General features: G+C 38.0%; 2 protein-coding genes across 10 annotated transcripts; one reads left to right on the top strand and one right to left on the bottom strand.

Moving 5' to 3' along the window:
- The first annotated feature begins 22,775 nt into the window (after positions 1-22,775).
- Gnpda2 (glucosamine-6-phosphate deaminase 2) lies at positions 22,776-40,110 on the top strand. 6 transcript variants are annotated; one of them, NM_001347363.1, is made up of 7 exons: positions 22,804-22,900; positions 25,285-25,447; positions 28,542-28,643; positions 29,952-30,134; positions 35,422-35,600; positions 36,956-37,130; positions 39,155-40,107. In NM_001347363.1, exons 2-7 carry the CDS (start codon positions 25,324-25,326, stop codon positions 39,214-39,216), a joined length of 825 nt encoding a protein of 274 aa, NP_001334292.1. In that variant the 5' UTR covers positions 22,804-22,900; positions 25,285-25,323; the 3' UTR covers positions 39,217-40,107. The 6 variants fall into 6 exon arrangements, 5 of the variants coding, with proteins under 5 accessions (XP_011239068.1, NP_001334292.1, NP_001033104.1 ...); NM_001038015.2 differs by having other exon boundaries at positions 35,416-35,600; NM_001359239.1 differs by lacking the exon at positions 39,155-40,107 and adding an exon at positions 37,667-38,364 and having other exon boundaries at positions 35,416-35,600.
- Positions 40,111-40,455: 345 nt separating this feature from the next.
- Guf1 (GUF1 homolog, GTPase) lies at positions 40,456-58,198 on the bottom strand. Of its 4 annotated transcripts, none has more exons than NM_172711.3 (17): positions 57,943-58,184; positions 56,812-56,923; positions 56,518-56,666; positions 56,181-56,261; positions 55,481-55,558; positions 54,593-54,676; positions 53,909-53,973; positions 53,251-53,454; positions 51,886-52,025; positions 50,461-50,584; positions 49,546-49,678; positions 48,604-48,747; positions 47,847-47,980; positions 46,611-46,712; positions 45,760-45,879; positions 44,311-44,347; positions 40,456-43,524 (listed from the first exon to the last, which is right to left on the bottom strand). In NM_172711.3, the coding sequence occupies exons 1-17, from the start codon at positions 58,051-58,053 to the stop codon at positions 43,387-43,389; spliced, it is 1,956 nt and encodes a 651-aa protein (NP_766299.1). In that variant the 5' UTR covers positions 58,054-58,184; the 3' UTR covers positions 40,456-43,386. The 4 variants fall into 4 exon arrangements, 3 of the variants coding, with proteins under 3 accessions (NP_766299.1, NP_001297560.1, XP_006504011.1); XR_001784672.2 differs by having other exon boundaries at positions 41,477-43,524; positions 47,618-47,980; positions 57,943-58,198; NM_001310631.1 differs by lacking the exons at positions 50,461-50,584; positions 51,886-52,025.
- Positions 58,199-72,089: the final 13,891 nt, after the last annotated feature.

The following is a 72,089-nucleotide window of genomic DNA, read 5'->3' as shown; positions in this document are numbered from 1 at the left end:
GATCTGCAACCCTATAGGTGGAACAACAATATGAACTATGAACTAACCAGAACCCTGGAGCTCTTGTCTCTAGCTGCATATGTATCAAAAGATGGCCTAGTCGGCCATCACTGGAAAGAGAGGCCCATTGGATTTGCAAACTTTATATGCCCCAGTACAGGGGAATGCCAGGGCCAAAAAGTGGGAGTGGGTGGGTAGGGGAGTGGTGGGGGAGGGTATGGGGGATCTTTGGAATAGCATTGGAAATATAAATGAGGAAAATACCTAATAAAAAATATTAACAAAAAGAAGAAGAAGAAGGAGAAGAAGAAGAAGAAGAGGAAGAGGAAGAGGAAGAGGAAGAGGAAGAGGAAGAGGAAGAAGAAGAAGAAGAAGAAGAAGAAGAAGAAGAAGAAGAAGAAGAAGAAGAAGAAGAAGAAGAAGAAGAAGAAGAAGAAGAAGAAATAGCCAGAGTTTGTTTGAAGTCAAGCAGAGCAATTCAGTGAGAAGCCAAGAGAAGCTAGTTTGAATCAGTCAGTTTGGGGAAGAGTTTGAGCCAGAATAGGTGAGTTGAACCAGCCAGCTAGAGTTCAGAAAGAACTAGAAGGGGGCAAGCTATTCAGCTGCAAACCTTTGGAACAACAGTTACATCTGGTGAATAAAAGTTACATTTACAGTGGGTAAACAAAATTGCTTGTTCATTGCTTGTGGAAGTATGAACTTGCAGAGACATCATCTAAATCAAAATGCTGATTCCCCAGGAAGCTGAATATTAATAAACCTACATCTCATATACTATTCTTAGGCATGTACACAAAGGATTTAGTGTTCTACTACAGAGAGAATGGTGCATCCATGTTCATTGTTGCTCTATTTATAATAGTCAGATTTGGAAACAGCCTACATGTCCACCAACTGATGAACAGATAATAAAGTTGCTAGGTAGGAATCCTTATAGATTGATCAGTGCTAAATAGTAAATGAGGGACCATTGACATAATTCACAAAGCAACTGATTTAAAAACAGGTACATTTGATCTAAAATGTTGCAAGGACTTAAAGGTATGATTCCTAACTTTGCCTGATGTCACCCAGTAAAGAATTCTTACTGGCAACAGTTAACTCTTTTCCTTCTCGTACATCTCAAGAACAATCATACAAGTATTCTTTTGTTGTGGATTTCGTGATTCAAGTCTATCTGAGAGATCAAAGGATAAAGGTGGCTACGTTCTCATCCAACAGAACTTCAGAATCTGATGGACACTCGTAGAAAGAGAATCCAAGAAGAGGCTAACAGAATCATGGAGCAGGCCATATTCATTTAACAAAGTAAAAATAATCTTGACTGTAGGGGCTGGATCTGTCCTCTAGCCAGGGAGCAACGGAAACAAAGTGCAACCCAAGTGTCCTTCCTTAGCTGAGTCCTCAGACACATTCCATCCAGCTCAATGAAGGTGGTCTCATTCCTTTTTTGCCTTGAAGGGTATCCATCCCCAAATTATTAAAACTCACTAACCCTCCACATACACAGTCACCACTTCCTTACCTTTGTAGAGTCACTTAATTTCCAAGGATGATATATCATTCTCTAGGCACCTCTTTTCTAAATTTAGAATTTTACGGGAGCAATATTTCTTTAACCCAGAAAGCATACATTACAAATTATCCAATTACATCATTTTTAAACAGCCATCGAGTTAAATATAGATCACTAGTGACCTCTAGTGGAGACACTTGTTGGAATCCCTCAAACTGCAAAGATTGAAATGGTGTCAAGACAAAGCTTTGGCTAACAGAAAAATATCACTGATACACAAACACTTTATTAATATAAAGGAAAGTAAACATAATGACCGTCTAATATTTTCTCTGATTTGTTTTTCTAAAATGGATCATTTATAAAAATAAGATGTAGAAACACCATCTCAGTTTCAATTCAATATTACTGTTTAATTTTAAGTAGTGATGTTTATCATTCCACTCTTTGTAAAATATGTCAAAGATGATATAGCTTATGAGCATAAATTGAGAATACTTAATATTCAGAATTTAATTATATTTATGTATATTTTCAGATTAACCTGTGAATTTTAAGAGAGACCAGAGCAGTGATCATTTGTTTTCTAAACAAGTGCTTCCAGGGACTGGAGAGATGGTTCAGTGGTTAAGACTGCTGACTGCTCTCCCAGAGGAATGGGGTTTAATTCCCAGCACTCACAAGGTAGCTCACAACGGCCTGTAACTCCAGGTCTAGGGGGTACAACACCCTCACACAGACATGCAGGCAGGCAAAATACTAATGCACATAAAATAAATGTTTCCACTTTAGGAGGTTATAGAGAAAGTGGGGAGAACCTATAATACTATTCAGTACACTCTAATACATAAGCAAGAAAACTTCAGGTTTTCAATTCTTATTGATTTTAGAAAATAGCTATACCTTTTGCATGTATAAACCTATAAATATTGACTCTTCCTAGAATGCCCAGTGAAATCATTTTATGATTCATATTTTTACATTTTATAAAAACATGGTAGTTTGGCTTATGGCATAAAGCCACATCATGATGTATTTAACAGCTTGGTATTAATTTCATCCAAGTTATACTTTCTAAAAGGTCATTTTGCAGTATCTCTTCATTTCTCATTACCTCCATCCACCTCAATAGGATTTCTTTTCAAGTTTATATTCAGTGAAATAAAAGCCTCTATCAAATACATAGTGAAACTAAACCTTCAAATTTATCTGTGTGTGTGTGTGTGTGCGCGCACATGCGCGCATGTGTGAGTGTCCATGCATATGCAATCATATCTTACAAAATTTAATTTTAACTATTTCTAAACCACAGTTAATTATAAGCGTGCACATTAATAAAGCATTATTCTGTTTGAAAATCCTACTTTTATGATGTCAATAGCAACATAAACTCTCACTGAAATAATATTGACATGTTTTAAAAAGGATTATTGTCAATAAAAATAAACATTTTAATAATTTCATCCACGAGTAGAATGAATTTTGATCAAATATATTTTCTTATTCCCTTTCTTCTAGTTACTCTCCCGAGCTCCACCCACTTTTCACTATGGGATCATGGCCCAAGAGGAATATAGGCCAGGGAGGCCAGGATGGAATATAGATTTTAGTAAGTAATAATTCAGGAATACTGGAGAGGAGAGTGTGCTAGCCCAGCTGTATGTAGGTTTGAGAGTGGTCTCCACAATTGAGCTGCTTAGGGAATATGAAATATAAGGCTACAGGTGTGTCTTTCATCCAAGAATCCACAACATTGTGGCAGTAGAGAGGATTAATTCACTACTGCTACAATCCCCTTTTTATTCTCCTTTTTAAAACTCAAAGTCCATTTAGTCCTGTGGTGTGCACATGGATGTGGGTTATTTAAGACGAAGAAAAGGGAAGCCACAGCACTGACAGACACTAGATATCTAAAAATGCTTCTGCTGCTGTTCTTAGGACATATCTAATTAACTGCCTTTGAGGGTCACTTGTTTACACTGCCTAGGAGTGAAGGAATTGGGGCTGGGGAGATGGTTCAGTGAGTAAGAGCACTGACTGCTCTTCTGAAGGTCCTGAGTTCAAATCCCAGCAAACACATGGTGGTTCACAACCACCCATAATAAGATCTGACACCCTCTTCTGGTGCATCTGGAGCAAGTGGGGCCTACCAGAACAAGCAGAGGTCCTAAAAATTCAATCCTCGACAACCACATGAAGGCTCACAACCATCTGTTCAGTTACAGTGTACCCATATACATAAAATAAATAACTAAATAAATCTTTTTTTAAGGGCGTGAAGGAATACTTCAGCTCTTCTTGTCATTTTTGCTGTATGGGAGAAGAAACAAATAATTTCTATGAAGATTTTGTTTGCAAAATAGATAAACAACAACAACAACAACAAAACAAATCCTAGTAAAGGCCCATAAAATCTTTTCAGTTCCTGGACTTATTTCAATCTAAATGCTTTATTTATCAAGAAAACAATCATTTATGTACTTAGTTTTCCTAAGATGTTAGCATAACAAAGGAATAGATTAAATTAACTGAATTTAAACCTAAGAATGTAGTCAGAGCAAATTACGGCAATACTGATGTTCTGAATTTCCCCACAAAGGTGTTAAATTGTCAAGTCGTAACATTACTTAACTGACAATTAGAACCAGAGTACATAAATCTGTTAGTGTTCCATTTATTGTATGATTATAACTGCTACAGAAATTAATGTACTATATTAAATAGTTATCTTGGTAACAGGATAACTTTCATTCAGTAGCATATATATGGCAGGCGGATTTCTGAGTTCGAGGCCAGCCTGGTCTACAGAGTGAGTTCCAGGACAGCCAGGGTTATAGAGAGACCCTGTCTCAAAAAAAAAAAAAAAAAAAAAAAAGTAAGGAAAATTCATGTTACTAACCTGGAGCCCCTTAAATATCTTCTATATATTAATGAAAGATTACTTACAATGGTTAAATACTTTCCTGTTACCTAGATAACAAATTCAGTAATATGTAGTGACAGAAACATCAGTAGAAGCTTAAATTTATCAAGTGCTAAGTGATACTCATTTTAATTCATTTATATTCATTGTGTTGGGTTAACCCCATGATGTGGTACACAGTTGAACGAATGAATGCTTAGTGAGGTTCTGTGGTCAAAGCCTTGCTTTTGTTAGATGATAGAGATCATAGATCACGATTCAAAGATGATAAATGGCAAATATCATGTCTCCAACATCTTATAATCATTGGACACTAGACGTCATGATTGAAAGGGAGCATGTTTGGTAACTGAGAGTAAGCGGGTATTCTTGATGACAAAGAAATAACTGTTGGCTAGGCAACTATATCAGCTATAACTTTCTGAGCATTCTGGGAAAGACAGAACTGGGCCCAACTCTCAGAGCCTTTATCCACATGCACACATACCAACCCCTCGGTTTAAAATGAGGAAATCCAGGCTGCACAGATTGTTACCACCTATATAACCTTGGATTTATAAATCCCACCACACAATAACACCTTATCCCTACATTTTTTAACTTCCTCCACTTTCTCTCTCAACCAATCACCATCTACTTACATGCAGCTTTTACGAGGATGGATGTTCAAGGTTAGCTATATGGTGAGCGGTTATACCTAGGAGAGGTATATGGTATCTCAACAATGATAAAGGATTGATTAGGTTAAGTATATACATTAGTATATGTAAACCCCCCACCTGTAGAAGGAGAAGGTGGAGAAGCTTACATTTTTAAGGCCCCAGAGTATTAAGTGCTTGCGCTTACAGAGATGGTTAGTAATAATCCACTCTAATCACCCGGCGGCTGCAGCACCTGTTCCTCAGTATCCACCCGATGCTCTGGATTCTCAAATGAAAGATGTACATGCAGCCTTCTATTTTAATATATCTTAAACAGCTCAATGGCCGGGCCACTCCCAAACTTCCACGTTGCTAACACCTCCCCTCTGATACTCCGAGACCCAGTGAGGGAGGAGGCATCTGAAGCAACTCTTACCCGGCTCTTACATGGCTGGTATTATGTCTTCTGCTGCTCTCAAACCTGCATCTTATTCCTTTCCTGGCAATGGCGATTCTCTTTCTTTGCCCAGGAACTTCTAAGTCCCGCCTCTATCTCCCTGCTCAGCCATTAGCCGCTGGCAACTTTATTTTCCAATCAAAGCCAACCGGGGGCAGAGACCCTCAGTGTCTTACATGCAGACATGTGGTTCCGCTTAATTTTGGGAGCTGAATTAACACAAGCAGCATTAGAACCAATCGACATCATGTAGCCTGAGTTTTCTCATTAGTAAACTGATTGATCTGTATACATGTAGAAGAGTATTTTGATACTTGTCCTCAGTTCCATCATTTCCAGAATGCTCAGACAGTTATAGCTGATACGATTGCCTAGCCAGTCCATGTGTTTGCCAGTACCACTGGCGAACTTGTGCCACTAATTAAGTGAGTTCTTATCACCGATGAAAGCAGCAGTGACATTACTTCCAGGCCTGGCTTCTCAACCCTTCAGAGAGCCATGGTATCCCAGGTCTCTTCACACCAACTGGAAGAAAGACATATCTGAACTTTGCTCCGCACAAGCAAATGAGGACAAATCTTTTTTTATTATTATTATTACGTATTTTCCTCAATTACATTTCCAATGCTATCCCAAAAGTCCCCCACACCCCCCCCACTCCCCTACCCACCCATTCCCAAACAAATCTTAAGGTATAACCCAGAAGCAGAGTTGGAAAGCCATGTCCTGAAGTATTGCCTGGAGCACAGCTGTCTGCCAACCCAGAAGGCTCTCCTCAAACTCCCATGTGAGGAAAACATATGCTTTCATTTTCTCAAAGCTGCTAAAACTTGCTTCTTCAGAACAGCAGTTTCCTGTAAGTGGTATGTTATATAATTCTTACCATAGAATATTTCATACTTTCTTATTGAAAGCAGTTCTGTGGAGCATCTTCCATTTCATGCAAGAAGTAGCCAAGTCTTTAGATTGTTGCATACTTTATAATGATAGAAATATAATCTTTCCTGAAATAACACTGTCCCTAGGGCCTGCAGGTGATAAGAATCAAACCAGTCAAGTGCTGTTTCACCAAGGTGTACATCCATAACCCAGTTCCATTGTAAAATGCACATGTTTGTAACTTCTGAATAACTAGTTACATTGTAACTATGGATAAGGGAACTCAGAAAAATGTGTCCCAGGTAGTTTTTATTCCCCATGTGTTTCCAGTCTAATTGAAGAGATGAACCATCATGTTTGACCTTAGATACAGATGTAAAATGCTTTCACAGGAAGAAAAATGGAATACTTACTGATATGAATTTTGAAAAAAATATTCAGAATAGGAATATTTTATTTAGATTTTGATTTGAAGTGGAAAACAAAGTCAAAGGTGAAAACAGAGATAAACTAAATACAGTTGATAAATACTGATACAGTTGAGAATGAGAGAAGTAAGAAACTGGACCTAACAGAAATAAAGCTTAAATTTGGGATGATCAATGTTGTCATAATATTCAAGACATTAAAATGTGGTCCCAAGAATTGTGGCTGTAGATGTTAATAATTAGTAACATTTCCAAAAGATTTTTCAGATTAAAAGAAATATCACTATGTCAAGTACGTGGTTTTGGTGATAAAAAGATACTAATTTTGTGGAAATATTAAATATAAAGAGATGTTGATAAAATTTAACAAGGGTTGTGCTAATTAGTTTTGATCAAATTGATTCAAGATAAAGTCTTCTGGGTTGGGGGAACCTCAAATGAGAAAATATGTCTGTCGGATTGGACTACAGACAAGCTGTGCATTAATCTCAATTAAGGATTGACGGGAGAGTGCCCAGACCACAGATGGTGGCCCTGCTGGCAGGTGGTACTGGCGGTAAAGGAAACTCGCTGAAAAGGTAATGAAGAGAGAGCAAGGCGGTAAGCAGTGTTCTTCCATGGTTCTGCTGTAGTTCCTACCTTGGCGCCCCCTCAGTGACAGATGACAGTGGACCCTTTCCTCCCTGAGTTGGTTTTGATCAGACTGCTTTATCACAGCAAAAGTTATACAAACCAGGACAGCTGATGACGATGTGGAGAGATTGAATTCACATGTGCGCACAGCTGCTGGTGGGAATGTAAAGTAGTGGGTGAAGCTAACTCTAGAGAAACAAAACTAGAGTTTCTACATGACCCAGAGTCCCACTCCTAGAGATAGAGCATAAAAGAAACGCATGCATAATGGCGTGAAAACTTGTACATGGATGCTTATGTCTGCATTCCTCACCAGAATAAAAGGGTAGAAATTATCTTAGTTTCTATCAGCTGTTAAACAGGTAAGTAAAGTGTGGCATGTCCATCCTATGGTATAATTATTCAGCAGTAAAAAAGCAATGAAGTACCTATGCATACTACATTGCCAATGAGCCTAGGAAACATTATGCTAAGAAATAGGATCAGTCACAGAAGGAAATGTCCTATTTATGTGAATTTTCCTTAATATGTATATCATTGAGGCAGAAAGTAAAAAGAAAACTTTTCTAGTGTTAGGATGGGTAGAAGGCTATTACTTAATCACCGATATGTTAAAGGTTAATTTGGAGAGTAATAACTGTTATAACTTGATTGAACTGATAACTGTATGGGTTTGTGAATATACCAGACCACAGAATTGGACACTTTAAAAGAGTAAATTCTGTGACTTGTGAACTATATCTTAGTAAGGTAATATTTAAACATTGCTTAGAATGAATACAATAAGGGAAGATGGCATCCTTGGAGTAATATATTTTCAAACATAGCTATTACACATCATGGAGCATATGTAATTCCTGTAAACTTAATGTTAAAATTTTTGGGAAAACAAATAAAATTCAAAATTATTTATTTACACTTCATTCATTTCACTTGTTTGAATGACATGTTATAGGCTCCCCCATACAAAATGGAGAAGGAAATAAAGTCATTTATACAAACTCATAAAGATGTATAAGGAAGACAAGGGAGCTTACTGTCACCATGCTATTATATCTGAGATGAAGGGAGTGTGAATCATGGTGACTTCTTGCTTGAGAATCTAGGTAGATGATATTGTCCATAGATGATGGCTCAAAGCATCAATAGCTCATCTGGTCTGATTGTTTTCCAGAACACAAGCAAGGTCGATGCACACTTCTGGTAATTTGAAAAACAAATGGGACACAGCAAAGATTACCTTTAAGAACGTCAGAACTCATTTTTATTAACTTATTAATTAAAAATGCATCTGGTGTTTGGTACACTAGCACAATCTATTAAATTTTGCAACATATATTTGCAGAATGTGTAGATATATGGCAATGACTTCCTTCCTTTGATGTTTGAGGCCACATCAATTCCATTCTCACACTGTTAAATCACCTTCTTATAAAAACTCACTATATGTGATGAAAATTGGAAGCAAGGCCTGAGGGACAATTCTCAGAAACTGATTCCTGAAGCTGATATGCCTTTTCTGTTCTTATAAAATTAATATTATATAATTACTGGGCATTAGTCCACCCTATTGGGCATATTTACTTTAGATCAACAAAGATGTATTGTCTTGTAGTGAGAGGTGCTAAACAGACAGACATATGATTTCTTAATTCCTAATGATGAGTCTATAAAATACTGAAAATTATACTAAAGAGAACCAGAGCTCTAGAGATGGTCTTCCTCAATTGTCCTTCCTGCCAGAAGAAATGATAAAGAAATATTAGGCACGAGAAATCTCATAGTAGTAGGTAAGTAGGCATATGTTACTAACACCCTAAGAATCATTTTCAAAAAGTATCTAAATGAGAGGGAAAATAAGTACTTGAAAGAATGATACCCTTGGCTTGGACCAAATAGTCATTAAATATACATGACCATAACTGCTTAAGTGACTGCATTTGTTAAGGGAGAATTGGGTGTGAGCAAGTATTAAAATATAGTACGTATTCAACTCTGTCTAGCTGATATAAACATACAGTCATAGCCATATCTCATGCTCCCTTTAGTCATTTATCCACTGTGGCAAATATTATTCCCTCCTCAAGACATCACAAATTAATCCCCATGCCCTTTAAATATGTTATATTATATGGAAAATGGAGAATTAAGATTGTAGATGGAATTAAGATTTCTAACCAACACAAGCTAAAATACAGAGTTTTGTGTTGGCTCATCCAGGTAGCTCAATGTAATCTAAAGGCCCATTAATGTGAAAGAGAGAAGAGTAAGAGTCAAACCAGAGATGCCTGTTGTGAGAAAGATTCAATGATGAATCAAGAACACTAGGAAAATTTAAGAAGATGGCAAGGACACATATGTGTTTTCTTAGAGACTCCAGGCAGGAGTGAAGCTCAGTAAACCCTTGACTGTAGCCCAATGAGATGAACTTAGACTACTTACACTCACAAATGTAAGGTAATAAATGTTTTATTTTAATCTACCAGCTTCTTGGAAATTGTGTCTTAGAGTAGCAGTAGGAAATTAATCCACACACTAAAATTAATCTAACTTTCCACAGCAGCCCAGATACTGCACCTTCTATCTATAGCAGCAAATTATTCTGTTTCAGTCATGACACCAACTCCCAAACATTATTTATTTATAAGATAAACATTGTAATTTAATATAAGGGAAGCTTTTTAATAGAATTATTTGTCAAAACAATTACTAAGACAGATATTACTAGACTTGATGAATACTTAAGTCACGATCATACAGTTTTTATAATTAATGTCAATTTATACACCAATTTAGAAGCAAAACATATTTTTAAATCCTCAAGTAGGATTTGAGATTTGGACAAGATTAATTTTTAAATGTTAAGGAGACAGACCTGTTATTTTCCATGACTGGATCTCTGCTTTAAAAACTGACTATGTCAAGAAATGAGGAAAGGTTTGACATTCCAATAACAGGAGTATTAATGATAGTGGGGGAAGTGAAGTTGTATCTCACATTTTGCAGTTTCATCAAGATACTAAAAATGCTTTGATACAAATGCCAGGCAGGCATATTGAGTTAGGAAAGTAGGGGAGTCTGAATAGTAGTGAAATCAACACCTCACTACAACTAGACAGAGGCTTAGTGCAGGGGGAAGAGGGTGAGAGGATCAGCTAAGGATGAGCTTGCAAGGCCAGCAAGAAAGGAATTCTGGAGCCTTTTGAACCCTGCTTTGAAGATTCAAATGATGATTGAAGTGATGATTCCTGGGAGAAAGTTATTAACAATGGAGACTAAAAGGAGGAGGCAGACTCAAGAAATAATTAGGAGATAATCAGCTTGCTTTAAATTTCTATGAAATCATGATAAAGGTAACTATAAACAAAAAGTAAACTGTGTTTCCTATATGAAAAGAAAAGGAGTGGAAAATTGGCATTCTTTAGAGAAAGAGTTTCTGTGATTAGTTCTATTTTTAATTATGTATGTCTATGTGTATCTATGTGTGTAGCTTTCTTCTTCCAGCCTCCAGGAAAGAGTACAGCTCAGTATGTGCACATAGGTCCCAGTGCTTTCTGGATCTGGAGGTGATACTATTAATATCATTATATTAATGATAATGATAATATTCCAGAAATATTCTCACAGCCCTACCCACAAAGAGTGATTACAACATACATTATAATCCATATCCATTTGGGCTGATGTAAAATTAGTCATCATAGCACAGTTGCTACATCCTTGTTGCCATTCCCGTGCAACTGCTGTCTTCCATTTTATATCCTTACCACTCACTGATCTTAGCACGTTATTATCTTCCAACGGCAATATCCTTAACAGGAAGGAAATGGAAAAGGCCTCTATGTAGGCCTTTTGTTGTTGAATCAAAGTTAAGAATCCCCTTAGGTCCCTGCTAATAAGGATTAAGTCCATTTCCGTATTTTAAATATAAGCAAACCTTAGAAAGAAGGCTCTCTTCAGCACTGTCTTTCAACCTTCCTAATGCTGTGACCCTTTAATACAGTTCCTCATGTTGTGGTGACCCCAGCCATAAAATTATTTCCATTGCTATTTTGTAAGTGTACATCTGCTAATGTTATGTATCATAACGTAATCATCAGATATACAGGTTATCTGAAGGGATCGTGGCCCACAGGTTGTGAGCCACTGCTCTAATGGGTTGTAGGTTTGAACAAAATCGAAGAAAGTTAGAGATGACTGCTATACTGACAAACAGTGTCTTTCGGAGCAGCCACTCAAATGTGGAACCTGAGGAAGGGAGAAAAATTAAAATCATGGCAAAAATGTCTGGGTGATATTTGATAGGAGTCATTGTCCTTTACTAAGCTAAGTAAAGAAGGAGAAATGGATTTGAGTAGGGGTAAATGAGAACTCTTTGAGCATGTTTGAATTTCTAGGTGGAAAATCAGAATATGACTTCATAAGCTTTTAGAGCTTATAATTAAGACTTAAGCACTAGTTATGTTTGGGACAAGTAAATGAAGTAACAGCATTTGTTCAGAGGAAGTCTACAAACTATACTATAAAATGATTTAAAAAAAACAGAAATAGAAACTTTTAGGAAGTTAAAGTTTTTTGAGAGACTAACATGTTAAGTCCAGGGAAGTAAGGAACAATGCTAGCAGGGGAAATATTCTTATAATTATGTTTGTGTATGATATATACCTGTGTGTGTGAATGTTCATATGTGTGTAGACAAATCCGTGTGTCTGGGGAGGGGCCTGTGAAGATATGCCCACACATGTGTAGAAGCCTGAAATTGATATTGGATGTCTTTTCAATTACTCTCCACTTTATTTATTGAGCAAAGCCTTTTCTGAACTGGGAGCTCATCAACTCCAGGAAATTGAGAGGGCAAGCTGACCTCTGAGATCTTCTGTGTCTGCGTCTTGATTGCTGGTATTACAGCTGGCCACTCCACCTGCCTGGTTTTTACAAGGGATTTCAAGATGCAAATTCTGTTTGTTGTGATTGTTTGACAAGTGCTTTATCCACTGAATAATCCTTCTTAGCCCAAGATAATATTTTTAAATGGAAGAGAGGTAAGTAGAATTAGATGCTTCATGGAGATCAAATAAGAAGCTAACAAATTCTCTAAAATTACAGCAACAAAATGTCATAGGTGACAATGGCTGATGAAAACTTCTTAGGAAAGTTGTTCTACAAATTTTTTTGTTACTTGGTTATTATACTAACCAAGCTGATCTGAGTTCTCATGGAAGGAGTTGGAAGACAGGGCAATAAGGGTAATGTAAGTGGCTACAAACTTTATCTTACAGTTGTCAAGAAACAGCTGTATGTTTTCCATGAGTCTTAAGAGCCAGACAGCCACCTGCCTAGAGTCTAGGATGGTCAGGCAAGCTCTCAGTTTCCCCAACTATAAAGATGTAGAGGATACTTCTCCACATCTATCTTTTTCTTATTTATTGTTGGTCGTTCTGTAAAGAATGCATTTTCTATATCAAAATTAACTTTTGCCATTAATTTGTTCACTATTCATCAAAATAGGAAATAGAGAATATAGGGAATGTGCTACCTAACAAGAAATAAAATTACTGTGCAGAACAATCTGAGATGGAGGCTCAGTTTACAAGGAGGAAGATGCTGTTAAAGAAACGTATCCTCCTGGCAGGAGACCGGGGTTAGATTTCCCAGCACTGCATACATCTGGCATTGGAGCTGGTGCCTGTAATCCAACATTGACAAGATTCTGCAGACACAGGAGAGTCAGAAGTTCAAGGCAATCCTTTTCTACTTAGTGAGGTCAGGCCTCGTCTGGGATACAGGAGACCTTGTAACAAAAACAAACAAAAGAAAGCAAACCCAAAACTATACACATCAGGAATGGGAAAATTTCTGAATTTTATATTTTCTCTTCATTCCCCCTAACAAATCCTTCAGATGTTAAAATGGAAATGGATGTAACATTTTCTACTGTTGCAAAATTTCATAGTTTTTGTTTACCAGTAGTACTGTTGTGTGGAGGTTCTTCCTGCATGACAAGCCGTCCATAAATATGAAGTAAAACAAGCTCTCACTTTTTTCTTTTCTAAATGCTTTTTATTTTAATTAAAACGTAATTACATCATTTCCCCCTCCCCTTTCTTCCTTTTAATCTCTCCTATACACCACCCATCCTTATTCACTCCCAAATTTTTGGCCATTTTTCTTGGTTTCTTTTACATGATAGATAGATAGATAGGTAGGTAGGTAGGTAGGTAGATACATAGATAACATATAGAGAACTAGATAGATGACAGATAGATCTATGAATAGATATGTGTATATATGTTGTGTGTCAGTACATTGTATGTAAATATTCAAAAATGTATGAATGTAACTTGCTGAGTGTGTTTCATGCTGCTATTGTACAGAGCTCCTATTTCCAAAGGAAAAAAACAGATCTGCCAGGCCAGTCCTGTGTCTGTCCCAATCCTGCCCTCTTGTGTGAAAGTGTAGCATAGCAACTCTTATTTTAAATCAAAATATTTGCAAACAGGGCTCATTTATAATGCTGGCTTTATTCTAGATGCCAAAGACATTAAAAGACCCCTTATCACCATGAAAATTACTTAAGACTGTCCTAACTTGTTCTAAAAGTTTAAATTTAATTTCAAAACACCTCTGTAGAAAAGCCAACGAGTTCATTTTAAAGTACAAGTAGTTGCATCAATGAAAAATAAATGTCATCAAAACTTTCTTTCCTGCACAATATTCAATTATTGATTCTGTTTGCCCGCCTCCGGCTTCTCTTTAGCATCTAGTGGTAAAATATTGAGGATACACTGACTTAGTTTTATGAACATTATTTACAAAGGCACATTCTTTGCTATAAAACCCTGTGATGTTTCATTCCAAAGCTCTTATTTAATCTTAGTTGTCACTGAGATACCTCAGGCTATAGTTTCACATTTTATGACCCCAGGAAAGCTCTCCTTATTAAATTACAGACAAGAGACAGTGTTTTATTCTGTTATTAAAATTGAAATTCCCCAAATCTCATTATATATTCTTGCCATCTGCATTTTTATGATTGTTGTCTAAAGACATTTCCATGAAGTCTCAGCACTGATATAAATTGCCCAAATTTTACTATCTGATTTTGTGGCTTTTCAGAACAAAAGTTCTTGTCTTAATTGAAAGGAACAGTGACTTAACCGTGATGCCCAAGGATAAATGCTTATCACATGGCTCAGTATGGGGCTTCCCATTATGAATATGGATACAATAAAATGTACGTCACAGTAGGAAGTAGAGTTTAATGAAACACTTAAATCAATAGAAACTTTTTGTGTAGCCTTTGATTACAAAACAACTGATGTTTTTCTATTGAGATTTAAATCATCATATCTCTCACGTGGGACACTGTTCCCTCATTTATAAGTCTGAAGACTAGTGTGCATGGCTCACTTTATTCAAGGATCTGTCCCTTCCAAGTCTTGGTCTGAGAAGTCTTTTTTGTACATCAGCCTTTGCAGAGAGAGATCACACTAATCTCTTTTCTATTGCTATAAAAATGACCTTATATGTCAGGTAATTTATAAAGAGTCCATTTTTGGGGGTTGAAGGTCTAAAATCAGGTGGCTCCAATTGTTCTGTACTCCCGTGGAACCTCATGACAGATGGAATCATGACAGAAGCAGGAGGCAGAAGGATCACTAGATGAAGATGAAGAAGAGGGCAGGAGCCCTTGAGTTCCCTTTTACATCAATCTTTTTATTCTCAAGGCTATAACTTATTCTGGGAGACCAACACTGTTTCCTTCTGGGGGTAGAATCTTAATGATCTCTTTCTTGACTAGACCCTGCCTTTCAAAGACTATAACTCTTAATAGAGCCAATTTTTCCAGACACAAACCCTTAAGGGACAAAGCCAAACTTCATTATAACAAGGAATATATGGTTAAGATAGTGCCATAATGGTACCTTACGGCCTCTTCCAATTTTGTTAAACTACAAATGACCCTCCAAAATCTAAAATTTAATTAAAAAAATGAACCATCCATACAAATAATAAGTAATATTAGATTGTCCAATCTCTCGTTAAAAACATCCATATATTCATGGGGGATTGGTTAAAGGTAATCTCTTATTACAAACACATCCATACAAATGATAATTCATATTAGATAGTCTAAATTAGATAGTCTAATCTGTCATTACAAACACATGACCAATGAAAAATCAACTCAATAAAAATTTTGCCAAATTGTTGATCTTTGCTATTGTTGTCATTAGTTGTTTGTTTGTTTTAAGATAGGTATTGCCTATAACCCAGGAGGGCCTGGAAGTCACAATGTATCCCAAGCAGTCCTCAATTTGTGGCAATCTGCCTTCTTCAGCCTGTCAAGTTCTGGAATGCCTGATTTGAGCTATTATGTCTGCCCTGAATATTCTTAAATAAATAAGTGATGTGAGCATATTATACTTTACTGTGAAATTGGTTTTCTCCTACCCATTTTCTGCCTGTCCATTCAAAGCTCTGGGAAATTTTATATATATATATTCATTTATATGAAAATTATCAAGCCCTTAGGAAACATATACTGGATGTCCTGCATATGAAGTCAAGTCAGGAGCCAATGATCCTGTTGTTTCATGAAGTTAAAGTGATAACCATTCCACTGGATGTAATAAACGTCTCTGAGAACTTTATCCTCGTGGTCGAATTGTTAAGAGTTTGCAAAGCCATACATGATTATATTCTTCTTCAGTGCATTACAGAAGATGTGTACTTGTCATGGAAGTGTTATAAAATCATTCACCCCAAACTCAGTTGCATTAGAAAGAGAGTGAATGTCAATTTTTAATCTGTAAACCACAAGATACCTAGTTATGATGAGTATAACTTTATTTGCAGACAACATTCCTTCTTCCATTGTCCTAATATCGGCTTCCAGGAGAAGATGTGGCCCAGATTAAATGTATGTCTTTGCACCTCAAGATCTGGATCAAAGTTTTGTTGTCTTCCCTCCTCCAGATCCTGATCACAGGATCACCCCCTTCTCTGGACTGTAGTTCATTCAGATATAGTCATTATGACAACCAAAAATTGCCATCACAAAACTCACCAAGACCTTGGAAATTTGTTTATTGTAAAACCTAAATAACATAAAGTAATACAGAGATTTAGTTAGTCATCCAAAAGTTACAAAAAAATGAGTATATTTTCCAAAGAATCAAGTACAGTCCCTTTCAAATTCTTTTTCAAAAGTAATATTGAAGAGGAGAAATTCTTAACTAACTCTATAAAACCAATACCACTAAGATGTACAGCAAGCCAAATACAGCACAATTAGAACATGTTAATAATCATAAGCATAATTATAAAATATTCTTCATAAATAATAAATTCACTTCATATTTTAAAGGCTCGTAATTGCCAAACAGGATTTACCCCAAGTATACAATTAATCTAAACTACATTTTATAGAACAGAACTAAAGATCATATAGTTGACTAAATAGACCTAGGAAATGCACCAAGTAAATGCCAGAACTCCTTCAGGAGAGGAGCATGTGAAAAACTAAGACTTGAGTGTTAGCTTCTCAAGCAGATATAGTCATGGGTAGTTCACAAATAACATCATACTAATCTGTGAAAGGCTGAGAGCTTTTTTTGTGGGGTGGGGGGTGAGACAGGGTTTCTCTGTATAGCCCTGGCTGTCCTGGAACTCAGTTTGTAGACCAGACTGGCCTCGAACTCAGAAATCTGCCTGCCTCTGCCTCCCAAGTGCTGGGATTAAAGGCATGTGCCAACACCACCCAGCTGAGAGCTTACTTTCAAGATGAGGAACCAAATAAAGTCTGTTCCTCTCATTATTCTCTAACATGATCATGAATGCCTTGAAACAATAAGTAAGGGAGGAAAAAAATAAATATTATTCAGATTGAGAAGAAAATTTACACACAGAGACATACTCTCTCTCTCTCAGAGAGAGAGAGAGAGAGAGAGAGAACAGATAGATGGTAGATAAGACAGATAGAAATTTGAAGATGTCATCCTCTACATATGAAAATTTCTAAAAGGAATCTATATCCACATATACATATACACACTCATACACAAAGCACTATTAAGCATTAGACATAACAAACTAATTTAGAAAAGTTGCAGGATACACATTCAATTATGTAAAAAATGCATTGCATTTGTATACACTAGCAAATAACAATTTGAAATATAAGATTAAAGAAACAATTCCATTATTAATAATAGCACTAAAATAGAGTTGGGAGTAAATTTGACCATGGAGGTTTAGGACTTCTGCACAGAGAACATATGAAATTTCTACAATTTTAAGAGAAGTTAAGTGGAATGTATGTCTTGTATTCATGGTTTAGGATGTGTTAGCTATTTTTTTCAATTGCCATGACCAAGATATCTGAGAGGATAAACAGAGCAACAAAAGGTTGTTTTTGGTTCATGATTGCTGATATCACGATGTCCAGGAAGGTGTGGCAAGGCTGCTCATGTCATTACAGACAAGAAGAGGGACAGAAATGAGAAAGAGACAAAAATACACCTAAGGAACTGCCCCAGTGACATACTTCACCGAGTGAAATCCAACCTCCTAAGCTTCCAGAACCTCACAAGACAGTTCCACCAGCTAGAGAGAGACTTCATATCTAAGCCATAAAGACGGGCGGGCGGCACACTGGGATGGCACTGCTTTCTATATTGATCTGCACGTTCAAAGCAATTGCTGTAAAATCCCTATGACATTTTTTTCCAGAAAAGCTCACAGCTGCTCCTGAAATACATATGGAAATACAAGTCCTCCCAAATAGTCTAGTCAAAACAATCTTCAGAAAGAACAAACATGGAAGATTCACATTTCCATATTTTAATCCTTCCTAGGAAACTATCATAAACAACATATTGTCATTCTAACATAAAGACAGACACACACAGCTCAATAAAACAGCATTGTGAGTCCCTGCATCTGTCAAAGAGATTTTTCAAGCAGCATATCAAGACCATTTAATGGAGAAAGAATTGGCTTCTCAATGTACGTGTGCAACTAAGCATATAACAACTAAGAACATAAAAGAATGAAGGGAGTTGTATCCTTGCCACATAATATATTTAGCAATTAGCTCAAAGATCTAAACATAAATAGCTCAAACTATCACCTTTAGAATGAAAGACAAATGTAAATCTCCATACACATGCATTAGTTAATTTTCTTAGGCAGCATACCAAGATCACCAGACAATGAAAAAAGAAAGATTAATTTTATTCCACCTAATTTTAACCTGCTTTCTGCTGCGTATTGCAATACCCGGAGGTGAAAAGGCATTGTAGAGTGAGAAACAATATGCACATATATTCAGTATCTGATAAGGATCTAGCAATGGTGGTGTATTTTTAAAACAAACAAACAAACAAACAAAAACAAAAACTCACTGGTGTGGTGCAGTGTGGTGGCATGAACTTGCAATCTCAGCACTTGGAAGGGAGAAGCATCTTACATCTGTGAGTTTGAAGCCAGCCTGTTCTATAAAGTGGATTCAAACCATCCAGGAATACATAGTAAGACCCTGTCTTAAAAACCAAAACTCTCTAACAATCCCCAAAATAAAGAAAATGCTGTAATTTTTAAAGTCATGTGAGATTTGAGCAGATAGTTCTTCAAAGCAGATGTAGAAAAAGCCAATGATGACAGAAAAATGATGCTCAGACCTCAAGAGTCTTTAAGAAAACTTGGATCAAAACAACCACATATCATGATCCATGGCTGAAGTTTTATTCCTATATGCTTAGAGGCAAGAATTCTCCTAGGAAGACTCAAAACAATCTATTCATGGAAGATAGAAAGCCCATGGAACTAAAGTACAAGTCCATCAAAGTACAACTTGGGGAACCAATGAGTTATATTGGTGTTAGTTACAGGAATATGGGGGAGGGGTAATTTACAGGAACAGAAATGACTCAAAGGCAACCATAGCATGGATGACAGCTCAAAACTGCTGGGAAGCTGGAGAGGTTTACACAGACTGCAGGCTGGTTCAGAAGCCTGGGGCAGAGCCTAAAGTATGTTTCAGTCAATATTCATCATGACAGAAGAAGCTGTCTCCTCAGATACCAATAGGAATACAGACTGAAGAGTGGCCTTTCCAAGTGACTCTGTTGTTCTAAATATATTCAAGGCAGCTTGACTGGTTCCTGCCTCTTTCAGGCTTCTGGTCTTTTCTCAGAGTCTATTCTGCTCTGCAACTCTGAAAGTCTTCTTTGCATTGGGTTTGTCTGAGAGAGACTCTCAGTGGCCTATGACATTTATTCTTGAGAGGGAGGGTTTTGGTGAATTTGGTCAGTTTCAGGAACTTCCTGGTGCTGTTTTAAGCTGTTAAGTTTCTTAAGGAGTTGCCTGAAGAATGTTTCAATCTTAGAACACTGCCACATAATTCTATAAAAGCATGGCACTTACATAAATTACCTTCTGATTAATTAAATTGTTTTGGTGATCTACTAGACTACACATTTCTACACTGTAAATTTTGTGAACTCTAAATACCTTCTACTAAGATCGTGTTGAATATGTCAGTGCATCTGCTCTGGGTTCATTCTCTTCCCTCTGATATCAGCTATAATGGAATAGAATCATGTTCTGTGTTATTTTCCTTGTCAGTATGTATTCCTATTGGTATCTGAGGAGACAGCTTCTTCTGTCATGATGAATATTGACTGAAACATACTTTAGGCTCCGCCCCAGGCTTCTGAACCAGATAACTTCCGGAAATCTACCATCTTCTGAGGAAGATAGTATCTGACCTCATTTTTGTTCTGCCACATCCATAGACACCTACACTAGACTATCCCTGTGCTGCTGGAATGTTGTCACTCTCTATGAAAATAACCTGTTAAAACTACTCAACCAAACTCTTATACCTAAAACTCAATCCTTAGAACACTTTTACTTCTTTGTCATGTTCTCAAGACTTTATTTGGAGGAGACACATCTTTTTTATGTAAAGTTTCTCTCCAACCACAAAGATGTGAAAAATGAAGTGACTTGACCAGGATGAGTGTCATGGTGTCCTAGTTAATGAGGTGCTGGTGGTGACTTATGTCTGTATTTCTGTAAGTCTTTGCCTTCACCGATGACAGGGCCCTCATATGCTCTACCCTTGTTGGGGCTCAATCAGTATTTACCAGCATCCAAGTGCTCTTCTGCAATATCGAATGAACAGATCATGACTCGACTTTCCATGCCCTTACCCTTGTCCAAAACTCATTTCTCTGTCTAGTATGACAATTTTTGCTTTGAACAGCAAAGATTGTGGTTGAGTTGCAAATTTGAGAAAGCAGAAGCTAGGGAATATCATTTTGCAATCAAGACAGAGACATCTGATCGATCCATCATCAGTATTTACAGCACGGATGAAACTAGCTTTATGTTAGAATGTTCAAAACACTCAGGTAAAAACAGTGAAGAAAAAGTATGGTTTTTAAAGTGTTATTCATGTACCAAGTGGCACACGACTTTAATCCCAGCACTTGGGAGGCAGAGGCGGGTGGATTTCTGAGTTCGAGGCAGACTTGGTCTACAAAGTGAGTTCCAGGACAGCCAGGGCTATGCAGAGAAACCCTGTCTCCAAAAAACCAAAAAGAAAAGAAAAAAAAAATTGCAATATTGCACAATAAAAACTCTTTTGATTGAAGCTGATAGTACTAAGAAAAGGTAACAACTGATTTTTAAAATTAGCTTAAATCGATGATCATAAGAAACATTCTTCCCTTTCAAAGTATTAGCTGTCCTATGAGACTTCATAACTAATATCAGAACCTTTTGATTTGCCTGAAGGATTTACCTAGACGGCTATTTGACCCAGTCTAGATTTACAATGAGGGTACCCCAGTTTAGAAGTCTGAGTAAATAGCACACTATATTTATCTTAATTTTGTTGTGTCTAGGGAAACAGGATTCTGAATCAGCTTCTCACTGGGTACAACAGTTTTGTTGTTGTTTTGTTTTTTATTAATTATTTTATTTATTCACATTCCAAGTGTTGACCCCATCCCAGTACCCCCTCCACAAGACCCCAGTGCTATCACTCCTCTTCTTTGCCTCTAAGAGGATAGTACCCCACCCACACACCCACTCCCACCACACCCCTCTAGCATCCCCCTTCTCTGGGGCATCAGTTCTCTATAGGACCAAGCCCATCCCCTCCCACTGAGGCCAGACAAGGCAGTCCTCTGCTACATATGTAGCTGGGGCCACAGACCAGCCCATGCATGCTCTTTGGTTGGTGGCTTAGTCTCCGGGAGCTCTGTTGTTCTTCCTATGGGGTTGCCATCCCCTTCAGCTCCTTCAGTCCTTCCCCTAACTCTTCCATAGGGGTCCCCGACTTCAGTCTAGAGGTTGGCTAAAAGTGACTGCTGCTTACTTACTTTTTTTGACCTTTACAAAAACTGAGACACACGTTCAGAGTTTATGTCGGCTTCCTCTACCCCCTTAGAATTATTCAGTACAAACTACACAATACTATAATCTATGTTCCACTTTCTGAGATCATCCTGGGTTTCGGTTTTTCCTCTCTGCAAACTTAATTTTGATAAGAGTTCTTAGGATTTCAATGAACAGTTACTGTGCTCGCAAAGTAACACTGCACCTATTTTAAACCATCAGAGGGGATTATAACATACTCTTTGTTTGAAATGCTGAGACAAATTATCTTGGGGTGTTTCAATGCTTTATATGACCACTTATTACCTACTTTGTGTGTGTAACCTAGTAGGGAAATGCTCTTGGAACAAATAGAAACTTAGATGCCAGAGACATCATCAGGCAACAACTGAGGTATATAACAGGGATTTTCCATTTTGTTGGAGCTTTCTATCTGATGCTTCAACGCCTTTGAAAAGCATATTGTTATGATTTTCCCTTTGTTCTGTTACTAAAAATGCCCCATGAAACGATTGCATCTTTGGAAGAGAGTATTTGGGCTAATTGGAATCTAGTTCTCTAACCATAGGCATCCCTGCTTGACTCCAGAATAAACTCTTCTTATTCCTTTTGAGAGCCAGTTGATGATGTTGAGAAGAGTGAATAGCAAATATCTGGGGTGAAGTGATCGAGTAGGTCATATATCGTTCATTACAATCCTACAAGGAGTCTACCACAATTCAGCTTCTGAAGGACTTAACGAAAGAGAGAGGTGACAGGTGACTGACCCAAGGACTGTAGACTGCCCAGCACATCCCTTAGGTGGAAAAGCCACAGGTGATAGTGCTCCACTCTCCCCTGCCCCACCTTTGGCAGTACGCATGCGCAGCGTCCTCCCGAGTCCCTTCCTGTGTTTGTGTTTGCATCCGGGTTCTCAGGCTTCCTCAGTCCTCACCGGCTGGAGTCGCTGGCGGGTTGCTGGGTGTGTTAGCTCCGGCTCTTCGGTCGTTGGATGAGGCTGTAGGTCCGCCGGTGAGTTTAGGGGGGACACAGCTCCGAAGCGGGGCTTGGACGCGGCTCGTTGTCGCAGATTCCCGGACCCGGAGTGAAGTCTAGCAGGGCTTGGGCGCCCCTGCCTGACGCCCCTGAGCCCGGGGTGTGCAATCGGCCTTAGCCGAGCCACGGGAGGTTTCCAGCGCCGGTCCGCCCCCTGTCCTCACTCTGCCGCGGGCTGCTTAGGGTAGAGCAGTCCTGGCCCAGCGCAGGCAGATCTGGGGAGGGGGTTGCAGAAGCTCAGCACTGCAGCTCAGCACACCCCGTGCGTGGATTGTTGGGCTGCCCAAAGCTGTGAAAGTTCCGCAGTGTAGAAGTTACCTCCCCATAGAGAGTTCAGGGACTTGGGTTCAGCCAGTTTCCCTGGGGTGCCCTGCCCAAATGAATCGGCACCTGCAGTAAGCACTTAAAGACAAATTGGCGTTTGTTTGTTTAAATGCTACCTGGCCACGATGCCGAATCAGAAAGCATCCACAGTTGAGGTTTCTGATGACTGTAAAACAAGGAAAAGGAGCGTATTCGACATCTGAATAAAAATAATTTATACTGAGTGAGGGGGGTTCACTGAGAAATTTTGGAGGTGAACTCCCTTAAGAGCACTCCCTTCAGAGTAAAAACCAAACAATTTGCCTGACCTTTGGTTGCTTCCTTGCAGTGTTTCTCATTTTAGCTCAAGTGCATGAATACACTGTGATACCTAACTGGTTCTCTGACTCCTTTTAAGATCTACTGGAGCCAAGGAGAGGGGCCCAGAGTCTTTTACAAGTTATTATTAGTGATTCCATATGGATAAAACATTTGAAATGTGTTTTAAGTCCAGTTCCCTCCAAAACGTAATAGCTTTGTAACTTCTGCAGTATTTGAGTTGCAGTTTCTACCTCGAAAGTGGGGGATAACCAGAAATTCAGAAAGTATTAAGTTAATCGAATACTCTAAAGCAACAGGGTCAACTCATTAAATGTGTGCCTGTGGAGCCTCGTTTAGTGTTTAACACGGAGTGAGCCCTGGCACGTGTGAAAAACTTAGATATACCGGAGCGCTGTGAAGTTCTTTTTCTGGTCCTTACTGTTTTTTGGTTTTTTTTTTTTTTTTTTTTTTTGTTTGTTTGTTTTTTCTTCTGGTTGTTTGTTGAATAATCATATTAGAAGTACATATCTGTGAGAGCCAGCCGTTGTTTAGGAGTTTTGGATATAACTCTGAAGTTATTTTTGATGTTAGATTATTAATAGACATAAATGAAGACAGCGTTCCTTTGTGAGGCTGAGTTTTAAAAACTCCATGACTTCTTTCCTATAAACGCTGCTCATCTCTTATTATTGTCCCAGAATTCTAGATTATAGTGATCATACTTTTTTTGTTGTTTTAGAATTCTAAGTCCTGTTCTTAAGAATATCATTTAGTTTCCATGTATTGGTTATTAGACGTTCTGTTCCTGTTGGCTTACACAGTTTGATTTAGTATTCTGTGTAAAGTGCCTTTACTGAACAGGAATGCTGAAGCCACCATGTCATTGAATGGTCAGTGTTGGTGAGTGACATATTTAAACGTGAAAATAGAAATTTAAAACTGAGACTTGTGCTTCTTGCATATAGGATATATAAGTTTCTTAGTAATATTTTTTTAAGTAAAAGAGTAAGCACTTCGGTCCTAAATTTGCATTTTTGTGAAGAATTTCTCTTCCAAGAGACCAGCACTTTCAGTCAAGTATGATCTTATAAAATCCTTTCCCTGCATTTTGTGTGTGTGTGTTTGCTTGTGCGTGCTTATGAGCATGCACATTCGATATCTCAATGGTATATAAAGAATGATGCTGAAAATTATTTCTGGTGGGATTTAAACATGTTTCACAGAACAGAAATTTGATCATTATGGTATTCTTAGCAGAAATTCTGGATTTTGGTAAGTAATTTAAAGGCACTAAAGCTTTCTAGTACTGAACTTGTAGTTAAGAAATGATAGGTTTTTGTTGTTGTTTTGGTTTTGTTCAGGGATGGCTGCTTTGATAAGAGAATATAATATACTTGTATATAGTGTAGTGTGATGGCTTCATTTGGATTTGAATTCTGTTGTGTCACTGATGTGACCACAGACAAGTCATGTGAGTCCATGTTCTCTTCACAAGATTGTTATGGATTAATATATACATCTAAATGACCTAACTCAAAATGCCAGAAGCTCAGTGCGTTTTTGACAAAAAAGAGTGCTATTCCTACTGTTCCCGGTAGTAATTGTATTGTACTGTTTCAGGTATGCATTGTATTTTATGTGTGTATGCCCTCCTTAAGTATTGCTCTTTTTTAAAATCAACATATCATATACTGTGTGTCTGAACAATGTCTAAAGTACTCTATGAATTTCCACAGGTTTCAACCTCTTGGACCGAGAGCTGTGCATCACCCATAATGAGGCTTGTAATTCTTGATAACTATGACTTGGCCAGCGAATGGGCAGCCAAGTACATCTGCAATCGTATCATAAAATTCAAACCCGGACAGGACAGGTACTTTTCCCTGGGCTTACCAACAGGTATAAACCATACTTTTTATTTTTATATACTCACATTATGTACAGTTGTGGAAGAAATAGGGTCTTTCTTCGTAAACTACTTCTAATTTCTGAACATATTAGTATATAAAGCCAGAAGTATTTGCAGTCTGCTGCACTATCTACATATGGATTCTATTTGTTAAAATTCTATTTTACCTTCTACTCCAAAAATTGCAGTCTCAAGAAGGATCCTGCTTTAAATGATGACAGTGATATTTCTGCATCCTTTTCTAGTACTCTTGAGTTTCTAGGACACCGCCTTCATCAGTCCTGATTTCTTACAGCTCGTTTATGACTAACAGGTGATGACTCAGTTTCGCATTGCTACTTTTTTGACTCCATGTTACCTTTATTATGAGCTCTTCTCTTCTTAGGCTTTTAATTTTTATCCTTCTGTGATAGAAGTATTTCAAGTGAGAATTGTAAAAGCCCTTGTTGCTTTATCACAGAAATAAACCCCCATACCAACTACATGTGTCGGCTTTACTTCTCAGCGTTGCCTTTTTAAAACGATCACTTGACCACGGGGTACTTTTATATGGATAGGTTTGGAGACACTGAGACTCAGAACTGAGTGTTAATGGCTGCAGTGTATTCATTCTACATACCTTGAGCTTTGGATTCCTTCCATGCACAGAAGATAACATAGTCATAATGATTATAGCTTAAATACTGTTTTGAAGCTCAGCTAACACAGTGTGTTTGCAGTGTGTGTGTGTGGATCTTTTGAATGTAGTGAATGCTATGTAACTTCAAGCTCCCATGAGTGTTTTATTTAAATAGACGATTTCCTCCTGATCCTCCCCACGGACATTCTAAATATGTAAGACCTGTTGCCATGATTCATTTTACTAAGGCGATTTTTTAGGAATTATGTTTATCTGCAACAGAATTTGGTTGTCTGTTTCGTTCCCTCACTTTTTTGCCTAGGACAGAAGGTCCTGGGGAGAAGGACAAAGGGATATCGCTGTTACCTAGGCGTACTCACAGAGCACGTTCACCTCAGCACCCTCATGTAGGCCTGGATGGCTCAGCAAGCCTCTGCCTCTGTTTGCACACAATGGCTTATTCTCAGGCTGCCTATGTGAATCAGGCTGTCTCAGTTTTGACACAGAAATAATAGAGTAGTTGAGGGGAGAGAGACTTCAAAGTACTGCCTGTTAGCAGCGAGTGCTAAATGCTTACCTTATGTATTTACATTTACAAGTGTTGACCTGCCAAGGACCTGAGAAACCCTTGCTGGCATTTTATTCCATTCTCTTTGTTGATTGTTTCTTCCACTTTCGAAACTGGAACATGCAGTTTGAGGTTAAAAACAACGTTCTGTACGTACATTAGTCATTCTCCCGCCAAGCGTGATTTCTGGGTCATGCGTGTAGTTTTAAGTGATGTTTTTTTTTACCTGCATATTGTGACCTGGGAACCTTACTTTCAACACTCCCTTGCCCTGAATTGGGCTGCTTGCGGTTCAGAGGCTATGCCTGAACTCTCCGGCTTGCTTTTGTTTTACCGAGTCACTGCCCTGTTATATCTGTGTATGTTTTTTTCTTAACTAACAGACCTGATTTTGCATCCCTGGCTTCATTGCCATTTGGCATTTAGCAAATTCATTCATCTTTTTCAACCTGGTTCTTATATTTCCAATAAGAAATAAACCTGCCAGTTTTCCAGGATTTGAGATTTATATAAGGGGATGTGTGGAAACACCTTCATAGCATATAGCTACGTGCTGGGCACATAGATGTTATCTGTGAGCCTTTTTTCTCCATCTTTTGCCTGTTTTACAAATCACTTTATGGTTGTCAGGGTTTCAGCCCTTCATGACTTCAATGAAATGATGTCTTAAATCATTCTTTTGGCAATAAAATTGTAGTCTTTTTGCTTCATTGCCATACCCTAGAATTCTCTAAGGTTTTCTACCATTGTGGCCACTTTACAGTGGAAGAAAATGCAGATGGACTTAAATTGAGTGCCTCCTGGCTTTCTAACAGAGGAAGAGTCCTGTGCTTCTAGAAATAGAAAGAGAGAAACATTTTACCCACATATTTATCCATAACTTATAAGTAACTTGTAAGCTAACATATGCTTTGCTTTGAAATCCATTAATCATCTCTCTTCTGCACCTATGAGGTATTTATTATTCATAGCCATTTGTTATGTTGTCTACTTAACTGAGGGGAGACAGTCTACCACTTCTGAAACCCTACTCTCCCTGTGTTGTTTCGGCCAGAGACTGTTTTTTAATCTAGTAGATGGCTAAGTACTGCCTCAGTCTAAGTACTACTCCAGAAAAATATTTTTGTGGTGTTTTTGTTTCGTGATAATGAGTTGATCAGAAATCCATTCCATCCAGGTGGAAAAGGTCAGGTCACATGCTAGTAAAGTTGCCGTTTTTCTTGTGGTTATAATGAAAACTACAAAACAAATTTAATAAACGAAAGGGGGAGGGGACCCATAAGCTGATAAACTTCTCTTTTGTATCATATATATCATGGAGAAATAAAAACAAAACACTGTTTGCTAAATTGATCAAATAATGTTATAAAACATATAAAATAAAATAATGACTGCATAAAGCGGAGCATGTTTCCTCTGAGGACCTCCTAGCAGTCCTTTCGGTTTTAAAGGTGTAACACTTTTCTTCCTCACCTAAGCCTTTGAAGGGAAACACGTGGAAGGTCAGTGAGAAACAAAAACCAGAAGCCTGAGCTACAGAGAGTCCCTCCTGTGTTACCTTGTATCACTCGCGATGCAACTCGATTTCTCTCATCAAGTGTTTAAAGATTTGAGTTTTATAGTTTGCAAAAGCAATTCAAAATACTGAGAACAGTGCGGAATACCTTTCCACCTTCCATTTATGTGGATAGGCTTCCAGCTTTACTAACAAATCGTGGTTTAATGAAATCTCTAGGCATCGTGGAAAGAAGCTGCCTCAATCTGTCATGAACATTGTCTGCATTTAAGTTGCTTGCCTGTTTTGTAATGTAGAATGTTACACATAAAAATTTAATTATAAGTATATTTAAGTAGATTTTCAAGTAATTTGAAAAATTGGTGACTTTATCTTTTTTAGGGAGTACACCTTTAGGATGTTATAAAAAGCTAATCGAATACCACAAGAGTGGAAACCTTTCATTTAAATATGTGAAGACTTTTAACATGGATGAATATGTCGGTAAGTTATATTTTAATGTATATATATATTACATGTTGAATATCATGTATGGCTAGAATTTGAGACCCTTGCGTACTGGTCTGTGGTGAAATTGATTCCAGCACAGTGTAACGGGATATACAACTTGGAGATATGCATTCATTCTGCCTCTTACCTATGATGTGACTTTGCACATCCCTCCATTCACAAGTCAATGATAGCCGTTCTCTCTCCCCCTCCTTTTTTCTCTTTTTCTTTCTCCCTGTCCTCCTCTATTGCTGCTTTGCTCCTTTCCATGAGGGATAATTAAAATTATAAAGAATTAAGTGATACATATGTACAGGTAGTTCATATAGCCTCTTTTTTTTTCTGCCAAATTAAGTGTTATTTGTGTTACCACCCACAAAACTTGTGAATTCTGTTAAACTTGCTTAACTGAACGGATCTATGATTTTTAGAAATTCTTTACTAAAGCATAAATAGCAGAATAATTTTTCAATGTCTATATAAGTTACAGCCAAATAACTGGGTGCATACAAGACTAATGTGTCCTGCAGTTAATTCTTTAAAAAATATATATATACACTATGGGTGTGGCTTCCACCCATGAAGTTTCACCCCCGCCTGCCTAAACATGGCTTTAACAAAGTTGTCATGGATATACATGCTAATGTGGGAAGTGAAATCTCAAGAGCCTCAATGTGGCACACAGAACTACAGGAACTAAGGAATGCCACACCAGTTGGTTATTCAATACCAGATGGCCAGCCCTCAAGCCAGATATATACAAGTAACATTATATATGGACAAAATATGCTGTGGTTGGTTGTATATTTATGAATATATAAATGTGTATACACATACACACACACATATGTAACAACAATAAAAAACATGAGGTCAAGAATTTAAAAGAGTGAGGCAGGAAGCAAGGTACACGGAAGGCCCTGGAGGGAGGAAAAGGAAATGATGTAACTGTATTGTAACGTCAAAAAAAAAAATAAAAGCTATTCAAAGGGTGACAATTTTTTTTTTTGCTCATGTTTTAGAAGTATATAGTAACTAAGTGAGTGAACTAGACTTGCAGTATGTGCACTGCAAACCTGCATCAGCTGTATGATTTGGGGGAGGTTCTGGCTTCATGTCCTCATCTATAAAATGAGAATGATGATAGCATTTTCATCTGCATTTACAAATTCATTGTTGGTGTAGAAATATGAGGTGGCACATGTATATATGAAGCATGTATTAAGCCAAACATTTTTAAATTTAATGTACTATAAAGCTTTATTGGAAAAGTTGTATTTTTATTATTAATTTCCTATTTAGGACTTCCAAGAAACCACCCTGAAAGTTACCATTCTTATATGTGGAATAACTTCTTTAAGCATATCGATATAGATCCGAACAATGCTCACATCCTCGATGGGAACGCTGCAGATCTGCAGGCAGAGTGTGATGCATTTGAGGAGAAAATCAAAGAAGCTGGAGGAATAGACCTTTTTGTTGGAGGTATGTAAGAAGTCATTGGCATCAATCATTTGTCTGCTAATATTTGAAGAGTGTTTTTAAAAAAAAAAGAACAAAAGTGTCATAACGCAAAGGACACCTGTTAGTGACTGTTAATATCTAACTACAGAAATAGAAGGATTCCAATTTTATTTTATTTTCATTTAAAAAAGTACAGATAAGGTAGAGCTGAAGTTAAGATTGCCACAGTTAACACATTGCTCACATTAGGCCTTGAGAAGTAGCCCCCATCCCTATTCTGATTACCTCTTAAGGTTGGCGGTTTACCACGTCCTGCCCATCCTCTTTCAGGTCATCGTCCTGCGTGTTTTGGTTATTTTGCTGTAGCACAGGCTGCTTAACAGAGCTGAATATGTGTGAGAAATGGGTGGATTTTTATCAGATTACTCCAGTTATGCTAAGATCATTCAAATCAGTTATGAGTGACATGAGACTTGTTTTTTGTGTGTATGTCACCAGATTTTAGACCAGTTCATTTCTGTGAGTGCCTTAATAAATTCCAAAGAGAATGAATGGTTGGTTAACCAAATTTCACTTATAAATTAAAATGATATATTTATGTCTATGTATGTGGGTTTATAAATGTAGCAGTATGAAACATCATGAGAAGGTTGTTGCCATCAGAAAAGTATAAATCAAGTACATTAAAGCCCAAACCATTTTCTCTGTCTTTAGTATTTAAGAAACACACCTGTGGTCTAAACTACCTAGGTAGACTCTGTATCTGATTCATGAGGCAGTTTCCCAGAACTGTCTGCTCTAGGGTTGTACTGAGGTGGATTCATGGTTGAAGTGGCTGAGGACGATTGAGGTGCTTGGATGCTGATGGGTTTTACAGTAAGTCTCATGTTTGCATCTTCCGTCTCTGTGGATGCCTGTTCAGGTTATTGAAGGTCCCCATGTAACTAAATCATGTGTAAGTCAGGATTTCTCAACAGTGAAAATGCAGTGTTTTATAACATGCTTAAAATGCCTTAGAATGTTGCCTGGCATACAGCTGACTCATGGTCACTTGGTGTTGTCTCCCATGAGCCATCGAGACTAATGTCATTGTCTGTGAATTTCCTGTGGTTCTTATCTAATTATTTTTTTTTATTTTTATAAATGACCAAGTGTGACTGTACTCTTTTCTGAAGAAAGTTTTATTTATGTGTAGAGAGCCAGTACTGATCATTTTCTTGCATAGATAGAATTGTTATTTGTCTGAGCAAAAATTTTTGTTTACTATTTCTATTTTAAATAGAATGTCATGCATTTTAAATAAATCTTGCTACTATCACTTTAGTAATTCTGTAGAGCACTTTCATAACCAAGCTTTGTAAATAGGGTTCCATGGCGAAACAACTACCATTTTACCTGCCAGTATTAAGGCTCAAATAGCAGATGCTTGGAAATACCTATAGACAGACTTTTGTAATTTCCATATCGAAATAAAATTAATGAACTATTAATGAACTATACTGTTCGTAAACAGTTTATCTTAGTTTTATTTTTCCAAGAAATGATTTAAAAAAATTTACTGTTATAGTGAAAACACACACTGTTATGTTAGAGATTAATGATTAAAATGGTTGTTTGAAAAATGTTTTCATTTGTAGACATTTATGTTTCCTGTTAATCTTCTGACTTTACAGAAGGGTCCATGCAGCAAATCCCTCGTAGATTCAGTGCACACAAAATTAACTTAGTGGCAAGAGAATGGCTGACAAGACGCTCATGTTCTTGTCTAGAAAGCATTCAGACTCTAGTAGATTTTCTGAGACTGCAACTCTCGGTCTTTCTGTAGAAACTCATCATTTTCTATTGCTTTAAGTCATGTCTCTTTTTTTTTCCACTTATGCTTTTGGTCTGAGTCCTCAAAGAGCATGTCTCCCTTCCAAGTAACTGGAGTGCAAGTTAAACATCCGCTTCTCACTGACTCTTACTGGTGCTGTTTTCTAACCACCTTTATCTTAAGCTTCCTATAGTTATTTCTTTACTACCCCCAAACAGAAAACATTCTTAAGAAAATTCTTATATATTAGATATTTTCTTTATTTACATTTCAGATGTTATCCTCTTTCCTAGTTTCCCCTCTGAAAATCCCTATCCCCTCCCCCCTTCCCCTGCTCACCACCCCTCCCACTCCCATTCCTGGCCCTGGCATTCCACTGCACTGGGGCATAGAACCGTCACAGGACCAAGGGCCTCTCCTCCCATTGATGACAAACTAGGCCATCCTCTGCTACACATGCAGCTGGAGCCACAAGTTTCACCATGTGTTTTCTTTGATTGGTGGTTCCAAGGAGCTCTGGGGGTACTGGTTAGTTCATATTGATGTTCCTCCTATGGGGCTTCAGACCCCTTCAGCTCCTTCTGTACTTTCTCTAGCTCCTTCATTGGGGGACCTTGTGTTCCCTCTTTCATTAGCATTTTCATTGGAGGCTGATGATCCAGGGCCTGACATTTTATTTGTACCATGTAGAAAGTGTGATTTCTGTGCATGGAGAGGGGCGTTAGCTTATGCTCTGCCTTCCTCTCTGGGTAATGGTGGTTGGACAAGTACTTGTTTATGAAAGAATCTCCTTTGCCTCTGCATTTCGGGATGTAGGTTATTGTCTTTGGAATTTTTAAGATGAGGCTTGGTATCTGGATCTTACCACTTACCCTTCTTTTGTTCCAGGGTTTGGTTAATAAAAACACTAAGAACTGTGCCAAATGGGATCAAAATATCAGCTTTATGAAAGGTAAAGTTGGGCTAGAGACTGTAGGTCGGGCTTGAAGCCAGTATTGGTTTTCTCCCCACTGTGAATCGGCCTAGGACTAGAAGAGTCTAAGAACGTAAATTCACTGCTGTTCACCCAGGGAATTAGAACGTGGGTTCCTTTCCCTCGGGAGAAAAGAGAAAAGGGGAAACAATACTCGGAGAGCTTTCATTCTTCCTCGGATGGCAGAAATGTTAAGAAAGGTAAGGTCCATCCTAGGTATCTCAGGAGGACCCAGCGCTAAGGTGTAGATAAAGAAACTTAAGTGTAATTACTTAAATTTTGATATATAAAATTTAAAGAAGACTGGGGGAAACTTTCATACTTGTTTAATTGTTGCAGAAGCCTTTGGCAATAGCTGGGTAACTAGAAGGGGACTCATGGTGTGTTCATTGAAATGATTCTGGTATCGTTCACCAATTCTAGAGAAGGGATCAAGCACTGATTGTTTGGAAAGACCCAGAGAGCCTCAGCTCTCAGAAGCAACGGCCCCTTAGCCAGCAGCTGTCGTGTAGTTCCATGTTTGTGTTTCCTTTGTTTCTGTGCATCAGGTAAAGATCAGCTCTAGAGAGATTTCCCTTGCTTCAGCTTGGAGTCCTTTTCTCTTGCCACTCCCACCCAGTATGATAGGGACATAAGGAATTACCTTTGAGATCCTCACTCCCTGACCCCCGCTACCTATAGTGAGGAGTGGAGCAGAAGCTGTGTAGCGGGGAGAAACTGCAGAGCCAACCAACGAGAAGTATCATGCATTAATTCATTCAGCTCTCCCTTATTGAGTGTCTCTTGGGTGTAATGTTTTCTACTGAGCAGTAATGAGACGCACAAAGCCTTACTCAAAGGAAGTTTACAAACCACCCACAGAACTCTAGGAACGAAGGGAAGATGTCTAACATAATCCCACCAGTGAGTTCCTGAGAGGATGCTGAGACCCTAATGTAAATGTGAAGGACGCAGAGCTAGTGGAACATAAAGCATGATCAGGAATGACAGTCTGTCAGTTGTGGCAGAAAGCAGCTGTCGTGGTGCTCTTCTAATAGTACACTTGACCGAATCTCAGGTCATCCGTATGCTCTCTGTGGCCTAGGTCACCACTAAACACATCAATAATAGGGGACCTCTGATTAGTTTTCTGAAGGTTTTATGTTTCTAGCTCTAACCTTTCTTCTGTGTGCATATAAAGACAGTATACAAATACTGCATTTGTATACCCAAGAGTAAAGCAGTATATTGAAAAAATGCATTCAAGTGTAATTAAAACATATTAGAAACTAAGTCTGTACTTAGGAATGGAAATAATACTTGAATATTAACCATATGTAAGTCCTTATTAAAAATGTACATCCCCACATTAATCACTGATAGGTTGTTATGTTTTAGAACATTTGCTTCATACTGTGTTTTTCTTAATCCTTCGAAACTAGATTGTAGCTTGCTATATTTTATTATGGCTTGAGAAACTTACCTATACAACAAGTATCAGTGAAATATACCTGTTGTCTCCTTAATGTAAACATGTGGAGTATACATGTAAGAGATTTTAATTAGAGAATTGGTGGGTTTAGTTTTTAATGGAAGTTGCTCTAAGTCTGGTAACTAGGATACATTTTAAAAGGTTCTTGATTTTATGAAGGGAATTACCTTTAATTGTCTTCAAATAAGAAATACCATGTTCTTTTTGATATTTTAGAAGCCATCATAGAATATAGCAGGTGTGTATAGGTCACTGTAGTTGTTACCTGTATGTCATGAAATCAGTCTAGCCATTAATAGCCAGCATTCCCTTCTTGCAGGACTAAGGAAATGAAGTGTAACAGAAAAGACCATGCATGTATTCCAGTAAAGCCAAGTGTAATTTTATGCATTTTGTTTGTTTGGTTGTATTTTACGTGTGTGTGTGTGTGTGTGTGTGTGTGTGTGTGTGTATTCAATTGTAGAGAAAAATCAGAAAGCTTGAAATGCACCTATTGTCTTATGCAAATTCATGAGGAAACTAAACTAAAAGGGAACCGTAGTTAATTACCTGCCCTAAACGGAAGGAAAGCAAAGCACAGTGAGGATATACAGACCCAGGCGCAGGCAGTAGTCAGACGGCTAAGACTTGAATGTATCTCTTTGTTTACTAAACTGCAGCCCTGAATATCAGCAACAGTTGAGGCGTTCACTTCCGTTCCTTTTTGTGTTCCCAAAAAGTAGCCACAAAATTACCAGATACTATATGTTGTGTAAATGCTTTCTAAGCCTGTAGTGCTATATAAATGTGATGCTTCCCTGCTATCACTAGGACTACATACATGTCATCCCATGCTGTGTATTCAGCACATATGAAAATACTAAATGAAATGCAGACACAAACATTGTAATCCAATAGTATGAATTCAGTTCTAAAATAAGGTAAGTATGCTTGTGGTTATTTCTTTGCCTTTTATAACTATGTTGAAATTTGAGAAAATATAGTATATGTTTGAAACCTTGTTTATTTCATGTTTATATGAGTGTGCATATCTGTTTTTTGAAAGGAATAGGTCCAGATGGCCATATTGCTTTCAATGAACCAGGATCCAGTTTAGTATCAAGAACGAGATTAAAGACGCTAGCAATGGACACCATTTTGGCAAATGCTAAATATTTTGATGGAGATTTATCAAAAGTGCCAACCATGGCTCTGACTGTTGGTGTGGGGACAGTGATGGATGCTAGGGAGGTAAGAAATGGCTTTTTGATTATTTTTCTTTGAGGTTGAATAATTATGGTGCTTAATATTTTAGAGTCATCTTGTTTTCAATAAAAATGCTTAATTTCCAGTCACTAACTTTTGCCATTCTCATTGTTAAGAATCAAGTAAATGTAAGTGTTCAGTTATAACCCAGGCACCAGGAGCCTTCCATTCAGGGGCTCCTTCATCTGCCTATTCATGCTTTGCAGTTTGAGCTCCTACAGTCTTACAGTCTTAGATAAGATTTTACTGCTGTGAACAGACACCATGACCAAGGCAACTCTTAAAAAGAACAATTAGGGCTGGCTTACTGGTTCTGAGGTTCAGTTCATTATCATCATGGCAGGAAGCATGGCAGCATCCAGGCGGTCATGGTGCTGGAGGAACTGAGAGTTCTATATCTTGTTTAGAAGACAAACAGAAGACTGGTTCTCGCATGGCTAGGAGGAGGGTCTCAAAGCCCATCAACACAGTGACACATTTACTCCAACAAGGCCACAGCTCCTGATAATGCCATTCCCTGGGCCAAGCATATACAAACCACCACAGTAACCTTGTGGTTCAGTTGTCATTTGAATAGTCTTAGGAAAGGGCAGGTGGGAAAGGGGTATAGAGATAATGCTCTACCTACATAGTTTTGGAGCTCATGGGATGGATTAACCTAAAGTGCTTTTGACTACAATTAGGAGGACTGGCTATCTTGGTTTCCCCATAGTTTAATCCCTGAGGCCCACATTTTGGAAGGAGAGTTCGAATGGCTACACACACACACACACACACACACACACACACACACACACACAAACACAAACACAAACACACACATAAATAAATAAAAGGCCATTTAGTACTTTTTAAAAGAAGCATTTGATTCGGCTGCCTTCTAAGGAGTTCCTATGAGATTTTGGCATGCTAATGACCTAAGGGACTTCCATTCCTACAGCAGAGCTCCAAGTAAAATGACCTGAGTCGGCCAGAAGTGTGCATCTTTGTACATGTGCTACACACCTACACATTGCATTTTGGTTATTTCTGTAACAAATATTTCATTCTTATGTAACACTGTGGGTAATAATGTTCAACAAGGAGAATTAATTTAGAAATCATTATTTTTTTTGCTTGCCTTATATCAAATAAATTAATTTTTGCTTTCAGAGGGCAAATGGCTTTAAGGCGATTCGTTGACTATTAGTTAAGGCTCAGTTTCCCAATGAAAATTAATTTTTTTCCAATCAGGAAGGTCTTTCCCAGGCATGTGCTTTATACATTAATAATACCTCTGGTCCTCACTTACATGTTCTAGAGCTTCCTACTGTTAACAAGTGGTGCTCTCGATTCTGCAGGTGATGATCCTCATAACAGGTGCGCACAAGGCCTTCGCGCTGTACAAAGCCATGGAAGAAGGAGTCAATCACATGTGGACGGTGTCCGCTTTCCAGCAACATCCACGCACTATTTTTGTATGTGATGAAGATGCCACTCTAGAATTAAGAGTTAAAACTGTGAAATACTTTAAAGGTGAGCATTGAATTTTAATATGCGTATTAGGTACTTCTAGTGGATGATAAACCTTTATAACTGTGGACTTTAATCTCTCAGTGGGGCCTGCTGAAAACTGGCATTATGCTAACAAAATAATTTTCAAGGACTACAGCATCTCAGATAAAACTTTTCAGGGTTTTCATGACATTTTTCTTTGAAATCTCATGATGTATTTTAGTTTCATATCGAATATACAAGATCAAATAACTCAGTAATGTCCTTTCTGGGTCTTTGGGTTGTTTTGTTTTGTTTTGTTTTTCTTTTCTTTTGGTAACATTTGGGAGTTCTGCCTCATCCGTCCATGTCTTACCCACGATTCCATCTAAGCTCCCTGATGTCAGACACATCCATTTCAGTGTGCTAAAGTTAATGTTACAGTCGGCACACTTTAACACAGTATAAAATAACCAGCAAATCACTTTGGTCGCTTTAGATGTCCGTGTGTTGATTTCCCTTTTCCTTTTTCCTGTAGTATTTACGAAGTAGCAATGAAAATAATTTTATGTTTGAAGGTTACCACAGCATGAAGAACTATATTAAAGAGTCGCAGCATTAGGAAGGTTGAGAACCACTGGTCTAGATGATCTTCTACAAAAACTACATGGCAATCCCTGGCTTGAGAGTTCTTTACCTTGGATGTCCAGTCTGTTGGGCCTCGTGATAGCTGAGGTGCTGCTGTGCCTGAGCTGTGAGAGCTCAGCCTTCTCATTTTCAGTTGCTCCACACAATGGGATGCTTCTTCCTTCCCTGATTTGAGGATGCCCCAGGGTTTCTCTTAGGGGAGCACTTCCTAGAGCTCTTTGCTTGTTCCCTGGATATGATCTTCTTTTCTAGGTGGAAAATGCTTTCTGAGGCCTTCTTAACAGGGAATCCGCATTTCTCACACCTTTCTCCCAAGTCCAGTGGCCAATTTTCTGAAGAAACTAAATCCCTTCCCTATAGCTTTTATGAGTTTTTAATGGCCTGGAAAATTTAACTGATTTCTTTGCTTCCCAAACTATAAAATTTTACTTAGCTCATTGATTCTGTCAAAGCCAATCTTGTAAGATCTTAATTTTTTTTTTTCATTTTAAAAGATACGTACTACTTAAGACGTGTATCTGGAAAAGAGGCTTTACCATGTGACTTACAAGCATACATACCCATTAGAAAACTTCCCCTCTAAAGCATGCGTATTCATTATAAAATGGTTATTAAAGTCTACTTAAATTTAAAGTCTAAGTTTCCACACCAAATTATTTAAAACATATGCCTGTGTTGTTTTGGTAAACATTCTGTGGGTAAGCTTGTAACCAACCCGGTTTGTAGCTACACATTCCAAAGTCAGTAGAGAGGCTGGGACATGGCTCAGTTGAAAGCCTGCTTTAGGATCATGAGGAACCAAGTACAGATCACCCAGTATCTACATTAACAGGCAGAGCATGGTGGTGCGTGCCATCTAACCTAGGGCTGGGAGTCAGACACAGCGATCTCCAGAGCATGCTAACCAGCCAGAGTTACTCCCAGTTAATGTCTGTAATCAGTGAGAAATCTCTAACAATGAGGTGTAGGTGGTAAAGGGGGACCCTTGACACTGGGACTCATACACATGGATGCAACCAAGTTACCACATGCATTTCACCCAAAAGATGGCATAGGGTAGTATTTTGGAAGGCATCTATCTTATCATGACAGTCTGGGTCCCTTATTGTCACCAACTAGAGCCACTGCCATAAAATCAAAACCTCCATTTCTAGACAAATGTATTGACCAGCCATATTCAACTTTGCCAGCCTGCCTCTCCAGGGCTCTGCAAGGCAAGCACTCAGGCTGCACTGGGACTCCCAGAGTATCTACTCAGTCCACGTCTACTCTGATAATGTATACATTGTAGTTCTTAGTTTCTGTAGACCTTATAATCATCTAAGAATGAAATAGTCTGTCTTATAAATCTGTTCTTATGTAAACGGTCAAAATTAACAAAATTACAACTAGAATTATGCTTTTTTCTTCCTTTTAAGGTTTAATGCATGTGCACAATAAACTTGTGGACCCACTCTACAGTATGAAAGAAGGGAACTGAAGGAGACCCAGTTGTGCTCCGAAGAACCTTTCCATACTGATAAAATTTCAGCTTATGCAATATGATAACAATATGTCTCGAAAAACAAAAACAAAAAAAAATGACAACATGGAGAAATAGGAAGATTCATTTATAAAGAAAAAGACCACGGTGTGTTAAACATTCCATATTTAGAATATGTCTGTTTTACACTAGGTTCTAGAAGTAATTGGATCCCAAAGTTCTTTGGCTATTATAAAGTATAGACACTATATAGCTACCTATAAACAGTATAGCAGTGAAATGTGTGCATTTTAAGAGATCTGCACTCTTGGGTCTTGTCAGTGGCATAATCTCTGACTTGTTTGAAGACACTCCAAGCCTTTCCAATGTCATCCTGCTCTCATTACAAACCTTCACTTTTGGAATGGATATTTTTTGTGCATCATACACATGCTTTTTGCCTGTAGTTGCCTTAGTCATCTTTCTGCAGTAGCATCTGGACATCACAAGTCCTGCTATTCATTAATCAAGGAAATCTGAAGAGATGACAGTGCCCTAAAGTAGTTTACATCCTTTCAGAAAGTATGTGTAAGTGCATGCTTCTATGCACCTTCTTATGTAGTACTTTTTTACAGATATGCTTATTTTTATTTAATGACCGGGTTAATGCCCTTCATAAGTATATTGGCAATTATGAGCTTTATACCTAGCTACAAATTAAATAAAATCCTTTTGAAAAACATTTTCTGATTATTGTTAAATTTTGTAAATCATCCTTATATATGTCTAAAGAGATATTAAGTATGTACTAAATTACTGTAAACATTTAAATTGCAATAACTTGCATAATTAAGTTGCAAATAAAAATATTGTTTTCTATCTTTAACACAAATAAAGTTTACAATAAAATAATTATCTCATTTTCTTTCTAAAAGTGAAATCACACTCATGTGGGAGACTGTTAATGGTACCCATGACACTACATTTGCTTCTAATTTGTTGCCATCGTGTAGCTAGGAAACTGAAGGCAATACATAAGAAGGAAAAGAATGGAGGCTAGAGAGACGGCTTAGCAATAGAGGGTACTTGCCACTCACACAGAGGACCTGAGTTCAGTCCCCAGCACTCGCAGGGTGGCACACAAGTCCACTGTAGTTCAAGTTTCAAGGGTTCTTCCAATGCCCTCTTGGGGTCCCTGAGGGCACCAGGCATACAAATACTTCACACAAGTAATACAGACTACATACACGCAGTCAAAACAATAATGTCACCAACAATGGTGCTTTAATTCCCAGTTATGTCTTAATAGCTGTTATTCATGAAACTAAGCCAAATATACATACATAAATATATAATGCATAAATATTAAAATGCATATGCATATATATATATATATATATATATTAGGGAGATATCAAACAACCATGTAAGTATAAAGGTGCTATACAAATTACTGGAAGCTGAGAAGCCCCACATGATAGGGTTTCACATCCCCGAGCACATAAATATATATTCTGGAACCTCTTTGGATTCATAGCACTATGATCTGTCTTCTGACCTTCAAATTCACATTTCCAATAGCCTGCTGAAGAACACCACATAGGAATACTATGGACTATTCTAAAATTAAGCTGAGCTCTAAATCTCTCTTAGGCTATTCTGCCTCCCTACTTAGTATTAAAACTGGTACATCATTCATTCAGATGGGTACAAAGTAGAAGTTAGCCTTACTGGTGTTCTTCCTCTCTTTCGTCCTATAATAGAAATATAGTCACACTACATCATTACATTTTGCTTAGACAAATACCTGGCAGAATCATAATTTGCTCAAGGGGTCCTTATGCTCTTAACATATTTTAGTTAACAAGTCAACTAGTAGCATCCATGCTGCAGTAATGATTTTAACACTATCACGTTTACTCAAGATTACCCCATCTTTGGCTGTTTAGCATCATAATGAAGAGTTTACAGTCTCTTCTGATGTACCATTCATTCCCTCTGCTCCAAAGGTCTTAAAAAAAGATCTTTTTTTCATTCTATCCCTAATGCTGTCTCACAGTGTCTCTCCTCAGCACTTCCCTAATCACTATAGCATCCTAACTTACTGTGATATACTATTAAGACGCTTAGAAACCATTGAAGATATGTCAGATGTAGCAATGATCTTTGTCTTTGAAGCAAAACCAACATTATTTAGCTTCTGTCACCAGGGGATATAAGTGGCAGCATCTTACCCTCTGCTGTTACAGAGACTGAAAAAAGTGTATTTAACTCAGCATACTGGCAACCCATACCAAATTTATTAAGTGGCAATTATTTTTTTGTCATACGACTATACAAATTGTGATTCTAGAACCCGAAGGAATAAGCTCAAGTTATATAACTCAAAATTCAGCCTAGCAAATGTTTTCTCCTGTTACTACAACGTTAATTCCTAAAGAATTATGGGTTAAAGAATAGCCCATATCTAAAGTAGCTCAAGCACTACACGGTAGAGATTACACCAGTTTTTTAACTTTCCCTTACCAATAATATAAGAACAACATTTTAAAAATTGCATTGTCTTAGTTTCAAATATATTGCCATTTTAAAAAGATACTGCAGTGGGAACTTATTTTATACCTAGCAAATCAAGCTGGGAGAAGTGAGATGGTTTATGTAATAGGACAAACTAAGGCTACCTAACTTATAAATCCTCACTTTAAAATCCCACCAAAATGCTAAGACTCATCTGTAACCTTTTTTCCTACCAGATTTATGTCATGCTCAAGACAGACGGCAGAAAATAAAATCCAGTATCAAGACTTTTTCTTGGAGTAATGTATTTTTCAGTTTGTTATGAACATGAAACTAATCCATTTATTAGCTGTGTCATTTAGGTATGTTTAGTTAATAGCTTCTAATTTATTAACAGCTGCTGCTAATATCAAATTATGGCATTTTGCAGGAATGTACTCATAAAAAACAAGATACAGAAATGCTTGATTCAATGTATAGGCATAAAAAAACAACAAATGTCTAGTAAGACATTGAGTCTATATCTTAAAAAGCAAGTCATATCAGATCAAGCATTTGAGCTAAAAACTGTAATACAAGGTGATTCCAGAAAGTTGCTACTAGATGCAATTAGGGCTCCTTTTAGCATCTGTAAGAAAGCCCGCACCAAGTTGAAGACAGTAGCAAATGGCTGTAAAATCCCAACAATGAGAAGGCTGAGGTGGAAAGATGGTCACAAGCTTGAGGTATGTGGTGGTTTGAGCAGAAATGGTCCCCAAAGACTCATGTGTGAATGCTTGGCCCACAGGGAATGGTACTATCAGGGGGAATGGCACTGTGTCCCTATAGAATCAAGCTTTGAGGTCTCCTATGCTCAAGCTAGGCTTGGTGTGACAGTCTCCTGCTGCTGCCTGTACAAACTCCCAGCCACTTCTCCAGCACCATGTCTACCTGCAATAATGCTTCTCACTCTGACAATAATGGACTATAACCCTTTAAAACAATAAGCCAGCCCCAGAGAAATAAAGGCTTTCCTTCCTAAGAGTCGCTGCAATCACTGGTGTCAACCCCTACTGAAGACACTGGGCTAGCCATGCTACATGGCAGAACTCTGTCTCAAGACACTAAAAACAAAAAACAAAAAGTGTAAGGGAAGTTTAAAATTCACTGTGATTAAATGTATAACATACTCTGCCTGCCCCTCATGAATATTGAAAATGTATTAACCTCCTTTAATTTCCAAAGTTACCTGTGAGGCGGTGTAGTAACACAATCTCAGTCTTAGGTAAGGAGTTCTGTGGAGATTACTAGTGAGTCGTAGAACATGAGAGAGAACAAGCAATGTAGCATACATTTAACCTCTTCTCTACCAACAAGCCAGCACTTCTCAACTAGGGTCCAACAACCCTTTCACAGAGGTCGCATATCAGACATACTCATTTTACATTAGTATATTACATCATGATCCATAAAAGTAGCAAAATTAACGTTATGAAGTAGCAACAAAAAATAATTCTATGTCTGGGGTCACCACAACATGAGGAACTATATTAAAGGGTGGCATCATTGGGAAGGTTGAGAACCACTGAAGCAGGTCATAGTTGAAGACCCTGGAAGTAATATGCATCTCAGACTTTTCATTCTGCTGTCACTATAAATGAGAAGGAACAGAGAACACCTGCTGCCCTTGAGTCATTTATTAGGCTGGGTTTTCAGGACTTTTATGAAAGCGTCTTTTGGAATCTCAATGTTGCCAATCTTCCTCAGCTTCTTTTTCCCTTCGGACTGTCTCTTCAGAAGTTTCATTTTCCGGGTAATATCACCACCATACTGAAAAATAAGAAATACAAATTGGGTCAGAGGAAATGACTACATAATTACACCGAGAAAACACCACAGCCATAAACATATCATTATGACCTGTAGGCCCTCACTTGATCCCTCCTCAACAATCAGTTTTTTTCATTTAAGATAGACATACTGTATAGCGACAGCCTAATACAGACTTTCAGATGCACACCTGGCCAGAGACACTACCAGATGCTTAGAAAAAAAAGATTGTTTTCATACACACACACACACACACACACACACACACACAAACACAAATAGGCTTTCCAAAATTCAATGTAGCAAGGTAGATTTCAATTCCCATTCTCTCCCAACTGTAAGAAACAGTCACTATACATATGCTGTTTTATTATGTATAAAATTATGGACAACATAAAAATCCCTTTTAGATGGTATTTTATTAGAAGAGAGAAAATGAAAAGCATGTTATATACATTGTAGTTAAAATGAAGACTAATATGGTTAAACAGAAATTTGCCCGTTTAAAATGAAACGGAGATGAAATGCATGGTAAATAAAAACTAAACTAGAAGCCGGGCATGGTGGCGCATGCCTTTAATCCCAGCACTCAGGAGGCAGAGGCAGGTGGATTTCTGAGTTCGAGGCCAGCCTGGACTACAAAGTGAGTCCCAGGACAGCCAGGGCTATACAGAGAAACCCTGTCTCAAAAAACCAAAAAAAAAAAAAAAAAACTAAACTAGAAACCAATTTATGACACCTTTGCTCTTAAAGCCATTCAATATAGTAAAGTAGAAAGATACATACACATTTTGCCAAAACATTTTTTCTGTAGGCTTTCACTCTGTAAAAGAAGAAATACAGTTTAAAAGCATAATTTCTATACAAAGATTTACTTTTGATAAGATATTTTAGTGATAGTGTCATTCAGATCAAATTGCCTTATGTAACTAGTTCAAATGTTTGTTATTTGTTTCCATATACTTAGTTGTACGACACACAAGAAATTAATGTTAATGTCCTCATATCCTTTAGTAAGAAACGTCATTGCTTGAGGAATGCATAAGGAGAAATATGATCATTCATGAGTTTAATTAAAAAAAATACATTACATTGTTTCCAGTTCAACCTAGAAATACTTTGAATACAGTATTTTAAAAAGTTAAGGCATCATATTCTAACCTGACCATAAATAGGTAGTGACTACTACTGAATTTAGGATTTTATAAAACCATTCTCAAGACAAACTCCTGTTAATGTATACAACCATCAATTATACTACTATATTATTTTGGCATTTCCTGATCATTAACTTTGAAAGGTATCTCTTTTTTAAGGGATTCTTTTAATAATTTTTTTAAAAATCTATTTGTTTTTCTTAATCTACTTCCAATATAATTTATGTAAAAATGACCATGTGCTAACTTTTCTACTTTCTAGGATGTTCTTTGGAGTTCTTCTTAATTTATGTATTTTCTTGGGCACTGGGTAACGGAAACAAGATACTGTATAAGATGAAATTATTCCCATAATAGGCATACATTTAATATATTATTTATTACACATATTTATTTTATATTTATGTATATATATATATATACATATATATATTGTATATAGATACATATATACATATATGTGGTATTTAACTAGTACGGATGCATAAGGCTTAGGTTAAGCAATAACTAAGTAGCAATTCCCAATTTGTCATAACTGAGGAGACAGACTATCCAGGGTCATAACTCCTAATGGCTGGGCAGGGGAAGTGCTACCAGAGACTATACTTGCTGCTACAGGAGCCTGATTTTCAACAATGCTAGCTTTCTTCAAAAATTTCCCTATTTTCTATACCCACTATAAACCACATGAGGGATATAACCTAGAAAACAAAGCCTAGCATGATATTTATAACCTTTTCTGATGTAGTACTTTAGTAAAAACAATGTAGCATAACTTTTAGGTTCTGTTCTCATCACAATCTATCTGAACATAATATAATCCACTGAATGGAACCTTACAGAAATTCCTTAACCTAGAAATTCATTGGAAATGAGCAGAAATTCCTTACACTTTCCTAAGTGATACAACTGTAAGTATCATCACTTAATATAAGTAATCCAAAGTAAAAAGACATTTATCATCTCATGATTTACATGAATAAAAGCATATGCCATGATTAATTAAAAGTTTAGTTTTGTTTATCTGGGTACATTGTTTCTAAAGCCAGCCTCAAACAGAAAATGAATTTCAACTCACGTTTCTCTTGCAATAACTTTGCTCCCAACAGCAGCTTGAATTGCTATCTCATACAGTTGTCTGGGAAGAGACTCCTTCAGGCGTTCACATATGCTTTTGCCAACAGTGTAGGCTTTCTCTCTGAGACAGAAAAAATACAGCTATCCTAAATATAACTATTTAGATTATCTTCATTGTCCATTGCAGTAATTAACAGTAAGGTGAATTTTAAGAGGTTCAAATAGAACTCAACATTTTGTACTTAATTGGCATTTGTAACTATGCATTAGTCTATATTAGGACCTACAATTCCATGGCTACAGTATAATATCTATATTGTGACCTACAATTCCATGGCTACAGTATATATCAGTTTGCCAGGTTGTGAACACATATACTTGACTTTTTCATTATCACTAATGATTTTTCAGGAATATGAAAATCTTTTCTCAGTATAAACCTCAATCATAAAATTAAAAAAACAACAACACAGTAAAGGAAAATGATTTCCTTGAGACTATTCCTTTGGCTATAATTCTCTATTTTATATTTAGTAATAGAGATGTTTGTGATGATCATAATTTCCTCACCTTGCATATCCAGAAGACAGACTGATTCAGAGTCATAAAAATCTACCAAAATTTCATCCAAAAGGAAGAGATATTTAAGCATAACTCTATTTTCATCAATAAAAGTCAAATTCTTCTGATGTAAAGGCAGAAGGAAGATGAGTAGACTAAAGTCCATTTTAATTATCTTTCCAAGCTTTACAAGTTTTACAAAGTGTATCTGCTGCACTAAGTGAGGGACTAGCACTACAGAAAAGCACCAAGCGCCTGTGTTCACAGCTGGTCATCTCTTCCTTGGCTTACCTATGGACCACAGTTACAAGCTCTTCCACCATATTTCCATTCAGCAGAATATCCATTTTAACGAGTTCTGCAGTCTGGTAACCGGCATCTTCATAATCAAAACTAACAAGGACAAGAGAACATGGACAAGCGTGATACTGTCAGATTACACTCAGCAAACTCCTTTTTCCTTACAACCTCCATTCCCCGCTCTCCCATGAAGAAACTTGATAAAATTATGACCACACACGAAGTTTCATATAAAGGATGTGTATGCCCACAGTAAAGAACCAAATGCTAAGGCGCTGAGTCCAGGGACTCTAAGTCCCGAGAGAAGGAAGCGGAACCGGCTGGGCTGAGATGCATTAGGAAAATCCATCACCAAAACCAAACGAGCCCCTTTCTCACACTGCCAGCCGCGGTGATGTCCACTAGCTCTAGTTTAAAGGTCGCTGTGAGTTTTCTGTTGCCAGTGACAACCCATGTAGCTAGTGCACTGAGAACAGCAGGAAGAAAGGGCACTGGGCTTTCCTGCACACCTCTGCAGTTTGAACACTAGTTTTGGTCAGGACCGAAAGGCATGTAGCACATGTGAATCTAGTACACGCTGAGTAGTTACAGCCAAGCTTCATCAAAGACAAACAAGCACTCATGTTAGCTGCTATCACCAGGGTGGTCCAAGTTAACAGTGCTACTCAAACGTTTAACTCATAAAGCCACTGTAGCCAAAGGCAGTATAAAAGGCTTCTTGCCATTAACACTCAACTCATATTTTTATTTGGCTAGGTTTCATGGATTCCCTTAAGATACACAGATTTTTATTGGATGGAGCACATATTTCTGGGAGGACCTGTTCTTGACTACAATATTGTTAAGTGCAGAACATATTTAGCATTCTTCATACTCAATATTTATATCAATTTTTCAAATAAAAGTACATGCCCCATGGATCAATTAATATATATATTTAAATGTTATTTAGTCACAGATATTTCCAACTCTTAAGCCACAGGGCTATAGCCTCTTACTGATGAGGGTGCTTCTTTTTCAGAGAGTAACAGTCTGAAAAACCGTAAGTCCTTTTTCTCCTAGAAGGATGTCAGGTTCTATTTAATATCTGTAATGCCCCAAGCTTCCTAGCCTTATGATTCTGAACTGTCTTCAAGAGCTGAAATTAGTAAAAGAGCAGAAGTATTAGTCATTACAATCAGCATTTTCAAACCTTTGAGATGTTCGTGATCACCATCATTTCCTTACCTTGCATATCCAGAAGAGAGAGACTTCAAAGAGTCATAAAAATCTACCACAATTTCATTCAAAGGGAAGAGATATTTAAGCATAACTCTATTTTCATCAATAAAAGTCATATTTTTCTGAATTGCTCTTCGTGCCTAAAGAGAGATAACTTTGATGATAATCCACACAATATTGATGTGAATAAATTAAAGGTGTTAATTTCCAAAGTATAATTACAAAAATAAAAGTAACAGACTGGAAGAGTATTATTTAATGGTCTACCAAAGATCTATAAGCAAGAGTTTTGGGGAAGAAATAACACTATTTTGTATTTCACTATATTCATTTTAAACTAAAGCTTGTAATCTCTATTTTTAAAATCACATTATATTCACTTTCTTTTTTTTTTTTTTGGTTTTTGTTTTTTTTTCGAGACAAGGTTTCTCTGTATAGCCCTGGCTGTCCTGGAATTCACTTTGTAGATCAGGCTGGCCTAGAACTCAGAAATCCGCCTGCCTCTGCCTCCCAAGTGCTGGGATTAAAGGTGTGTGCCACCACCGCCCAAATTATATTCACTTTCAAGTACACAAATAAACTAAATCATAATAAAAGATCCTTTTAAATATGTAATTTTTTTCATTCCTTTGACTAACTATTCAGCTAATAGTGACAATCAAACTTAAAGCCAGTAAAAGGAAACTTCCCAGCAGAAGGACTCCTATGAAATGGAAGCTGATAAGCGTTGCTCCAGAGGACTGAATCCCACTTTGTGTCCTACCTGACAAAGCGCCATTATTTTTCCAGTGTACTCAGTCGGTGTAATAACAGTGCCCAAAACAACAGGTTCCAAATATTCTGTTACTTGGGACTTCTCAGGGAACTGTGCAGGGTTGATGATTGTGATCTCCTTCTCTTTATATTCCTGAAAACGGGGAGAGGGAACAGTAGTTAAGAACAAACACTCCCACAGTTCTCTTTCTTACAGGCTTGCTTTTCACAGATAGTACATTTAGAACAGACTGCATTCACTGCAGATAACAAAGTAGCAGTAGTAACAGGAAAGACACCTGAAGATCAGACTGTCACCTAATACGTTTCTTTTAAGAAACAACAATCAAAGACTTCCAATTACTATCTTTTAATTTTGTCAGTAATGATAATACTAAATGAATTACAGTATTTGGGTTTACTAAAATTTATAAAACATACCATGAACCATCTAAAGTATGACAAATACTACATTTTACAGCAATATAATTAGTAATATAAAATCAGGTTATTTATGCTCAAGGTAGCAGTGTTTAAATGAATAAATTATTAATTGCCACTTAAATGAAATACAGTACTGCTTCTATCACTAACTTAAAAATTTCCTATAAGAATGAATGTTTTACTTTTTATAACTTCAATTATTCATGACAAACATTATCTTTCAAATCCTGTGCTAAATTATAATGGCCTTCTTATTACGAATTCTTTTTACTATCACTACCAGTAATTTTGTTAATAAAGAGATTGAGCTAAGAAACGTAAAACATGAATTAGTTTTAAGAAGGTAATAAAAATTTTTATTAACTTTTACTCAAAAATAAATCATCCTTAATAGTGACTTACTTACAAACAAAGAAAACATTTCTCTTGTATTTAGTATATACATGTACACATCTTTATTAAATTTTCCCTTTCAGGCTGACACAAAATAGAAGTGATGGAGCAGTACCTTTATTAATTTTGCAGAGGAAAGAACAGCTTTGTATGGAACAGTTGGGGTTGTCAAAATGACAGAAGCGTTATATTCTTGCTCTAATCGCTGGTTGAAAACCTCCATATGTAAAAGTCCAAGAAACCCCAACCTGGAGACAAGGGAGCAAAAAAAAAAAAAAAAAAACAGCAAAACTCCTCTAAATATCTATGTTCCGTGGGGCTGCTGGCAGTTGTGAACACATTGCTACTTTGTAGGAAAAGAGGATATCAAGAATCATTCCATCAATTTGCATTTCTTGTATAACTTTATAAAATAAGACCCAAATCTCCTGTGAATGTATTGTAAACTACCCACCAAACATGAATGCACATGAGACATAAGCAGACTTATTTATACGAGACTTATTTATCTTACTCATAGAAATGGATCTATAGGGCCTGTGTAAATGGCTGAGTGGGTCTTGTGCTCACAGTGGAAGCATAAGGACCCCGATTCTGGATCCCCAGGACCTAAATGAAAAAGCCAGACGCTGCAGAATGCAACTGCGTTCCCAGTGCGGGAGGAGACAGCAAGGTGCCAGGGCAACCTCCAGAGTCAGTGAGAGGCACTGCGTAAAAACTCAAATGGAGACCCGGATTGACCTCAGGCCTATGAGCATGCACACATAGTGTGCACACCCATACCTACATTTGTACAAAAGGATATTTGTAGAAACAGCTAAGTCACTGTGAGTTGGAGGCCAGCCTGACCTACACAGCTAGTTCCAAGACAGCCAGGGCTATATAGTGAGACCTTGTGTCAACCTTCCATCCCTACCCCAAAAAATATTTAAAAAGCTTAGTCTGATTTTCAGAAATGTTCATGAGCAACACATCCAATTAGAAGGTATTTTCTTATGAAAAGTGACTCTAAGATATGAGTGTCCCCTACCTCCAGCCAGCACCCAGGGCCAGACTACTATCCCGATGCACTGTTACACTTGAGTCATTTAAGGTCAGTTTTTCTATAGCACTCTTCAGGTTATTGTACTCAGATTGGTCTATAGGGTACACTCCTGGGGATACAAACATAATAGATAGTATGGTCAAGTTCAAAATTAACCATGTGGCATTCATATAATTTTTCTGTAATTGGTTGCAAGGTTATCTTAGATTCTATTAGCATTAATGATATACAATTGTTGTCACACTATAAACAGTGATTTTATGCTTTCAGACAAATACAAAAAAAAAGAAAAAATGTAAAGAACCAAAGGAAATAAGTTTACTAATAATTAGGCAAAGTACATTTATTTTAAAATACAAAAGTACAAACTAATCCACTACTGTAAGTAAAACTGTCAGTGGGAAATAGCACCAGAAATGAAAACGACACTGGACTTAGTTTCCAGACCAATTGCTAAAGTAAATGTCAATCTGGCTTTTAGAAACTTACTGCTTAAAACTATGGGAGCGGGGGCTGGAGAAATGGCTCGGTGGACAAGAGCACTAACTGCTCTTCCAAAGGTCCTGAGTTCAATTCCCAGCAACCACCTGGTGCCTCACAACCATCTGTAATGGGACATGCCCTCCTCTGGTGTGTCCTAAGACAGCTATAGTGTACTCACACATAACAACAAAGAAATCTTTAAAAAACAAAACAAAACAAAACAACCTATGGGAGCTACTGCTGGTTACGCCCATTGTCTTTCTCTTCTGCTTATAAAGCTTATACTTTACAACCCTCCTGAGCTCCAAATGACTGCTTGTGAAGCACAGCAGTCATAAAGTCCGTGACCTCTGCTGAGAGGAGACTGAGGAGAAAGCGAGGCGAGCTAACCTAGGTGGGATACAGTAAGCGGAGGACCCTCAATCAGTCCTCACTATATAAATATGTGCAATGCTCAAAGCAATACAGGACCTCATGTTACATGTTGGTAAAGGCTGCATGGCAGTCTACTTCATTCAGAGGAACAAAGCGTAACTAAAGAAAACGACCAAGAGGAGGGAATTCATTAATTCTACTGAGAACTGTCATCTAAACATCCTAACTAGAGAAAAAAAATTCAAATATATTCAATTAACTTCTCAGAAAAATAAGAAAATTCATATTACTAACATCTCTTATATAATCACTTCATTCTTAAGGAATCCTAAATGGTCTCTCATATATAGCACATACCATATAAGCAATGAAATGTCATATATATGTATATTGATAATATATATACACATACATACATACATATACATATATATGTTACAAACATATCTATAAGAATGCATATTATCTTCTACTACCTTTGCTTTCACCACAGAAACAGATTTTTAATTAAAAATATTTTGGCCCCTTGTCTTCAATTTGGGAGCTCCTCACCTGCAAACACCATTGGTTTCGCTGATTTAAACCCAGGCAAGGGTTCCACTGGATGATTATGTAAATATAATGTGTCTCCTATTTGTGCTTCAGTGACATCTTTCATCCCAGCAATCAGAAAGCCCACCTGTCCTGCATATCTAAATAAAATTAGTATATGCAAATATTTACTGCTTTTCTGTTGTTAAGTGCACACTCACAGTTCTACCTCCCTAGGAAACTCATAACTTCTCAAACAAGTAAGGGCCCCATGCCAATCGTCAACCTCTAAGCTCAGTTTCTACACAGACCTAAACCTGTCTGTGCCCAACTTCTGCAAACTACACACCAGCTCCTGTAAAACCGGTACCATCGGAGAAAAATTCAGGAGACTGTCATGTCTATTATTATGTGATATAGGCTCATTAACAAGGGGAAAAGATAAATGTTTAACCAAACAGAAAACCAGAAATATGTAACAAGTCTATTACGCATATCACTTTCACATGAAAGGGGCAGATTCCAATAATTCAGTTTTAGCTTAATTAAAAAAAAGAGAGAGACCTACATAGTAACAAACTCATTTGCATGTAGGTTGCGAGAGGAACCTTCAATGAAGATGCAGTAATTAATGTTCAATACCTGTACTGTGATATATGTGTGTGTATGCATAACATATACATATTAAATAAACATGTATATCATACAATGCATATATTACAATACAGGGACTTAATTTAGAAGACTGCACTAACTGAAACATGTGGTGACTCACACGCGGCTCTCTAGACACAGCATGACACTGCTATGTGATCGATCCCTGTACTCAAGACCTGACACCTTCACTTTCAGAGACAACCTGAGAAGCATAAACTCAGTGCCTGACGTCAGGTCTTCTCAGCATCAGGAGCCACTCAGCAGCCGTTTCACAACTCACTCAGATATGGTTTTAATATTTAAATTAAATATTAATTAAAATAAATTTTAATTAATCTAGGTTCAACTGAAATTCCACAGTGAAGAAAAGAATGGTTTTTTAACAGCTTATAACACCTTATATTGCAAAAATTTAGTTGTGATGAAATTAAATGTAAAAAGAAAAAAAGTTCACTGGATAGTAGTTGAGGAGCCCTAACTAGTATTTTATTGTTCTGTCAAATACATTTAACAGGACCAAGCCTATACTAGATCACTAAGTTATTTCTACTAATTAATAAAACTTGATCATTTTTATATTCATAAAACTACCTACCATTCACATACAAGATCCTTTTAAGTATCTGGATGTATATTTTCATAGATCATCAGGTTTCCTATTATGATCATTCTGAACACATTGAGAGAAACATATGAAAATTTATTACACATATTAAACAAATTACTTACAATTTATGAGTTGGCTGTTCATTAGGATTCAAAATGCCTACTTCATTGACTTCATATGCTTTTTTAGTATGTGCAGATACAATTTTATCTCCCTTGGAAACCACTCCATCAAACAGTGCTATATTGGCTATCACCCCTCTGTACTGGTCAAAGGTGGAGTCAAATACCAAAGCTTTCAGTGGGTTTTCACGATGGACTTTTGGACTATTATAAAAGAAATTAAGTACATATAAGAAAATGCCTATTTTCAATCTAAGAAGTATGTTTAATTTTGTAAAAGAAATTACTCAAAAGCCAAAACAAACACTTCTATAAACTATATTAAATTCAGCCATCAGTTTTACATTTTGAAATTAAAAGATGTATACTCATTATGACGCAAACAAATGCCAGTGTACTTCAGCCCCATACCATGTCCACTGGACAGCACCGCCACCCTTGCCCTTTCCAGTCTTCTTATATTCAACTTGACTCCTTTATATTATTAAATGCAAAACTTTATCCCAACCTACTGCAAGACTGCTTGCCATATTCACTAGTTTAAATTGACATATCAAGTTGGTGGTCTATTAATCTAAACTAGTACATTTTAAATGTCTGTAAATTATTAAACTCTACTATTAAACATGAGTGAATAGTGTAATAGCAAAATGCTTACGGAGGTATTCGTTCAATGACTGCCTGAAGCACACTGTCAACGTTTGTCCCAAGTTTCGCAGAAATCTGAAAGTGTGTAGAAACCAAAGCATTGAGATTTAAGGCTACACTCTTCCTTCCTGGGGCCTCTGTAATAATGATTCTGTATATTCTCACAATATAAGGGGAGTTTTCTCACCTGAATCTAATGAAATAATAATAAGCACTCGAAAACTAAAAAAGTGTTAAGAGTGCAAGGGAACAAACACCATGAAATTTCAGTTAGGTCAATCTCCTGAGATTTTCCAAAGAATAATCAATAGTTCTGCTGGCATTTGAGATGGTAACCTCAGCTGAGAAAATGCCTCCAAAAGATCAGGCTGCAGACATGAGTGTATAGCATTTTCTTAATTAGTGTTTGATGGGTGAGGACCCTGCCCATTGGAGGTGGTGCCAGGCCTGGGCTGGTGGTCCCGGACTCTATAAGAAATCAGGCTGAATGAGCCATTAGGGCCAACCCAGTATGCAGCACCTTCATGGCCTCCACTCCAGCTCCTGCCTCTAGGTTCCTGCCCTAACTTCCTTCAGTGATGGCTTAATGGAAGTATAAGCCAAATAAACCAATTCCTCCCCACGTTGCTCTGACCATGGTGTTTCATCAGAGCAATAGAACAACTAAGACAATACTTTAAGAAAAAGAACTTACCTTAATACACTCCTCACTAGGGATATCAAATACTTTTTCAATCTGCTTTCCCACCCTTTCAGGGTCAGCATTCTTCAGATCTATCTATGAACAAAATTACTTAGTGAGCAGAGCAAAAATGAAATTAGTCCATTGTAACAATATTTGGAGGTCAATAGTCTTCTGTGATTTAACCTAACTGACCCTTCATGACTTTTTTCAAAAATATTTAAAATAATCTATATATCAATATGATTACACTTGATCTTAGCCAAAAGGCCAAAAAGCAATTATCAACATAATTTTAACAAGCATGAGTACAAAAAAAAAGAAAATACGAGCAACAAAACAGACAAAAAATATGTAAGCAGAACAGAGTATACCAACTAAGGCCATGAGTCAGACTTTTAAAATTAAGGTCAGATATCAAGCTATTTAGCCTTACTTTATATGTGGCAGTGATATCAAGAAATGCAACTTAATGTAGTTTGAATTTTAAACTAAGATCTTAACTTTACACTACTGGACAGACTTATGTGTGTTAAGAGTTACTTTGACCTGTTTCATGGACTTCACTGAGTCTTAGCTCTCAGCCCCTCTTCTCCAGAGCAGTATGACTGGCACCTCTTTGTCTGCCTTGCACCCTTTTCCTCCAGAAATGGCCTATTCTCAGCCCATGCAGTCCAGACAAACTTTTTCAACTCTATGCAAGGAATATTTGACCTGCAATTCTATCGCATGATATTCAGAGAGAAATCCTACTGATAATCTGAATGAACAGTAACTACAGGTCCCTCATATTTAAAAAAAAGAAAGAAAGAAAAAAAGAAGAGAAAAACCCTATATTTTACAACTAAACACTACACAGAAGGTAAAATAAGTAATAACATTGGTGTCTCGTTTGATTACCTTATTGATAACTGGAATTACTGACAGCTGTGCTTCAAAAGCAAGGAAGAAGTTGGCCACAGTTTGAGCTTGAATACCCTGGAAACAGCAAGATAAGAGAGCGCAAGGTGACTGGTTTGGCACTAATGTACCACAAACTTACTAATTCCATACATCCCATATATATTCATCGTACTGAGATTTTGGATCATGCTAATAAAATGACACCATATGTCATGTACCTGCCTGGCAGAGACTGTGAGACCTCCGCCCTACTCACTGTGCTTCCTGGGCAGTGAGGAGTTTGGCTCCCCAGCCCCATCTTCAGGCTTTAAGACTATATTGTGCTGCCTTGCTGCACGGCAAAGGCAATGAGTCAATGAGTCGTGGACTACAACCTTCAAAACTGTGAGCCAAAGAAACTTGCCTTTACGGGTATTTCACTATGTAGTTACAGAAATCTGAATCATACCACTTCCTACGTTTCTGTACCATTTAAGTTTTAGGGTTCAAAACCAACATTACCACTAGTAAAGAAAGAGTCAAACTAAGCAGAGTGAGTCAGCACTTCATTTTAACAATATTAAAGTATTTGATTTAGAGTAAGTAATACAATAGATCTGTTATTCAAATGTAAAATTTGCATTTCCAAAATGCATTTTCAGAACTTTATGAAACAACCAAGTGGGCATGTCTTATCATATATAACGAGGGCTCTTACCTCATTTGCATCCACTACCAGTAAAACACCTTGGCATGCAGACAGTGACCTGGACACTTCATAACTAAAATCAACGTGGCCCTAAAATGCAAATATGGGTACCTTTAAGTATCAGCTACATATTTAAAAGGAACTGCTAGTCTACTGATATGACGAAAAAAATAATAATAAAATGTGATTTTTGTGAAAACAATGGAAACAAATTATTCTAGCATAAAAACAAAACTAAAAAGAAATCAATGACAGTTGTGCAAAATTTAGCCCTAAATGAAAGAATTTTGATTGCAATACTAACACGGTTAACAAGCAATCTTTGAAGAGACAAGATGAAACTTACTGGTGTGTCGATGAGGTTTAAAAGGTACTGTTTCCCTCCAAAGCTGTAAAACAGAGAGGCTGTCTGCGCCTTCACAGTGATTCCTCTTTCTCGTTCTACTTGTAATTTATCAAGAACCTGCTTGTTTTTCTTCGTCTTATCAATTGTTCCTAGAAATAGAAGCATTTACTAATTTCTCTGGGCTTTAAAACAAAAAAGCATTAAAAACAATTAACAGAAAATATTAAAGATGAATGCCTAAAGGTAAGATATTGCGGTAAAGCTAACTAACCAAGAGCAGAGAAGATAAAATACCTGTTAGCTCCAGGAGCCTGTCAGCTAAAGTGCTTTTGCCATGATCCACATGTGCAATGATACTGAAATTTCTAATGTCTTCAACAGGAAATCTAGACATGTCAGGTTTCTCCTAAGAAGGGAAGGGAATATCACAGTTAAGGGTATAAATTTTCCATAAAACAAAGTACAAATTCAAAGAAAAGTCTTTCCATCGATGGACAACTTCACGTATTGCAGTTTTGTAAGCTCCCCGCTCCCTAATAAAGATGTATGACTAAGCCTAACTACAAAGAACAAATTACAAAATACTTGACAAATATATCAGTTCCATAAACAAAGCTAAATATAAAATCCTTAAGTAATACTTCCTCACATATTGAGCTAATTGCAAATTTACTTTCATGGAGAGTGAAAGCCATATATAAGTCCTCAGGAGTCCAAGAATGCCTTATCAAGCAAAATCTCTTAGACACACCACATACTCCTGGAAATGGGTGTCTGAGCAAAACAGTCTGGGGTGTGAGTGTGTATGTGTGTGTGTGCGCGCGCGCGCTCCCTAGGCATATTCAGTTGATGAAACTGTCATGACTATAACATTTGTTTTAGCTTTCTATTTCTTACTTAGTGTAAGGCAGGTAAGGGTATGGAAAAATTATTCAAACAAAATGTAAAAGCTGCATTGTAGTCCCCCACCACGCATTTAGGACAAAGTGATGCAAACCCGCACGACTTTCGCAAACCCGCTCGACTTTCAAAAACCCTGAACGGTGACGAATACAAGTCCATTTTTCTAACCACAAGTCCCTTGCATGGGACTAAAATACTCCACGCCTTTGCATCCTCCAATCTTTGAAATTTGATAACTATCCCAACGCAGCAAAGAAGCTGCAGGATCGGATGCAAGTCAAGCCAGTTACTCAAGAAACGATAACTAAAACTTCAGGGAAATCGATGCTACAAAGGAGCAGCTTCTCGGAGGTTTTTAGAAATAGCACCCGCTCGTGAGCTACACCAGCCCTAAGCCGAGGAGCTAGCGGGCACGCTTCTGATGCGGGTGAAGCGCAGCCCACGCCGCGCCGGCGAGCAGCCGAGGATGCTCGCCCACCGTGCATGTGCTGAAGCCCTGCACCTTCCCCGGGTGATGGTCACCTTGAGCTCGGCCGCGCTGAAGAGCCTGCAGGCGGCCCTGGGCTCCGAGGCAGCCGCGTGCCGGGCCCCGGCGGCCCACGGCGCGAGAGCCCGCCCCACGAGCGCCCACATGCCTCGGCGGCGGCTCAGGGCCCAACCCGCCACGGAGACCACAAAGCCAGGGTCGCGCTCCGGCCTGAGCTGACACCGAGACCCAGGCCTGACGCGAAGCAAACGCGCCGCCTGCAGGTCGCGCCGCTTATGACGTCGACGCGTCTACGCGGGGGTCGAAAGGTCAGGGATGGGAGAGCTACAGGGACCGCGGGTGATACTGCCGGTCAAGCGCGTGTCCTGGTGTGACAGCCTTGAGAAAGCCACAGTCTAGGCGACCGGAGTCGGGTGTCGCATCACTCTCTGCGCTCACTCCAGCGAATACAATGGACAGGAGACGCCCTTGTGTGTGTGTGTGTGTGTGTGTGTGTGTGTGTGTGTATGTGTGTGCAGCGCAGGCCTCAGATGTGGAATCTCTAAAGTGTGTGTGCTCCACCAGATGGGGAAACAGTTCGAAGTCCCTCTACTCTGGGGCCATCAATGGCTGGGGAGTTCTTTTAAGAGACTTGCAGGAAAAACAAAAAACAAAACAAAACAAAAAACAGTTCATGGCTTCTACGAAGAAAATTATTTCATGCTTAGCCAATATGAAGTATAGATTTATTAATAAAAACAAAATGCATCAAAGGAGAAGGATGCTGGCTTCTCTTTGTCCATACAAAAGCAATTCTCACCTTAAAATAGGTAAGAGAATTTATTCTGGAGGCAAACATACCCATGTTTCCCAGGTTAGGATAACCCATAATTCTATTTTTCAATGAACTTTTTGTAGTGACACAACAACAACAACAACAAAGTCATAGGAAAAAGTATTTTTCAAGTACATTGATAAAACATTGTTACAACACAGCTTAGAACTAGACTTAATAGTATTCAATAGGTTTAAATCTGTGTGTCAGGATATTAAGTCTAGCATTATCTTCTAGTCACAGGATGGATACCTCTCTGTCCTTTAAGGCGTATCCCTTAGTTTTCTACCACCTTTTCTCAAATAGCCAAATTCACTATCCCATCTTCTAGAAAGCCAGGACATGTTTCCTGAACATGGTCTAAACAATTGAGGTGGCTGTAACATTTTTTAACTTCTGCAGTTTCTCAAAAACCTCCTTCAAAATACTAACATATAACTGCCCATCTCTAGACTCTGATTGTCCCTAACATTTATTGGCATGCCTCTCTCAGGACTGTTCCCTTGTCTAACTAACCAATTCAACTTTCTTGTAGTCAAGGACCCTGGTTCAGGTACGACTTGCTGTGACCTGCACAACTTTGGGATTGTCTTGACTGGGGCAGTGGGGAATGAAGAAACAACAGACACATGTACAGAAAAGCTAGGATTGGGTTGGGCTGTGTGTTCTGATGACACACTAGTAGCCTGGAAAATAAGAAGGCTTACATAGGCTAAAGGAGGAGGCAGGTTAGCTAATCTTGATTGTGGTGTCTCTGAAGTGCAGCACTCTAGGTTGTAGTCACTCAGGAGGAAGAAGCTGTAGTTGATAACTTCTTTACATACACTGTCTACATCCTTGTAGGACCTTGGCATTGCCATGGGTCTGAAGCATTGACAGTTGTGAGGTGATCATGTTCATGTTAACAATCTATATTCACTAAGGACTTCATCTGCTTCCCACAGCCTCTGACTATCTACCCAGGGAATGGTGCTGCCCACAGTGACCAGAGCCCTCCTACATCAATTAACAATCAAGACAAACTCCTCAGACACACCCACAGGCCAATCTGACCTGCCTTATCACTCCAATGAGACTCTCTTCTCAGGTGACACTAGGCTTTGTCAAGTTAATAGTAAAATCTAATGGCCAGATGAGAACCCCTCTCTGAGGAATTCATAGTTTAAGTTCTCTTCCATCCTAGTTAGGGTTTCCATTGCTATGAAGAGACACCATGACTAAAACACTTATAAAGCAAATATTTAAGTGGGTCTAGCTTACAGTGTCAGAGGTTCAGACTGTTATCATCATGGGAGAAAGAATAGCAGTGTCCAGGAAGGTATAGTGCTGGAGGAGCTGAGAGTTCTACATCTTGTCCCAAAGGCAAACAAAAGACTGTCTTGCAAGCAGTTAGAAGGAGGGTCTCAAAGCCCACCCCCACATTAACACTTTTTCTCCAGTAAGACCACATCTCCCAACAGCACCACCCCCGTGGGCCAAGCATATTCGAACCACCACTGTATCTTTGAACTTTCATTTTCAAATTTGGAGATTTTGTTGAGAAGAGTGTTGCCCTCAGGCTGCTGTTCCTTTGTCCTCCTAGAGAGTAAGATGTTTCACTTTCACGTTACTAATCTCTTAACAAGCACAGTTACTTTCTCAACATAAAATGGCTTACTTAACCACTTTCCTCAACAAGTTACATCTTCCATACATCTTTAGTTTCTCATAATCAAACTAAGCACAGTAAGTAACACTGTTTGTGCTGGACAGTTTTAGGTCTACTTGACACAAGTTAGTTTGTGGCATCTGAAGAAGGATCCTAAGTTGAGAAAATGCCCCCATAAGATCTTGCTGTAAGCATCCTGTAGGGAATTTTCTTAATTAGTGATTGATAGGGGAAGGCCCAGACCATCCTGGGTAATGGCACCCCTGGGCTAGTGGTTTACAGTTCTAGGAAAAAAAAAAAAAAAAAAAAAAAAAAAAAAAACAGGCTGAGCAAACCAATAAGCAGCACTTCTCCCTGGCGACTGTATCAGTTCCTGCCTCCATGTCCCTGCCCTTTTGGAGTTCCTGCCATCACTTCCTTAATGATGAACTACAGTGTAGAAGTGTAACCAAATAGATCCATTCCTCCCCATCTTGCTTTTACTCATAGTTCTTTATCATAGGAATAGCAACCCTAACTTGGATACCATGATGCAGTTGGACATTATGCTATCTTAAATTTTCTTCAGCCATCCAGCTTAATCCATTACATTTAGATTCAGCTTCAAGTACAAGTGTCTCTATACTGTTCTGAAACTTTGTGAACACGACCTTTATTGTCTTTCTTTCTGTCAAAATTCTAGCTTTCCACCCCCTCATTAGAATGGCCTGTTAGGATCTGATTCCAGGCCTTCTCTTGGTTTTGCCCAAATTTTTTTTTTCCTTTTAGAAAACCAGTTCTAAAAGCTTAAAGGCCATGTGGTCATGTTTATGACAAGAGCAATCCATCTTTTGTTACCAAATTCTTGTATTAGTTACTTTTATCACTGTGGCTTTAACGGATACATCAAGAACGCCAGATAATGGCTTAAGTTTAAGTTTAAGTGCTCAAAAGTTTAGAGCACTGGCTGCTCTTCCATATGGCAGTTCACAATGTCTGTACTTCAGCTACAAGTGATTTGACGCCCTCACAAGGCATAATGCAGGCAAAACATTAATGCACATAAATAAATAAATCATTAAAAAGGGAGCAGGATACAATTGAACATATTTTGTCCAGAGCCATGACAAATCAAGAATGGATCCTGATACTCAACTGTCTTCCTGTTTTTATGCCTTTTGTTTTATTCTGGGACCCCATTTCAGGGATTCAGAGTCTATCCTCCAGTCTCATTCAAATTATTGTTTTGTAAACATCCTCATAAATATGCACAGGCATGAGCTATCTAGGTCATTCCAAACCCAAGCAACTTGACTATAAATATTAACAGTCTCTCTCTCTCACACACACACAGACAGAGACAGAGACAGACAGAGAGACAGAGAGAGACAGAAAGAGAGAGAGAGACAGAGACAGAGACAGACAGACAGACACCTTGCATCTTCAGATAGAGTTACATTCTGAGGTACTGTACATTCACATTTCAACGTTTGAGCCAGTAATGAATAGAATGATGAGGATATCATAATACCTTCACTACATCTAAATGTGTGCCCTAGCACACACACACACACACAGAGAGAGAGAAAGAGCATAAAATAATAAGCGATTTAATAATGAATATTAATAGATGCTTGTTCTTGGTGTGGTCCCAAAATCAGAGGCCAGGAAATATCTATGAAGAATGTGCTAAACAATCGTGAGATGAGGTCAACTGGGAATCCAGAGAAGGAAGCACTCGATCTCAACCCAATGAATTTACTACAAACTTTACACAGCACAGTGGTATATCTTCCAACAATAGTGACAGAGGGTTATTCAACTAAAGTATGTTCCAAAGAGGGATTAAGCTCTGGAGTTTACATAAAGTGAGTTTGGGGTGGTGATCAGAATGTAAGGTGAATAAATAAATAAAGGGGAGAAAAAGAAACTTGGCTTAAGGTAGTAATCAGTTTCTGTTTGTGCTTTGGAAAACAGTTTACTGTCTGGTAATGTTCCACAAGAAAGAAGGCAGCTGGAGTGGTCAAGGGGTGATTGATCAATATACCCTGTGTTTCTGGGTCAGGCTCAAAAATTGTGAGTGGACCTGGAAGACGCTACAGTGTGGACTCTATATCAGAATTCATTCTTGATGCCTACCCCCACACTTTAGCTTAATCCTGTGTTGATAGCTATAAAAATGAACACTGGGACCTGTTGAAACAATTTTTCCCTATAATTCAAGAAGAAAATATCACTTTTCATAGCCAACGAATAATGCCTTTCTGTAATGAGAACCTGAACCTCCTAGAAATGTTGGAGAAGAAACCATTATGACTTAAGCCTCATGGCTCTTATACAGTATTAAGTTAGAATTTCTATTGCTGTGATAAAACACCATAATTATAAATAACATGAAGATGAAAAAGTTTATTCCACTTCCACATCAAAGTCTATCACTGAGGGAAGTCAGAGCAGGAACTCAAGGCAGGAATGTGGTGGCAGAAACTAATACAGAAGCCACTGAGGGGCACTGCTTACTGGCTTACTCTCATGACTTGCTCAGTCTGATTTTTTTTATAGCACCCAGAACCACAAGTCCAGGAGTTGTACCTTCCACAGAGAGCTGGGCTCTCCCACATCCATTATCAATCAAGTTAATGTGCCATAGGCTTTCCCACAGAGTAATCTGCTGAGGATTTTTTTTTTCAGTTGGGTTCCTTCTTCCTAAATAACTACCATATGTCGAGTTGACATAGATCTGATCAACACACACTGTGTGTCTCAGCAGGAAGTTCTCTGTAAGAAAGCTAGGTGCTTATAGAAAGCAAGGAGGGTTCGATATGGAGCATCAACAGTATCCATTCCAAGAATTGCAGGATTCAAATAATTGAAGGAGGAGGAGGAGAAGAGGAAGAGGAGGATGAGGGACTTTAAGTGCACATATGCCAAGGAAAATTGATCTTTGTCTCTTAAAGGAAGTTATTTTCTGGCCATTTTATTTATCTTTTAAGAGTCACTTTCAATTTTGGAGCTGTAACCTGCCTAGCCTGTCAGAGTAACTTTGATATTCTCAGTGCTGTAAAGTGTTCTTGCTTTGAGTTTTCAAAGCAAAAAAAATAATCTCCAGTGCATAGGACTTAATACTTTGCTCTTTATTTCTTTCACTTAGTTTATTCTTTCATGTGCATAATTATTTATATAACGCTGGCTAATTTTCCTCTTCTGATTCCTCAGACTGTTGTTAAATACTGAACATTAGTATTAATTTATTTGAAGGCAAGTCACCTCAGGTACGGTTTCTTCCCAATGTTTTTTTTTTTTTTCCTCTATGACAGCTGTTAAAAAAATGTTATTTATTTTTGTTCCTAAGGAAGGGAATTGTCACATTTTGAGGAAAGAACATGAAAAATAAATGTTGAATTTTAAAGTTGCTCTAGAAACATGAGAAAAATAACTGTCAAAATGCATAGAAACATTCTTGCAAAGGGACTCTTCAGATAATGATAATGAAAAAATTACATTTTCATTAAGAGATATCAGCAGATTTTTTTTTTTTTTGGGCACATTGGGGAAGTCATCAAATAGCCTTCCATTATAGGTATCTTTCTGACTTTCTGATGTGACCACATGAACTGTGCAACAATTTCTAAGTCTCGTTGTTTACAATAATAATTCAGTAGTTTTTAAAGGAATGTTTTAAAGTCATATAGTCCAAAATTATAATTGAGAAAACCATGGTACAAAGGGGTGAAGTTAGCTCCTATGGTCATGCAGGAGCAATGAGGATAGGTCAAAATACTGCAGAAAGAAAATGTGAGCTGACATGTTTGCAGAAAATGATTTGGGTTCCCAAATCTGAGACAAGCCATTGTTTGTCAGCATTGAGATACTGTCTCCAGGTCAGGAAGGCGAGAGCCAGGGAAGCCTCTGTGCTGCCTATGTGACGAGTGGGTGAAGGAATGCAATCTTTTGTCTTTCTTCTGAGAACAGATGACTTGGAGAGAAAATCCATGACCTTAATACAACAAGAAAAGGAGCATAATGCGAACTGGGTTGACTTGCAAGGCAAACTATCTGGATTTTCCAGAAACTGAGCTTTATATAATTTTGACATGATACTTGTGAGGATGTAATTTGGTACATTTAACTATTAAAATTAAGTCAATTGATAAACTCATATAGTGATATTTAAATGTGTAACTTCCTGTCATTACAAAATTTATGCATTGCTTTGCAACAATATACACTCATTTACTAGTTTTGATGTGTCATGAAGTAGTAGAGATTAGCGAGTCCCCTTGTTCATAGTCATTATTTTGAGGGCCTTTAGGGATAACAATTTATAGGGAGGTATCCCACCCACTTGTCTATTGGGAAATAAAAAAGATGATTCCACCTCCTATTGCTTCACTGGAAGTTACCAAATGAGTATCACTTAGAATTTTCAAAGAGGTCAATTCACAGCAACAGAATTTAGCACAACTATAGGTAGTATTTTTAGAGATACTGAGTAATGCATGAGAACTTAAACCTGAATCATAGGCTACAAATCTCCAGAAATAAGGACTTTGCAATTTGAGGGAGATTGAATCTTGTCACTTGCTTTGGCAATTTTCTAATAAGTGACTTATGATACCTTTCTATTGGATATGTACTGTCCTTAGTGACTTGACTAATAGTGAAGTGCATGGGAATAATGTAGCCGCACTTTGAAGGCACACTCAGAAGTCATTTAAGGCTAGCCTGGGTTTCTTGGAGCCCACTGGCCACATAGTAACTGAGAATCTTGAGGCTATGATGATAGACATGTCCATGTGGAGAACCCCCCATGGGGAGAAATGCTGACAGCACAAAAAAAAAAAAAAAAAAAAAAAAAAAAAAAAAAAAAAAAAAACAGAGAAAGAAATGCCATGCATTAAAACTCTGGTTACCATAGAGGCCATGGAGATCATGTAAAAGGAAAATACCATGTCTTGTCTGCTTCTTCTTGTCCAAATTGATGATGTGTGCTAGAAATAAATATTTTCTATTTTAAGCCACTCAAATTACCCCATTTTGTTGAAAATAGGTTCTTTCCTCATAAATAGATCATGATTACGGATTCCCCTCCCTCTACTCCTCCCAGTTCCTCTCTACCCTTCCCATCCATATCACTCTTTTCCTGTCTCTCATTAGAAAAGAACAGGTCCCTAAGAGACAACAAAATATGACAATGAAAACAAAGGATAAAACAAAGACTATCACACAGACGTTGGACAAGGAAAACAAACAAAAGGGAAAGAGCCCAAGAGCCGGCACATGAATTAGAAACTCACTCCTTCACAGACTCCGGAGTACCATAAAAACCCTAAACAGAAATCCCTGATATATATAAAGAGGATAATGCAGACTTGTTCAGGCCCAGTGCTTGGTGCTTCAGACTCTGTGAGTACATATGGGCTTTGCTCAGTTGATCTAGAGGGCCTTGTCCTCCTGGTGTCATCTGTGTCCTCCGGCTCTTACAATCTTTCTGCTCCTTCTGCAGGGTTCTCTGAGCTCTGAGGAGAGGGATTTGATGGAGACATCCAGTTTAGACTTGAGTCTTCCAAGAACTCTCTCTCTCTCCCTCCTTCCCTCCATTCTTCCCTCCCTCCCTTCCTCTCTCCCTCCCTCCCTCCCTACCTCCTTTCTCTGTGTAATGTCTGTCTGTGGGTCTCCGTATTTGTTCCCATTTGCTGCAGGAGGAAGCTTCTCTGATGATCAAGCTACTAAATTTTTTGACATTTTTATTAGATATTTTCTTCATTTACATTTCAAATGCTATCCCCAAAGCCCCCTATAGCCTCCCCTTGCCCTGATCCCCAACCCACCCACTCCTGCTTCCTGGCCCTGGCATTCCCCTGTACTGGGGCATATGATCTTCGCAATACCAAGGGCCTCTCCTCCCATTGATGGCCAATTAGGCCATCCTCTGCTACATATTCGACTAGAGACACAGCTCTGGGGGATACTGGTTAGTTCATATCATTGTTCCTTCTATAGGGTTGCATACCCCTTTAGCTCCTTGGGTACTTATTTTTAAGTGGTTCGTAACAACAAAAATATAAATTAACATGAAGTTTCATAAGTTTACATATTGGATTCTGAATATGAAGAATTCCTCTACAAGGTATTTGACTGAATATGATATGTATGTATCATTGTCAGGTATACAATGTTGCAGAATCAGAGACTGCACAGCTCACAGTCTCTTCAGCCCTTGGTATGTTTGCCACACCAGCACAACATTCCCTCACATTTCATGTTGTTGTCTTTGTCTTCTCCTCTCTTTCCTCCTTTTCATATGGAATCTGATTGGCACAGCCCATATGCATGGGTATACTCCACTTGAGTAGGGATAGCATTCCTAAAGAAAACAGATTTTACCTTCCAAAAGGACAAAGTAGATACTATCTAAATGCTTTGTGTACATATAAATTAGTGAAGAAAAATAAATCACATGAAAAAATGACATTTAAAAGTGGTATTAAAATTAAAGAGAAGGAAAACAATGCTTTTAAATTGAAATATTTCGGGATTTTTTTATTCATCTGCAATAAAATAAAACCAGAGGGGGGAAAAACTTACAGAAAGGACTCTTCGTGTTGATTTTCACTGCAGCTAGCAACCACAGAGGGGTAATTTCTGGTGTTAGTAAGTCACTGTAGCAGTAAAAGGAAGTTTTTAGTTTTCCTTTTAGTTTTCCTTTATTTTAAAAATGTATAATCACAAAAGTTTCAAATGTATCTAAATTGAATATAATTTAAAATATCTTTGTAATATCAGATATATTACTCCCCATTATTATTTAGCTTATTGTCAGTGTTTCATATTGTTGAGTAATTACAATAGAAGAAAACAATAGAATTGAATAAAAGGTGATGGCTTCAATCAGGCAGATAGCAGTAGAAACAAAGGGAACTGGTGTGAGATTTAGCTTAGAATCAGAGATTGTAGAGCTTACTGAGAAATTGCATGAATTATTTTTATTTCTGTGAATTGTTATGTTTTAGTATCATTTCTTGAGATGGAGAAGGCAATGGGAGGGAAAAGAAATGAAATCATTTTGGGTTACCACTGGAGCTGAGAAGAAAGGTTCAGGCCCTGCAAATTGTCTCCATATACTTAGATACATCCATGTACATCCATATACCCATGGGTGTATACATAGATACATCCATGAGACTGAGTAAGATAAGAAAGAGAGAGGGGGTGAGGGAGGGAGGGAGGGAGAGAGGGAGGGAGGAAGGAAGGAAGGAAGGAAGGAAGGAAGGAAGGGAAGGAGTGAAAGAGAGGAGTAAAAGAAATGGATTTGAAAGGGGTAAAGGAAGAGATTGGAAGGAAACCATTATGTTCTTTTTATCAGAAGAGATCTTTGGTCATATTCACTTTGGTCATTTAGAACTTAGAAACAATTAAATAGATAAGCTAGACAGATCAGTGATGATGACTCTGCAACTGTCTTTTTGATTGATCTAAACTCTGTCCTTTAAGACACACTAAAGAAATCAAATGATTTGTTAATGGAGAAAAACATTTAAGTCCATTTTCTACATGTAAAACATTACATTTATAAGAGTAGTTTTAAAGGACTCTAGCATCTGTATTAATGATCCGTTAATGTACTTCTCAGGAAATGGAAGTCATTTGGTCTTCAATGTTTCATGGCTTACAGTACACTTGAGACTTAGATTAGTTTCATTTTTATATACCCTTTTTGGTTGACGTACTTTTGCAATTCATTTAATCAAACCAGACTTTCATGAAGGAAATTGAATTTAAAAATGTATAGTCACAAAAGTTTCAAATTTATCTAAATGGATTATAATTTAAAATAACTTTGTTAAACTTTTCAATGAATTTATATATAAGGAAAAATGTTCCTTGATTTTCTGCAGTTAAGATAAAAGATCAATATTCTTTCAAAAGGAACCCTGATGCCAGTTACCCTGATTTAATCAGTGCACATTATATGGCTGTATTTATCAGACTAGACCCTGTTGATGAATAAAACTGATACACTTCAATAAAAATAAAACAATAGAATAAAAGAATACTGATAGGAAGAAAAGAAATTATGATCTGATTGTAGTACCTATGCATAAATTTGCCATTTTCTCAAAGCTATGCCATCAAGACTTAGATGTAGGCTTAGATTAAAAAAAAAAAAAAAACTACTTTTAATATGGGCTCTCAAATGCTTCAACTCACCTTCTAGCCCACCATCCAAAAGTAGGGGTGGAAATATGGTAAATAGAGTGGTCCTGTTTAAAAGTAGTTCTTTGGGGCAAGTCCAAACTCTTGTTTGTCAGGATACCAGCAGTCCAGTTCAATAGCGTCAGGATACCAAACAGGAATCAGGGTCTATGGCATGATCCAGCAGAAACTGTCAAACCTCTGCAGAATTGGAACAAGTCAGAGGGAGCAACCAGAACCAGCCAGAGTGCCTTTCAAAGTTCTCTGCCATACTTCTCTCAATGAAGTGAAGATCAGCACAGATGTGAGACCCCTTGCAAAGCTAGCTATGCAAGCATGCTGTCACTCTCCATTGAGTCTTGTTTATACTTTCTCCAAACATCACGTGTGCTCCCATGGGTCTTACTTCAGCAAAACATCTTATGACATACCCAGAAACTTCCACTTCATGTGTTTATGAAAATTCCATCATGAATTATTTATTTAGTATAATGTGCTTTTCACTCCTCTCTACTTTCATTGGCCTTCCCTCATCCTCATGTGAAACTTCTCATTTATGCCCATGCTCTAACTCTGACTCCTCAATCCATCCTTCAGCAGCTATGACTGGTATCCTATGCGTGCCACTGCAATAGCTCCACTAAACTAGTGTATCCTTCCCATTTCTGCTTAAAACTCATCACATCTTTCTATTTCCTAAAGCCTGGAATAGTTCTCATTTCAATTACAGCAATTATAGATCACTTGTCAAGACCTACAACTCCTGTGTATTCCAGTCTACATCTCAGAATCATCTCTTTAAGCCTCCCCCTAGTTCAAAGGTTCTGCTGGCTTTATGTTTAAACCCAGAACAGCCAAAATCCTTGTTGTTTTATAGCCTTTGCTTGAAATGCTTTCCACTGAGCCTCCCGTGGGCCTTCTTTCTCTTCAATCAGTTCTATACTCAGGTGAGTCTTTTCATGTATCATCACTAAGATCCCTGTCCCTCATTACTCTTTTACATAGTTAAGTTAACATCGTCTTGGATGATCATTGTGCTGGCTAGTTTTATGTCAACGTAATACAAGCTAAAGACATCTGAGAAGAGGGAACCTTAGATGAGAAAACACCTCTGTAACATTAGGCTGCAGGAAAGTCTATAGGGCATTTCCTTAACTAGTGATTGATGGAGTGGGAGGGAGGTGGTCCAGCCTATTTTTGGTGGTGGTATCCCAGAGCTGGTGGTTTTAAGTTCTTTAAGATAGCAGGCTGAGCAAGTCACGGGGATCAAGCCAGTAAGCAGTATCCCTCCATGGCCTCTGCATCAGCTCCTGCCTCCAGATTCCCGAAATGTTTGAGCTTATATGCTATTTTCACTTGATAATTTTACTGGCTGGTTTTGGGTGTCAACTTGGAACAGCTGGAGTTATCACAGAGAAAGGAGCTTCAGTTGAGGAAATGCCTCCACGAGATCCACCTGTAGGGTATTTTCTCAATTAGTGGTCAAGGGGGAAAGGCCCCTTGTGGGTGGGACCATCTCTGGGCTGGTTGTCTTGAGTTCTATAAGAGAGCAGGCTGAGCAAGCCAGGGGAAGCAAGCCAGTAAGGAACATCTCTCCATGGCCTCTGCATCAGCTACTGCTTCCTGACCTGCGTGAGTTCAAGTCCTGACTTCCTTTGGTGATGAACAGCATTTTGGAAGAGTAAGCTGAATAAACCCTTTCCTCCCCAACTGCTTCTTGGTCATGATGTTTGTGCAGGAATAGAAACCCTGACTAAGACAATAATGAACAGTGCTGTGGAAGTCCAAATAAATGCTTTTCTATCCAAGTCGCTTTCGTCACAGCATTTTGTTGCAACAATAGAAACCCTAAGCCAATCATGAAAACTTTGAACTTTGCTACACTTGACTCTTCTACTGAATATATGATGTCACTGGGCAAATTATTCGTCTCTCTTTTTCTATAGTATGCCACATTAAAAAAAACTCATGAAAGTGCAATAAAAATTAAATTACCTATACCTAAAGTTTGTAGATAATGCTGAGTAATTCACTGTTCACTGCAGATATTGTACTAAAATATATGACTTTGAATTCAGCACTGCACATCCATTTCTGTAATGAGGCATCAAGGCTGGAGTCTGCCCAGGCATAGTTGCTCATACCTTCAATCCCTTTACCCTGGAGACAGAGGCCAGTGGATCTCTGCTAGCCTTAGGTCCGTCTGGTCTACATAGCTCTAGACCATCCATGACCTCTACCTTCAAAATAAGAAGAGTAGACTGTGGTACTCAATGGTGGTCCTCAAATTGTGTGGGCGTATGTTACTTTGCCAGTACCATAGAAATGGACCATCTAGAGACTGCCATATCTGGGGATTCATACCATAATCAGCTTCCAAACGCTGACACCATTGCATACACTAGCAAGATTTTGCTGAAAGGACCCAGATATAGCTGTCTCTTGTGAGACTATGCCAGGGCCTAGCAAACACAGAAGTGGATGCTCACAGTCAGCTATTGGATGGATCACATGGCCCCCAATGGAGGAGCTAGAGAAAGTACCCAAGGAGCTAAAGGGATCTGCAACCCTATAGGTGGAACAACATTACGAACTAACCAGTACTCCCCAGAGCTCGTGTCTCTAGCTGCATATGTATCAGAAGATGGTCTAGTTGGCCATCAGTGGAAAGAGAGGCCCATTCGTCCTGCAAACTTTATCTGCCTCAGTACAGGGGAATGCCAGGGCCAAAAAGTGGGAGTGGGTGGGGGACTTTTGGGATAGCATTGGAAATGTAAATGAAATAAATACCTAATAAAAATTTTAAAAAGAAATAGAAGTTATTAAATAAACCAGAATTTGGATATGTAAGGAATCTGCAGTCCTAGAAGGGAGACTTGGCAGAAAGTGAAGTGGCCCTCAACAATATCTGATCCAGGAAGAATGGAGAGTACTAGCTAGAACAGTTTACCTGGGTCAGAGCCAGAATGAACTTTCCTGGTAGTGATTCAGAAATACACTACAGATAGCCAATTGTGTTCCTTTCTAGGAGAAGGGTGAGTTAGAAAGCCTCCGCTGGCTGGAATTTGCTTGTAAATGGTACAGAATGGTTCTGTATATGAAAACACTAGATAAGGATAGGGTGGGACATGATTTAAAAGAGCTTGAGCTGTAAGCCCAAGGACCGAAGTTTGGATACCTGATGCCTATATAAGAAGCCAGCAGCTTTGGCACATCTGTAATCCCAGTGCTAAGAGATGGAGAGAGCAAGATCCTCGGGGCTTGTTGCCTAGCCAGCCTAGACAGTTAACCAGGTTCAATACAATTCTGTCTCAGAAAACAACCTGCAGAATGATGGAAGAAGACACCTAGGGTCAACTACTGGCCACCTGCAATGCTCTAAATGCTCCCCCACCCCACCCCCACACACAACAAAACAAACATACAACAACTAGAGCAGAGTAATATATTTGTATCTCAGCTGCAGAAATTAAAAGCAGGTAAAGTCAAGGTCAGGACATAATTCACCTCCCTAAAACTGTTCAGATCTGGATGAAACGATACCA

Source organism: Mus musculus, chromosome 5 (assembly GCF_000001635.26).
Source record: "Mus musculus strain C57BL/6J chromosome 5, GRCm38.p6 C57BL/6J".
NCBI lineage: Eukaryota > Metazoa > Chordata > Mammalia > Rodentia > Muridae > Mus > Mus musculus.
Note: the sequence above shows the minus strand (reverse complement) of the source record. Positions and strands in the feature narration are given on the sequence as shown.

Coding starts and splice junctions, on each gene's coding strand:
- Guf1 (NM_172711.3), bottom strand. CDS start 58,053: ATGTGGGCGCTCGTGGGGCGGGCTCTCGCGCCGTGGGCCGCCGGGGCC. Junction 56,924..57,942: donor TCAGCGCGGCCGAGCTCAAG/GTGACCATCACC, acceptor TTCCCTTCTTAG/GAGAAACCTGACATGTCTAG. Junction 52,026..53,250: donor GAACAGCCAACTCATAAATT/GTAAGTAATTTG, acceptor AATTTTATTTAG/ATATGCAGGACAGGTGGGCT.
- Gnpda2 (NM_001038015.2), top strand. CDS start 25,324: ATGAGGCTTGTAATTCTTGATAACTATGACTTGGCCAGCGAATGGGCA. Junction 25,448..28,541: donor TTCCCTGGGCTTACCAACAG/GTATAAACCATA, acceptor TATCTTTTTTAG/GGAGTACACCTTTAGGATGT. Junction 35,601..36,955: donor CAGTGATGGATGCTAGGGAG/GTAAGAAATGGC, acceptor TCGATTCTGCAG/GTGATGATCCTCATAACAGG.